The sequence below is a fragment of the Eschrichtius robustus genome, chromosome 2 (genome assembly GCF_028021215.1).
Source record: "Eschrichtius robustus isolate mEscRob2 chromosome 2, mEscRob2.pri, whole genome shotgun sequence".
Taxonomy (NCBI): domain Eukaryota; kingdom Metazoa; phylum Chordata; class Mammalia; order Artiodactyla; family Eschrichtiidae; genus Eschrichtius; species Eschrichtius robustus.
Window position 1 is genome coordinate 93066138 of NC_090825.1, and position 72089 is coordinate 93138226.

Consider the following 72089-nt stretch of genomic DNA (forward strand, 5'->3'; position numbering starts at 1 on the left):
TGACTTGTGTCCATCAATAGATGAAAAAATAAACAAAATGTTAATACATACAATGGAATATTACTTGGCTTTAAGAAGGAATGAAATTATGATATATGCTGTAACATAGATAAACCTTGAAAACGTTATGCTAAATGAAAGAAGCCAGACACAAAAGGACAAATATCATATGATTCCACTTATATGAGGTACCTAAAATAGACAAATTCATGGAGACAGAAAACAGAGGGGGGTGGGGATTGGGAAGTTATTGTTTAAATGGGTACAGAGTTTTCTGTTTGGGATGATGAAAAAGTTCTGGAAATGGATAGTGATGATGGTTGAACAACTCTGTGAATGTACCTAGTGCCACTGAATTGTACACTTAAGAATAGTTAAAATGGTAAATTTTATGCTATATATGTTTTACCACAATAAAAAAAAATCCAAAGATTCTAAGAGTAAATACATTAAATAGAGGGTAAATGATGGGATTGAAGGATGATGATTTAGGTTTGCTAGATTATAAACTTCTTGAGGACAGAAACATTATCTTATTGTACAGTAGATGCTACAATATCTATTAAAGTGTCTTAAACACATCGCAAGACTCAATGAATTCTAGCTGAATAGAATTAGATGATGGCCTACAGGATTTTTCTATTTAATTTGTCCTTGGAGGAGGGGAATAAGTGGATTTCCTGATCAAATACAGGGAAATGCTTTTAAAGGCTTGTTTTCTTGGAACAGTTTGTTTAGATCTGCTGGTGTTTGACTGCAGGCTGGCTGCTTGAAAAGCTTGGGAAAGAGCCAAGCAAAGCAATAAGAGAGAAGTGATAGGTTGAGGGGTAAGTGATCAGAATTCAATCTGATGTGCAGCTCTGGCAAAGGGATGCTCAAAGGTTAATAGCACAAAGATATTGGCTTTGAAAAAGAACATTCTTTGAAAGAATCCAAAAGGACACGGAACAAACTGGATTGGAATTGATTGTACAGAATCTCTGCTGTGTAGAAAGAGGAGACAAGTGGAAATCCCTTAAGATGGATAATGTTCCTCTTTCACGGCAGCAAAGTACAAGTGACAAAAGCAGCCAATGTCTATAGCCACTGAACTTTTCCAAACACTTATTCAAAAAGACTCTTTTCTTGGATTATTCCCTTTGACATAAATGATATCTCTACATGCAAAAAAAAAAAAAAAAAAAAAAGTTTCTTCTGGGAGGTTACATTCTTAGGGAAGACAGTGAAACATCTAGATTTTTCAGTGTAGACCAAAACTTTATTTTATAATTGGAATTTAATCCAGATAAGTTTTATTTTAGATTATTTCTTGTAAGTAATATGTAAATACATTCTCACTTCATTAAAAATTCGAGCAATGGCTGAAGTATCAATACATAGAGTTAAAATGAAAAGCATCTTCCCCTTCCAGTTATCCCACTTCTTTTAACAGAGGGGTCCACTGGTAAGGTTCCAGATGGTTCTCTTCGATTTGCACACATATGTGTAAATATATACATAGCTTTTATTTCCATTAATTTTTTTAATATAAATTGGATCAAACTGTCTTTTTCTGAAATCTGCTTTTTGTTGGAGTTTTTCAAAGCTGTGGAATGACTGAAATGAAGGAGACTAAGAACAGAGACCTTATGTCATCTACACACCAAAAAAACCAATGTTTGTATAATGAGGAACTGCCCACATTACTTAGATAGTTAAAGAAACAAAACTCTACAAGGTGATTTTCAAGCTATTCGTGTGAAAGATGTGGAAGTTTATGTGACCATGAAGTAATAGGAAAAAATTCACACACCACATATAAAAAAGTCTCACCACTGCAAAGTCACATCTTTATACTTACATACAAAGAGTGCAGGCAACTTACGTGTTTTTTCTTTGGCTGGTTGATACCTTAAGAAATTAACAACTTTTGTATACGTGTTAAATTTTGCATTTCCCTTCATCCTCTGTTGACTAAAGTGAAGAATCACAGCTAGTTGAATTAATTATCCAAACTAGAACATGTGTAAAATTAAGCCAGATATTTTGGAGATCTAAAACCTGGAGTAATTTAAATTAGCTACAGAATTCTCACTGAAGTCATAACCCTCAAATTAGAGCTTGGCAATATAAATGGCTTAGTGGGTAAGGAAGAGACAGGGGGTGTTGCCTTCTGATTATTCTCTAATTACTATGTTACAGATTAAAAAGTATTCTGTTAGTTTTGTTTCATTTGCAAAAATCAGGTGCTTTAGGTTGTTGCTTGTTGCGTTGTCTGCACAAAGCCATCTCTCTTTGAGTATTTGATCTATAGACTGTCAGAGGCTGCTGTGCCACCCTCTGCCATGGGATGCCTTCCCCACTTCAATCATGAAGCATCTCTCCATCTTCTATGCCTCCCTGCATGTCATTCTTCCTCAGGGTTCAAAGGGCTTATTGGGGAAGCTCAAATGGATTTGGGGCCTCAACTCCTACTGGGACCTTTGCAGTCCGGCAGATAAGTCACCAGTCAATTCTCTTCCCTTCTTTTTTCCTCTTCCCTGTAATTCCAGTACAAGTGGTTGCCAACTGGAGGTGCCCTATGTTTTTAAACAAATGTGGGTTGCTAATAATGAGGTGTATGGTCATTTTTAATTGTTTTAAAGGCAGACCTTATTATCAGCTAACATTTACTAAATTCCTCCTTTGTGTAAAACACTCAGCATTTATTTCCAATTCTTTTTGACCCAGGAGAAATTCATGCTTTGTACCCTTAGCTTTGGACTTTAGCAGGATCAGATAATCAAAGATGTTTGGATGTGTCAGGCAGGAGACTGGGTGTTTTATGGCCTTTTTTTGTCCTTTAGCCAAGCTATCATTAACGGACGTGATTCTTGATGAGCTGGTTTAAAGCAGTCAAGGTTTAGGAGGCCAGAAAGAGGCAGATCAAGCAAACAAACAAGCCTGTTAATGATCTGTGCATATGGGGTTTTACACCTTCCAAAATGCATCTACTGGCTTTGATTTTTGTGAGCTAGAATTTAAAGGATGGTGGCAAAACCAACTCAGATGCCAAGAGTTGGAGACTGTATTAAACCAAGTAGGTTCTTGAAGTCTGAAAATGCAAATTACTACTACATTTGTTAATGAGGTTGCTATTTTTAAAGACACACACTAATACAGCCAATCTGTTTCACAGCACAAAATGACTCTTATGTTATTGCTCCTTCACTGGATTTTTTTCCCTTTTTCTTATCTTCCACTTAAACTTATTTTTCCCCCTCTCTTTCTTCTGGTAGGATCTACTCAGCTACTGCAACTGGGTTAGGAAGTGCAGATTAGGAAATGCCCTTGGGTTTCCTAAACTGGTCATTTATCAAGAAGTTTCAGAGATCATCCAGTTGGATTCTTGGAGGTCAGCACTGGCCAACCTCTTATTCAGAAAGATTCAGGAAAATAGGAACCCTGGTGTGGAACTTGTAAGACTTAGGTGTTAGAGCCTCATGTTCATTAATGGGTTGGGTGGACTAAGCAGATGATTTGATCTTTCTGGGCTGCAGTCTTCTTAGTCTATAAAATGGGAGCTGGTAGGAGAGTGAATTGGCACAAGCCCTGTGGAGGTCAATTCAAAATATCTGTCAGAATTACACATTCACATACCTTTAGATCAATCCCATTTCCAAAAATTAATCCTTCAGATTGTGAATGACACATGTAAAATGACATTCATTGCTGTACTGTTCGTATTATTAGAGGTTTGGGAGCAACCCAATAGCGGATTGGTTAAATAAATTTTGGTATATCTGTAGGTACTATAGAATGTTACACAGCTGTACTCTCCATTATTGACATGGAAAGTTGTCCAAGATATGTTGTTAAATCAGAAAAACAAGGTTCAGAAGAATGTGTGTAATGTGCAATCGTTTGTTTAAAAGAAGAGAAGACAAACAAGAATAGATACTTGATCTCATTTGCACAGAGAAACTTTGGCAGGAGACACAAGAAAGTAATTGAAAACCAAGCCCATCTACTCCCTTACTTAGCCTGGGCACTGAGATGGAAACCATATTTTACATCTACACTAATGTGACTTTGCTTTTCCATTGTCTCCAATACCACTTCATTCCCTTCTGGGACAATTTTGCCCAATCAAATGCCTTGAATGTTCATTATAGGAACTTCCCCAAACATCAACCATTTGTGCCTTAAGGTTCTTTGAATTCTTAGGTCTTAAAATCCTCACCTTGATGATTCCATTAATCCTGGACTGTTGTGTGGAGATTCTTACCCAATTCCAGTCAAGTCACTGCAGCGAAAGACAAGCCTTAAACCAAGCTTCTAATTCTCAATAACTTTTGACCTTACACTACAAAGTTTTGCAATGTGATGTCCTCTTTTACTGCAGTAAACAATACACTTATCAGCTTTGTCTTATTAATAAGTTGTGCTGGTGATTTTAGGGGAACCAGTGTTTGACAGAATAAAAAGTGATTACCTAATGGGGCAGGTATATGTGTATAAGGACACTGGACAGATGATGAAAGGGAGGCAAGACCCTTTACTGAATATTTTCATACTGTAAAATTATGTGAATATATTATCTATCTAAAATTAAATGGAATAAAAGTAAATCTTATTTTGAATAAATAAAAATATAAAATAAAGTCAGGGGTTAACTATTAAATAACTAAGTTTTCTTTCAATGCTCTGATTCTATTACAATTTCATATTGTCAGCTAAGAAAATGATTCCCAAAATTGGTGTGATATTGAAGATGCCTGCTCAGTTTATATACCCATTATAATGGGATAGCTTTCAAATACCCAGTTCATTGATTCATCCATGTTTCTAATGCTGATTTCAATTAACATTTGTCAGAGCTAAAAATACAGACTTATTCTAGAGCCCGGGTCTATTTTGACAGAATGATTTTTCAACATTGTGACTTTTTAGCATAGGAGACTGTGGTTTTAACTCGAAAACCAATTACTTTAAAAACTGTTCTGCTCCTGCCCTTTAACATGATTTATATCAAAAGAGGCCTATATTTTTGGAAGGCAAAAATGATTATTATGATTAGTGACTGACAGAAAATCCAGTGTCCCAGGGTGAACTGGATCTAACTTCAGAGGACTCTGAAGGTATTCTCAGAGCCTCAGCTGACTGGGGTTTAAAGGTTTGTTGTTACTGAGGAGTTGAAGTAACATAAAAAGGAAAGAAAATTGGCAGAAAAGAAAAAAGAAACAAATTTTAAAAGTAGTGAGAATGAATAGCAAATCTAACTTTGGCAGGTTTTTGTAGGATTATGGTTTGTTTTACCTTTTTTCCCCCCTTTAAATAATATATGGAAGGAATAAGCTAAATTAAAAGAAGAAGATGAAAGAAAAGGTGGAGGAGAAAGAGAGGAAGACAAAGAGAGGAGGAGGAGGAGGGAAGAGGGGGAGGGGGAAGGGAGAAAGGGAGGAGGAAGGGGTAGGAGGGGCATGGGGAGGAGGGGGAGGAAGGGGGAAGAGAAATAATACTCTGTGAGGATGTGCTATGGTTAAGCTTTATGAAAAAGTAAACATGAGTCCTTCTTTTTGTAATCTAAGTGCTAAAAGAAGGAGAGATTAGGCAGAGATAATTTAAAACGACCCTGGAGCACTTACATTTATTCCTAAGTAGCCACATTCTTTAGGTACTTCCTTTTTACTTTATTAAATCTGAGTGTAGAAAGAAACTATTAATTTTCAAAGTATCGTAACATAGATTTTGCATTTGCATAGTAATATATTTTGTTTGAATGACATTTACAATTTACCAGAGACTCTCAAATGTGTTCTTATTCCTGATTTCCTGATATTATTCACTATTCTCTGTGTATGGCACATTGAACAAAGAATATGTTCTTTCTTTTTCTCAACGGTATTCTTTTTCGTTCAATTAATATTGACATTTACTTGCATCTTTCAGACAGAAGTAGTTATCATATTTATCACTCAGCATTAAACCCAATTACATATTCAAGAGAGCTTTTTGAAGCTGGTGTCCATCTGTTAAACATAACCTCAGCTGACTGCATCAGTTTGATTTTTTGCTTATGAGCCTTTTTCTTCACTCATACTCATCTCATTTTTTCTCTGTTGATTGACAGAGGCTGACAATTTTATATTGGCAGATGGGACTGAAATTTCTAAAAGTTGGGTATCAAATTTTTCTTTGTGGTTAGAGAAAAGGTTGGATTGAAATTCTATTTATCCTGCCACTGATTTTGATGAAAACATGGGGTGCTGGGGCCCCAGTTGAGATGAAAGAATGCGCACTGCTAGTTGGATGTGAGCACACCTGGGGAACAGGTAGGGTGGCCTGCCAGGAGGGCATACACATGAAGGACTGAGGCTACTCCTGGGAGAGAACTCGTCCTAAGGTGGATTTGAATACTCCCTATCATCTGTCCATCAGCTCTGTTCCCTCCCCAGCCCCATCAATATATAGCTGTGTCTGTTAATACGAGAGAGGTTGGTAAAAGCAGAGAAAGAAATGTGTGGTACAGTTCACCACTGAAGCTGTGTACCTTGGTGGACCCATAGGAGGTAGTGCAAGTGCCTTGAAGATACCCCAGGTTTTGCATAATTAGGTGGCACTGCCTGGTGGCCACCACAGTCTTGACTAAAAGCTGAAGTAGTATTTATGAGGTAGTTAATAGGACCCAATCTTGAGCCTGGGGAGAAGGCTCTCTGGTGTCTCCTAGAAATAAATGTGCGAAGCCTGTGTTGGCAGAAGAGAGCTTAGAGCAAAGCATTAATTAAGATGATTTATTGTCATAAAAAGAATTCTTTAGATGACATCCTTTGTATGGGATGTGGGTTGCACTGATTTACATTGGTCTGAAAATTGGAAAGATTTCTGAATAGGAATCTTTACTATCTGGATTTGGTGAATGAGATGACCCAATTAATGTTAGCTTCAGTGCTAGCCCACCAAATTTTTAACTGTTTATCAGTCATTTCCAACAGAGTTGTGGCTCATTCTCAGCGTGATTTCAGTGAAAGTAGTAGTGAAATCCCAGGTAGTTACAGAGGAGTAATGTGGTTTCTTCAGGGAACATTTAGAGGTAAATTGAATTCACCAGGCCCAAAGCAGACTCTCTCTCCATAGCACATGGTGTTTCCACTGTATAGAACTACAGTGAGCAATAGTAGAGGTTCTTTAGCGAGAGACACTGATTCTGGCTAACTTTAGCAAGAATATGTACTTCAAATACTACAAAAATAGCTGCTACATTTTTAAAGGTGGAAAGAACATAGGATCTCTTTATTATAGACCTTTCTCACTTCGAAACTGAAAATTTCAGCTCTTAAAAAAAGGCACCTAGCTTTTATATCCATGAGAAAAAGTATTCAGAGCCCCCAATATTTGATGAATAAATGAATGGCTATTGATCCCTGAAGGTCTCTTCCAAATTTGTCTGACACAAAATTGTAATAAGAGGCTTATCGTTGCTGGCCTTCTTGTATAAATTTGCTCTTCCTTAGAATCAAGGTTTTATATTGGCTGATTTAGGTATTTCAGTGCTTGAAGCTAGGAGGTGAGCTAGATGACAGTGAGATTTATTCTGGTGCTGTAACTCTAGTATTTTCCTAATAAAACCCAATTTCTGTGCCACTCTTAATCCCCAGGGTTCAGAGGCTCCTTCCTCCCTGGTAGGGAGAGATTTGGAATTTTGGCCAATTTTGGGTTCTTTTATTCATGTCTTACCAAATGGCTGGGGGAAAAAAAGTCAACTGTAACTTTATGTATTTATTGAAAAGTAATAGAAGTATGGGAGTTGAGAAATTATCACCAAAATACAAAAAAAGGTTGGCTAACCAAAGATTAATTTATTTATGATTTCTTAGTCTTTCTACTCTCGAGATAACCTTTTTATTTCTCTCATTCTTTTGTTCAGTCCTCCAACAATTATTAGTTGAACATCTACTATGTGTCAAGAACTATGCTGTGTGTGTGTCTACTGGGGGTTGTGGAAACCCCCCTGCTGGAAACAATGGGGACATGGTCTCTGCTCTCATGGAGCATTCAGCCTAGCAAGTGAGGCAATTAATGACTTCTCTACCATCTACTAACCTAAGGTTGTGCCTCAGTTTCCTCTAGTGTACAACAGATGAAATAATGCCCAACTCATACTGTTTGGATTACTGTAGCTTTGTAGTACAGTCTGAAGTTAGTGAACATGATACCTCCTGCTTTTCTTTTTTTTTTTTTTAAATAATGCCCAACTCATAGAGCTGGATGTATAAAATGAGATAAAATATGTAAAATACTTAGCAAAATGTCAACCACAGAGAAAGCTCAGTAAATGAGGGCAGATATGTGTACAATCCCTTTCCTGACTCTTTTGAACCAAAGCAATCTATAAGACAATAACATTATGAGTAAACCTGAAGATAAATTACTATGGAAACATTACGAAAGTAGGTCCATTCTCCAGCCATCCTCCTGCAGAAGATTGCCTCTTTGTGTTTGTAAAGAAATCATGGTAGTTGGGAAGAGAGAATGAGGAATGACCTATACCCAAGTCTTCCGTTGTACTTTACTTCTTCAGTGATTGCAGGCTCCCCGTGGCAGGGCTAAGGAATGGAGTTCCCCTCATTTAACAGAAAGCCCGGTAGCCTGAGCTGACTGATCCAGGTTTGCACCTGCCATGTTCCTTTGTAGAGCCACCTCGTGGACAAAATCCATCCATGCATCATGGCATGAGGATGAGAAGTACTTTCCTATTACAGTGCCACCGTGGGTAAAATGTGGCAGAATGCAGACAGAGACTGTGAGGACACTCAGACTCTTGCAAAAGAATCTGAGGTTTAAAATATGTATCTGACAGTTCCCTCGGAGTGAAAAGTCAGTCTCCCCCCTCAAATGCCCCAGTAATTGTGGGGTATAAAGAACACAAATAGTCTTGAATTCAAGGAACTGGAAACCTGCTTGGGAGTTGGGAGAGAGAATGCGTATAACATGAAAAGTGAAATAGCTAAACAAGCCAGCTTTAAATAACAATACTCTTTAGCAAGTATTGTTGATTGGGCCTTGTGTTAGGTATAAGGATGTAGAGAGAAAAATATTTTCTGTTCTCAAGGAGCTTACAGTTGAGGGGGGAAGACAGGAATAAAGCAGCAGTGAAAATAGAAAGGTCGAGTCTTCCATATGGTAACAGTTATGTAGGTATTTAGCTGTTAGCAATATCAGAGAGATTACAGGAGAGTGCAGACTCATAGCTAAAGATGAAAGGGAGAAATCATTACTGTTATGCCAGAGGAGAGAGAGTCTGCAGTAAGTTGTAAACGGCAGGGAACATGTAAGGTAGACGGTGAAGGATAAACACTTTAGCTGGACAAATGAAGGCAGACCCCCCCGCTGTCCCTTCAGTCTGATGAGGGAGACAGAGCAGGCCTGGCAGAAGGAGGTGAGATGGTTTACAGAGGAGACCTGAAATGGAACCGTTGGGTCCTAGTCTGGGGACCGATATGAACGGCTCTGATGGATTGTGTTAGTCTCTTCCCTCCTCTGGGCCTCTTTTCCTTACCTGTTAAATGAGCACGTTGGGTTAGATGATCTGCGCATCCCTTCTCATGTTCACACCTTTGTCCAGTTTCCTCACTTAGAACACATGGAGAATTCAGATGATGAGAATTTGAATGAGGCTCATCACACGTTGGAAAATACTATTTCTTTTCATGCCAGAGGAAGCAATGTAGGAGAATAAGCAATAGCTTCTCAACGTTACCATGTTAAGTGTGTTTCTTTGTAGTTGGAAATTTCTTTTTAATCTCTTGCGAATATTTTACTGGTATGTCCTCCTACTCATTGTATACTGCAGAAGGGATATTTCTGTCCCATGTTGCACCTTCTCTTTGTCGTTTTCATTTCCTGGGGAACCAGTCATCAATGATGACTAGTTCAGCTTAGTTTCAGGTGTGCAGTAAAGTGATTCAGTTATACATATATATGTATATGTATATTCATATATATATTCTTTTTCATATTTCTTTCCATTATGGTTTATTGCAGGATATTGAATATAGTTCCCTGGGCTATACAGTAGGATCTTGTTGTTTATCCATCCTATATATACTAGTTTGTCTCTGCTAATCCCAAACTCCCAATCCGTCCCTCCCCAGAAACACTGTTCTTTGGAATTCTCGACTCAAAGACTTTCTTTCAGTTTTGAAAAGGTAATATGCCATATACCAAAGAGCACTATGGCATGGGGGTGGTAGGGCTACGCATACAAAAATATATTGTGCTTGCAGCGATGGAACTGAAATTTTAATTTTTGTAAAAGAATGAATTCTGTTCTTAGAGTACTTTCCTTCAGTAGCATAAAAGGCTGTGTCTATGCAGAAATGAAGAGCTGTCCACGGTACAGCTGTTCTGATCTATGTAGAAAATCAAAATGCTGAAGACCAAAAGGCTGAAAATCTTTCTTATAGTTTTGTTACTGGAATACCCTGATTGGTTGCTTGCGCTGATTAGCTTCAACAGAAAATGAGTAAAACTCTCCTTCTCTTGTTTTGTGTGACAGTTACAAAGTGAGTTACATGACATTTCTTTCTGCATTTCAGATAGATGTGGGAAAAGGTTTCATTTAAGCACTAACAAAAGGACTATCTTTTATCCACCCAGGATTTCTTTCACTTTCTCTCCTGTAGTTCTGCCAGCTTGAGAATGGTGGTGCTGCTGTCTTATTCTTGTTTCCCTGTTAAAGATGGCTTAGGGCTTTCCCTCCCTGGATCATTAACAACATTAGCAGCGAGGTAAGGAAGAAAGCACCCTTCAACCCCATGACTCAGGACACGAGCCAATGACTTCTAAAGGTCGGGGGAGGGCCTGCCAGTGTCTTCCTGGCTCACGTGCCTGGTGTCCCACCAGGTCACCAGGTGCCTTGGCTGGGTCGGTGTCACTTCTACAGGGAAGCATCGGATACCAGCCTCAGCTGAGAAGGCAGAGCTGACTGCAACAGACTGACAGTCTGGTCTGCGGAGGCAAACTCGAGGCTGATGGAATTCATTTCAGAAAGCTCTCCAACCTTCCCCAAAGCTCAAATCAGGCCAGAGAAAACATGAATTAACTCTTGAAGAAAAGCACAGGGAAAGGAGAGCTTTGCGAGTGGGTGGAGAGGTTTCTGTATTCCCAAAGCCGAGGAGTAGGGAACCTTAATAGGCATTTTGCACAGAAGCATTCCCAAAACAGACTAGAGGTGCATATGCCTGCTTCCAGGTGAAAACTACACGTGTCCTGGGTGGCCCAAACCCGAGGACAATTTCCCATTTCTCCTCCTCCGAGGACTCACCCTTGAATCTGTGGGGTGCACAGGGCTCCTAGTGCGCCTAGCTCCCTCTCCTCCTCTCTCCTGGAGCCTGAGGCAGGGGAAGTCCTTCCCGCCCTGGTGCCCAGAGCTGTCACTTGGGCCCTGGGTCGGTGAAACCTGGCCCCCAGCAGGACAGGTGGCTGTGTCAACAGCCCAGCCATCAGCCCTAGGGGCCCTGTTTCTATTCAGTTCACTTTGCTCAGTGATCTTTGGAGGGTCCCTGCTTAAGCACGGAGACAGACAGCTTTGGCTGGCTTCCACGTCCCATCAGCTTGTCTACAAGATGCCATCCTTAGCTGTGTGCGTCTCTGAATTGAGGCAATCAGTGCTCTTCTAGGGTTAAAATAATAAGAAAACTTCCTGACAGCTTTGAACGCAGACCCTCCTGCTAGTTTTAAATCACAGGCGCTGTTCTCTGGCTAGCTGTCTGGAGCAATAAAAAGGAAAAATACAAAAAGCCAGGCTGGGAAGAAGCGTGCGCTCCCGCGCGTGGGCAGGATCGTCTGCGGAGTGTTTCCAGGGATCTCTGGCAGGAGGCTTCTAGTTCGTGAAGGATTTCCCCGGCACTGCGCCAGGACAGGATAACAGATGGGCTGCTCTCTACTGCAGGAGGGAAAACACCTTTTGCGGTCGCCAGTGCCCTTCACTGCAGGCCAGCAAATAGCAGTGCCACGCAGGCACCACTGCTGCTCCTGGATGCAGTCATGAGGCATCAGATTTTTCTGTTAGAATAGAAATCGTATTTTCCCAGTGTTTGGCTCCTGAAAGCTGTCAGCTGTGAAGAGTGCCCTGTCCTTCCTGATTCAGAGGCGCAGCTTCTGGAACGCTCCAGCGAGTAGCCAAAGGCGTTTTCATTTTTAGAGATTGTCAGACATCTTCACAGGCTTCCTGTTTAAGACCACCCCCCCCCCCCACACACACACCACCCTTTGCGAGGTTGCTGACCTCATTTTTTCTATCTTCAGGCTTGTACCATGTGTGGAGACCAGAAACCCCAGGGATCACAATTTGAAAAGGTTTCCTTTGTTAGCATGGGAGTCTTAGCATGCTTAGCATGGAGGTTAAGAAAAACTCAGCCACTGCCGAAATTCTCCAGAGTAGCCTGCACTTTGGCTTGTCATTTTAATATCATATTGAGTTGCTAGATTTCTGACCTCCAGCACAATTTCCTGGAACGATTAAACTGAACCAGAATTCTTCATTGAATTCTCACAACAGGTAGATGAGGTAGATGTTTTTGGTTTCCAATTTCTTCTGAGAAGGCCAAATCAAATCAAAGAGGAACTGGTTAGTATATTTCAGAAAACGCAGACCCTGGTTTGTCTTCTGCCACGTGATGCCTTGGGGTGAGGGCTGGTTCTGCTTCCCCTCCTCTCCAGCTGCCTCCCGCCTGGCATCGGTGCCTTTCCTTCCAGAAATGGGGGCTCTTGCCCCTCTGAGGCTGCTAAGCAGACAGGAGCTCAGGAACTACAGCTGAACCTGGTTGTTTTAAGTGCAGATTTTGGGCTTATAAGTGTGCTGTGTACACACAACGTTTGTAACTGCTATTTCTTTTTGAGAGTTGTGATCCTTTTATACCTGCTCTTCTTCTTCCTTTTCCTCTGTTTTTACTTCCTGTTCCTTCTCTTTCTTGTCTAGTTTTTTTTTTTTTTTTTTTTAGAACAATGTACTATTTTCGATCTGTGGGTTTTAAAACCAACAGATGACTCACTTTAACTGTTGTTGCTATTTCTGAGAGAGATGTTTATGTGGATTTGGTCCCAAAATGCTAGGCTGCTTTCTCAAACTACCTGATCTTAAGAGTCTTCTAATCTATGTGGAAAGCAGTTTTGGTCCTAAAACAGGTGATAGAAACAGCTTCCTGGTGTAATCATTTGCTACCAATGACTTTATGTGCTTGTGCTTTTGTGATTATTGGGTAAACGGCTGAGTTATCTGTCCTGTCCCATCCTGCATACTTCTTGGTGGCAAGGATGGCGTCACTCATTTTCATATCCTCTGTGGTGCCTAGAAGACAGATTGGCATGTCAGCTAATTTAATTTAATCCTTGTAAAAAGTGAGCGTGTGTGGGTCAGAGAGCTAGAGGAGATGATTCATGTGCAACTGAGAAGGTAAAACCTTTTTACTGTGGATCTCTAGCTACTAAACTGTTGACTGAAAAAATTAATCTTTCCAGATACTTACAAACTAGATACAGAACTGGATCCAAAAAAGAAATCCAAGATTCTGTTATTTCCACAATGCTGCCAGGCATATTTGGAGAACTGAAAATTCTTGGACACCTACTGGCTTGTGAAAGGAAATGTCCAGAAAAAAATGTTTTAAACATTTAAAAACTTTTTCTTAGCTCTCATAAAGCCTGAATACAAAATAATGTGTTTACTACAAAAAAAGTTTACTGAGGACCGTGATAACAAAAAAAGCAATAAACTTCGTTTTTTGAGAGGGACAGAAATAAGAATTCATTTTTGTGAAATTTTGTAATTTGTATGGAGTCTTTCGATGAAGTGTGGGATTCTTTGCTTTTTTCCAACTTCTTCAGTGGGCAAGTTGTTGAGGACTATGAAGAGAGGTACAAACAATTATTCATTCACTGTCAGGGTTTCATTATGAAAATTCTTATTTTACTTAGCAGCAGATTCCTTCCTAGGAAGAGCTGGGTTTGTCGAGTGAATCAGCTAGTACAGAATCGGAGCTGGGGGGTGAGACAGCTTGCTCAAGGCCTGATAGCTGTCTTTCAAATTACTTTCAGAGGATGGCAGGATTAGGTAACCACAAGGATTTTGTTTTGCTGACTAAAATTTGCAAACTTGGTGCAAGAATTGAGTTGCTTGTGACAATCGAGAGGATTTTCGAAGAATAAAGGAGACAAGGGTGATGAAGGGTTTAGTGACTAGAGGAGAACTGCAGGAGGGGGAAAGCATTGTCTCACGAAGAATTTCTTAAAATGAAAACTTGTTATGTGTTGTGAGTTCCCTTTTCTACCATCCTTCTCCCTTCCCCTCCCCCCTTCAGTCTTCAGTAAATTTTGTGCTACTCATTAACGAAATTGGTTGGTAGTGTGACAGAAGTTTGGGTGTGACCTCATGGTGGGACCGTGAGCCAAGGCTGCTCATGGGAGATGAGATATATCTGTATATTCAAGGAAATCAGTTCTTTTAATCCCCTGTCATGTGTCAGAGATCAGGAGAAAACCAACTTTGATCTATAGTCAGCTACCATTGGATTCCAGGAAGCATCCATTACTTGAACCCTCCAAAGTAGTCTTAATTTATTTACACTTTTGCAGAGAAGATGTGGTAGGCTGAATAATGTCCCCCAAAGGTACCGGGTCCTAATGCCTGGAATCCGTAAATGTTACCTTACATGGAAAAAGCGTCCTTGCAGATGTGATTAAGTTAAGGATCTTGAGGTGGGGAGGTTATCCTGGGTTATCCAGGTGGGTTCTAAATGCCATCACATGTATGATTATAAGAGGGAGTCAGGGAGAGAGATATTACACAGACACAGAGAAGAAGGTGTAATGAAAACAAGGCAGAGAGATCTGGCCTGGAAGATTGAAGAGGTGTGGTCATAAGCCGAGGACTGCCAGCGGCCACCATAAGCTGGAAGAGGCAAGGAATAGATTCTTCACTAGAACCTCTAGAAGGAGCATAGTCCTACTGACATCTTGATTTTGGCCTGATTTCAGACCTCTGGCCTCCAGAATTGTGAGAGAATAAATTTCTGTTATTTTAAATTTTATTTATTTATTTATTTATTTATTTATTTATTTATGGCTGTGTCAGGTCTTCGTTTCTGTGCGAGGGCCTTCTCCAGCTGCGGTAAGTGGGGGCCACTCTTCATCACGGTGCGCGGGCCTCTCACTATCGCGGCCTCTCTTGTTGTGGAGCACAGGCTCCAGACGCGCAGGCTCAGCAATTGTGGCCCACAGGCCCAGTTGCTCTGCGGCATGTGGGATCTTCCCAGACCAGGGCTCGAACCCGTGTCCCCTGCATTGGCAGGCAGATCTTCAACCACTGCGCCACCAGGGAAGCCCCAGATTTCTGTTATTTTAAACCACTAAGTTTGGGGTAATTGTCACTGCAGCCAGACCTTGGTATTCTGATGGTTGGTCTGAGTTTATTGACTTTTATTATTTTTTACATCTAAATGATACACAACTCAGAATGGTATCAATAATATTAATTACCAAGATCCAAACATATACTCTCCCACCAATGTGTAGCCTAGGCTGATTGCCAATGGCTTAGTTCAGTTCAAATTTTTAGAAGTATTGAGTTAGTTGAAAGTGGCTCCCTTGTGGAATATAAAACGTGAAAAAGAAGGAGCAGGAGAAAAACAATAAGGACCGACTGAAGGAGAGAACTTGAGGCTATACCACCTAGCTGTGTGATGTTGAAAAAGTGTAGTAGCAAACTTACAACCCTGTTGTATATTAACTAAAACATGTCTCATTTTTGGGCAAAGGATTTTCAGAATTCTTGGTGGGCTCAAAGAAATATTTGGCTTACATCTAGGGACCAAGTCATAAAATGACACTTTTTAACATTAGGGTCATAGCTGGTGAGACTTGAAGAATGTAGATGGACAGGAAAAAGAGGGTAACCTGTCTCATGTTTTATTTACTTCTAGGATGTGTTCATTGTGTGAATGATGGCTGGCATCTCCTGCCATATGTGCATTGTGGTCTGTATCTTCGCCTTTTCGTCAAGTGTGTCTAGTGAATCTGAATTAAGTGCTCTGTGATGGGATGACTTTTTTGCCATTTTATTTGTTCATTCATTCAACATTTACTAACAGCTAGTAGAGTAGAGTAACAGGTATTGCTGAGGAAGTGAAAAGGATAAGGTGTGATTTCTGCTCTTAAGGAAACTACTGTCTACTGGGGAGATAAAATATGCACATATTTTGCTTTATGACATATTAGAAGGTGAACATTGTCAGCCGAGTTCAGAAGAGGGAGAATACTTCTGGTGGGGGATGGAGGAAAGACTTCACGGGGGAAGTGGTATTTTAGCCGGGTCTAACCTGAAGGGTAGGAGTTGAAGATGTGGACAAAGGTAGGAAATAACTTTCCAGACAGAGGTAAATTGTGAGGAAGGCACAGAATGCAGGTAAACTTCAGGCTTTCTTGGGAAATAACAGTTTTTAAGAGAGAATGAGAAATTCCCACCTCCAGTAAGGGTCCAGTAAAGGGATAAGTTTTGCATTTCCACCTGAAACAACTAATAAATGGGACAAAATATATAAAGCAATGGTTCTCAAGACATCAGACATCAGTCAGTGAAGGAGAGTGATCCTTGAGAGATGGTAAACCAATGAGGTGATCCCTGAAATTGTCTCAGGTGACTACCTGGTGAGAGTTTCTAGGCAATACTGCAGATATGGGTACCCAGGCTGAGCCTGGCAGTCTCCCTAAGTGGCTGAGATGGAGCTGTGAGTTCAGTGAGCCTAAGAGGGGTAGAGTTCTTAAAGAAGAGTACTGGAAAGGAGAAAGCTGCACAGAGGAGAACTCTAGAGCTCCGTAGAAATTACCCTTAAATATACAGTAGAGAGCTGATCAGCACACATGCGTAAGGGAACAGTCATGGCTGGGAAGGAACCATCCTAAAGGATCAGAAGGAACAATGTTCACATGAGGGCAGGGAGAATAGTGCCTGTTCCCAACAGCCATTGTGGAAAGCCTCATAAATCACAGGGCTTTGGGTCAAATACTCAGAGGGATCTTGCCCCAGTAATAGGGAAAAATTAACTTTAGAACACACGTTGCTCTGGCTTTGCCAAGGAAAGCTTAAATGTAAGACCCAAAAGGTTCAAAATACTACCAAGAGACTTAACTATACCTCAGAATAGAGCTCAAGAGTATTTATAGAGATACCAAAAGTATTCAACACCCAACAAAGTGAAGTTGTCATCTTGTCCTCTGTTCTACCAGAGCTATCTCCTCCTTCTCCATCCTCTGTCTGACTCAGAATTGTTCTAGCTTCGAGGTGCTGTGTGTACCTGACCCAAGGGAGCCCTGGGTTAATGTAAATGGCGTATTTTTAGAAATGGTGACACAGACTATTTCTACTGTGGGCACATTTCCTGGTTAATGAAATAGATTAACGTTCCCTTCATTCGTTCTTGGCTTCTGCTACCCGGCAGAATTTTATAAGAAGCTGGCTCACAGAGGTGGTGTCCTCTGACAGTGCTCCAGAAAAGGAACATTTAATTTAGTGATTTTTTGGTCCTGGGGATGAAGGATGCTCTGGCATAGCATTCTCATTTCCTCTTGTTATTCCAGCTTTACAAGCATGCAAACCATCTGTCTTCACAAGCAAAACTGAATGGAGAATCCTGAACAATTAGGAAGTAATGAAGATCTTGTAAAACAGCTATCAGTAAAACACAGGCGAGGCAGCACTTGTAAAATTGGAATGAATATGAATCAGCAAGGCTGCAGATGTGTGCTCTTCAGGCCTGAGGATGCTACTTAGCTAATTTACACACTTGTTGGCAATTCATTTCAAAAATATTATGGAAGAGAGAGCAGTTTGAGATATTTTTAAGTAGAATGGTTCTTGGCAGGTAGGTTCTCATAAATCTAACTCCATTGACTATGGAGACACATGAACAGATGCTGAGACAAACGTGAGGGAAGGAAGTACAGGAGAGTGGTTAGAACACAGATAATGGTGAGTCCAGCCTGGCTTTGAGTCCTTGTACTATCATTTACTGTGTGATCTTGGCCAGTTAATTTAATCTTGCTGAGCCTCAGTTTCCTCATCTGTAAAATGAAGACAGTAGTATCCACCTCAGAGTATTATTGTTGTAGAGATTCAAGAGCTGCTACTAATAAAGTACTTAGTGGGAACCCTTTAATAAATGTGATGCAATAATAATTAATTACAGAGAAATCAAACAAGTCCACATTAACTGATAGTTTTGCATGAAATTACAGTAATAAAAGACAAAGGGCTTCCAATAGTGTCTCATGTAACTTTACTGACATTGAACAATTCAAATTCTCTGGATATCAGGCTTTGTTACATGCACCATTATACACAAGCCAGAAGGGGTAAACCTGATGGAAATGCTTTTCTTAAATCTTTGTTGCTTTGTTTTAAAACCTTTATCTTAAAATGAACCCTGTTATTGAGTAGAGCAGGTGTATGGTCCATGTCGTTGCCCTAGTAGAGGTCCAGGACCTCTGAGATGCTCATTAGGGCTTGTTATTTAAGAGAAACACTGGTACATGAGGTAGATGTGCCATCACAGGTGCCAGACTTATATTTCAACAGTAATTCCAACCCAGATTAGAACTATGGGGAAGTGATAATATGAGATTTCTACTGAACAAACGAATCTAGACTACTGCCTCTACAAAGACTCAGAATCTACACTTTCATGAGAGAGAACTGAAAAAAACAAATAGACCAGAGGACTTGACCTGAGGGGTGGCAGATAAGACATCAGTTGTAAATGTCCTGTGGCACGGAAATAGTTAAGTTCAATTTGGTTGGATCTCAATATGATTTTTGGAAGCTGGTGTAAAAACTCCTAAAAATTAGGCTAATTAATTACTTGATGTTCCTAGTTATTCTTTCTTTCCTGTTCAATATGAAAGGACATATCTGGCAGTTGAGGGAAGGTGATCCTTTTACCTTTCCCTATTTGTAATTAAAGAAGGTTCCAATATATCACCTTAGAATGGAATCAAAAGTGACTACTTACGGGGCTTCCCTGGTGGCGCAGTGGTTGAGAATCTGCCTGCCAGTGCAGGGGACACGGGTTCGAGCCCTGGTCTGGGAGGATCCCACATGCCGCGGAACAGCTGGGCCCGTGAGCCACAATTACTGAGCCTGCGCGTCTGGAGCCTGTGCTCCGCAACAAAGAGAGGCCGCGATAGTGAGAGGCCCGCTTGCCGCGATGAAGAGTGGCCCCCGCTTGCCGCAGCTGGAGAGGGCCCTCGCATAGAAGCGAAGACCCAACACAGCCATAAAATAAAAAAATTAATTAATTAATTAATTTAAAAAAAAAATTAAAAAAAAAAAAAGTGACTACTTGGCACCCTGCTTCCAAAACTTCACCTTGGCTGGAAAAGGCTTCTGAGAAGAGCAATGAGACTCTTCGGGAAATTAGGAAATTAGGAAGGTTGGCTTGTGAGGACAAAGGAAAAGGATGATCTATTTATAAGCTGCTAACAAAAGATTTATAACTTCTTGAAATAATGGAGAGACATGATTTATCTTGCCAAGCACGAAAAAGTGAGAGTTTTCAGGAGGGAGCATGGATTAGCAGACCTGAGGCTAATGACAAGAGCCTTGGGAATACATGACCAGAGTAAGATGTGCACTTTCAGGAAACAGCAAAGGCAGTAACAGGACAGGTTTTGCCAGTTGGGGTTTGTCAGCTGTTTAGTGATGCAGAGAAGTCCATTTTGTCAGAGAGAAGCAGGCATAATAAGTTTGCAGGATCGAGGACAAATGACTGGGGGTCAGAGAGGTTTTAGAAAAGCAGCATGGGGACAGGTGACACTGAAATAAAGCCCTGCTCTGAAAGCAGAGGCTGTTCATTCTCTGGGCTGTTTACTAATTCCTATTGGTCATGGTGGCTCTGGGCCCGCAACTGTTAACTGTGGCCAGACATGGGGCCGGCCCCTCAGAAGAACTTCATCCCTTATCAGGACAGAGGGGCAGAGCCACATATCTGCCATCACTGAGAATCCTGGAATTTGTAAATGGCTCCTCCTTTGAGACCCGGATAAGGCGTAAGAGTTCAAAGTTCACGCTCATGTACTTGTACCTAACTTGAAGCCAGCTGGCCATTATTTAGGTCCGGATTTTGGTGTTTGCAGGGGAAGTGGAAAGTTTATATATTTGTTTTGAATTATGACTTCTATTCTAAATAGCTTGTCTGCTTATTATAGTTTTAGGACCACAACATTTCTGGTCCACACATGTCGCTCATATTTTCCTATTGCTGTTACTGATTTTTAAAAAACTCAACTTTTTTTCCCTCTAATTTCTAGGGATTTTTAGATATGAAACAAAGTAGGTGCCATCTTGATCCAATCTGGTTTAGCTACTTAAAACTTTTTTTTTTAATTTAAAAATAATTTCAAACTTCAAAAGTTATAGAAATAGTACAAAGAATTGCACTACACCCTTTACCCAGATTTTAGCCCATTTGGACCTATTTGCTTTATCATTTGTCCTCTCTCTCTCATATATTCTTTTTTGGGAACCATTTGGAAACGGAAAACAATAAAACTGTTTATCCCTAAATACTTCAGTGTAGATTTCCAAAGAAGAAGACCCTTTTCTTCATAACCTTAATACAATGATCGACCTCAATAAAGTTAGCAGTGGTATGATACTTTTAGCTAATCTACTTTCTTACAGACAAGTTTTGCCAATTTACTCTATAAGGCCATTTATAATATTTCTGTACATGTATGTGTATTTTTCTCCTGTGCTACAGGATCCAATTTAGGATCAAGTATTGCATTTAGCGGTTAAGTCTTTTGAGTCTCCCTAATCTGGAGAAATTCCCCAGCCTTTCTTTTTCTTTTATGGCATTGACACTTTTGAAGACTGTGGTAGTTTCTTTTAAAAGTAGAATGTCCCTCATTTTGGGTTTATGTATGTTTTGTGATGATTTGTTTTAGGTTATACACCCCTAATCAGAATACTGCATAAGTGAGATTGTATCCTTCTTAGTGTATGTTGTCCAGAGGCACATGATTTCCACTTACCTCCCATTTATGATGTTAATTTTGCCAGATTTCTCCACTGTATAGATACTGTTATTTTTTCTTGCTCCTAATAAGCAGCCCGTGTTGAGACATTTTAAGACCTCTCAAATGTCCTGGCTCCTTATCAAAGTTTACTTCCCAGTTGAAAATTAAAACTACCATGAAATGTACCACCATCCACCCACTAGAATGGCTAAAATTATAAAGACTGATCATAACAAGGTTGTGGAGCAACTGTAATTCCCATACTTACTGTGGGAATTTAAAATGGTGCAACCACCTTGGACAATATCTGACAGTTTCTTATGAAGTTAAACATTCACTTCCCATATGACCTAGGAATTTTGCATTTAGTATTAACTCAAGAGAAATGAAAACACAGGTGCACACAAAGACTTGTGCACGAATGTACCTGGCATCTTTATTCACAATAGTCCCAAACTGGCAACAACTCAAATGTCCATCAACAGCTGACCACATATACAAATTGTAGTACACCCATACCATGGAATACTACTCAGTAATCAAAAAGAACTACATTCTGATACATGCAACAGAATAGATGAATCTCAAAAACATGCTGCTCTGAGAAAGAAGCCAGACACAAGAATAGGTACTGTATGATTCCATTTATGTGAGATTCTAGAAAAGGTAAAACTAACATCTAGGAGAAGAAAGCATATCAGTGGTTGCCAGAAGTTAAGAATGGTGGGGAGGTGTTGACTGAAAGGGGGCACATAGGAGTTTTTAAGGAGATAGAAATATTTTTAGTCTTGATTTATTGGTGGCTACACAGGTGTAAAAATTTGTTGAAAATCATCTAACTATACAAATAAAGGGTACCTTTTATTATGTGTAAATTTTGCCTCTCTAAAGTTGGTAATTTCTCTCCCATATTTAGTATCTGTTTATGCTTCTATCCTGAACCAATCCCTATTGTAATGGTTGCAAAATGATGATTTGTCAGCTCCAGCGTTCACCGCACTTTACCAGTTGGTACTTGGCATTCTTCTGCAATCAAGTGTCTACCCTTCTTCTTGTATCTTTCTTTTCTTGTTTGTGTCATTACAGATTCATGGAGTCCCAGTTTTTTCCCTAAAGCCTTATAATTTACTAAGCCTTTAATTATTTGGCATTTAAGTTGTTTCATAGTTGTCCTGAGGTAGCCCCTTCAAGCTGGTGCCTGTAACCTTGTGACACGCCTCATCATTTATTTTTGAGCACTTCCTTACTCTGAAGTGAACTGAAGTTCCAGGCACATCTTGTATCTTCTCTGCCCCTGCCCTAGAATAGCCATTTCTCAAGATGTCCTGGTTTCTATTAGCAGGGAATGGTAATAGAAACCAAGATCTGACTACTAGATGTGCTCATGGATCCTGGGGTATTGTGCTTTTAGGTCCTTTCAGAGCTGTTTAGTTTGGTTTTTACCAGAGTCACTAAAATGAAAGGAATAGGGATTAATTACTGGAACTCTCTGAGAGGGGAGAAAACAAGCCTTTAAAAAACTAGCTTTTTTCTTATAAAAATAATACATCCATTCTTAAGACATGGAAAATCAGTTTGACAAAAATTAAAAGAACGAGAAGTCATCCAAAGTACAAACTTAAAGTAATAGCCATGTTAATATGTGAGGCTCTAGACTTTGATTTAACCCCTTTTACTAGCTGTTACCACCTTGTAGTCCTCGTTTATGTTGTGGAATTTCATGTTTATTCTCTTGACCAGAAAAAATACCATATTCCCATTGGAGCTCTGTTGGTTACTATGCTTGTCAGGAAGGCAGCCGCATATGTGGATATGTGTGTGTGCATGCTTGTGTGTGTGACTTAGGAAGGAGAAACAAAGTGAGTGGAAAACCGAGGTGGGATCTAGGAGAGTAGATCTCTTTTTCTTAAATGACCATTTATAATTTCGCAAGCTTCTACATAGGGTTAGCAAGGCAGCGTGGCCAAGAATATATGAATACTAAAAAGTGGTCCTCAGATTTTCTTATTGTTACTGAAAATACCCACTAATGAGTCTAATTTATAGTGTCATTGTTGCTTAATCAGAATCCAGTGAACTGTGGCCTGGCTAGGAGGTCCTCAGGCAAGGCCCTATTAGAACTCAATAATAAGGTATAATCTTTCCTCACATTTTTAGGAGGTATTGTCACCCTGTAGATGTAAGCGAAGAGCTGGCTTTTGTAATGTGAAATAGATGAAACCCTGACACTTGAGTCATTTAATACTGAACTAAAAGAACCCAAGAGAATACACCACAGGAAACATTGACAGGAGATGGGGAGGACTTCTCCAGCTCTAATTTCTATTATTGAATGAGAGGAAGACAGGGATGCCCATTAAGTGTTTGGAATGGCTGTCTCATCTCATGTTCCCTGTTGTAAAATTATATTTACAGAATGGAAACTCCATTAGACTATTTTCTTTGACTCCTCCGACAGACACACTGAACACATTATAGTGGAAATATTATGGTAATACTATTTTTTTTCCTCTTTTTCTTCTCATTTCTCCCTATTTTTAATTTTCATTTTGCATACAATGAATTATATTGGTTTTGTAAAAAGGATATAAAATTTATAATAAATTCAAGTAATAGGGGCTTCCCTGGTGGCGCAGTGGTTGAGAGTCTGCCTGCCAATGCAGGGGACACGGGTTCGAGCCCTGGTCTGGGAAGATCCCACATGCCACGGAGCAGCTGGGCCCGTGAGCCAGAATTACTGAGCCTGCGCGTCTGGAGCCTGTGCTCCGCGACAAGAGAGGCCGCGATAGTGAGAGGCCGGCGCACCGCAATGAAGAGTGGCCCCCGCTTGCCACAACTAGAGGAAGCCCTCGCACAGAAACGAAGACCCAACACAGCCATAAATAAATAAATAAATAAATAAATTCAAGTAATAAACAAAAGGAAAAGAAACTGGAATACCTCAAAAGTCCATTCAGAAATAACATTCTTAATATTTGATGAACCCTGTTCTACAGCTATTTTAATCTATATATTTGGGCAGGATAGGTAGAAATAATTTAGAAAACTGAGATCATATAATACATGCTAATTTAAATAAAATATGTTAAATAAAGCTCTCCTTGACTCTCACTTGATTTTTGCAAAAAAAGACACTGAAATTTTTTTTTAAATTGAAGTATAGTTGATTTACAATGTTTTGTTAGTTTCAGGTGTATAAAAAAGTGATTCTGTTATATGTATATTATATATAATATATATGTAATATGTATTATAATAGATTATATATGTAATATATATTATAATATATAATATATGTGTAATGTATATTATATGTGTGTAATATATATTATATATATGTGTAATATATATTATAATATATAATATATATATATATTCTTTCTCAGAATCTTTTCCCTTATTGGTTATTAAAAGATACTGAGTATAGTTCCCTGTACTATACAGTAGGTCCTTTTGGCTGTTTTATATATAGATGTATATGTATATGTATGTATATGTTAATACCAAACTCCTAATTTATCACTCCCCACCTCACTTTCCCCTTTGGTAACCATAAGTTTGTTTTCTATGTCTGTGAGTCTATTTCTTTTAAAAAGACACTGAAATTAAACTGAAGGAACTGCTGAAACACACTAAATATTTTTTTTACTGTATAACATATTTATTCTTAAAGATCCCCCTACAGTTAAAAAACCGGATTTAAAAAACAAGGTGTACGTGTGTGAATGTCTTTGTGCATGCATGTGTTGTGTGTGATATGTTTGTTTGCAAGAGTGCCTATTTTACATGTGCATGTATGAGTGTCTGCCTGTGCTTGTGTGCACATGCGTGTGCCAGTGTGGAAGTGTATTTCTGTGTGTGTGTGTGTGCATGCAGGTGTGCAGGCATGTGTGTTTGTTTGTAAACATGAGTCTTTGGGATTGGAATCCCTAAATTCTTACCTCAATTGAGAATGTCTGTCTTGCAAGAGGAAGTCTTGAATTAAACTTTCTTTACCTTGGAAATTTGGAGACATCACTACACTTTCTTTCTGTTTATTGTTTGGAGAAATCTAGGTATACTCAGATTTTTTTCACCCTATATGACTTGCTTTATTGGTGTAAATGTCTATAGGTTTTCAAAATATACTTGAAGCTTAGTAACTTCTTCAATATATGTTTTAGTGTTAATCAGTCTTTTTTTCTATCATATAGCATTGCCTATTGAGTTGCAGACTCAAATTTTGCTTGGTTAGAGGAGCAATACTAACATATATTTGATAAGTCAATATTGATTTTGGTAGAGAGTCTTCATCATATTTCAGGAGTTTTCTTCTACTTCTATTTGACTCACAGTTTTTATCCGAAATGAGTAGTGAATTTTACACATTTTCTCTCCTTTACTTTGATGATATGTTCAATTATGTTGATAGATTTCCTAAAGGAGCTGTCTTAACTCCCCTTGAAACATACTTCTTGGACTGAACCAGGAAGAAATAGAAAACAAAAACAGACCAATCACAAGCACTGAAATTGAAACTGTGATTAAAAATCTTCGAACAAACAAAAGCCCAGGAAGAGAGGGTTTCACAGGAGAATTCTATCAAACATTTAGAGAAGACCTAACACCATCCTTCTCAACCTCTTCCAAAATATAGCAGAGGGAGGAACACTCCCAAACTCATTCTACGAAGCCACCATCACCCTGATACCAAAACCAGACAAAGATGTCACAAAAAAAGAAAATTAAAGGCCAATATCACTGATGAACATAGATGCAAAAATCCTCAACAAAATGCTAGCAAACAGAATCCAACAGCACATAAAAAGGATCATACACCATGATCAAGTGGGGTTTAACCCAGGAATGCAAGGATTCTTCAATATACACAAATCAATCAATGTGATACACAATATTAAAAAATTGAAGGATAAAAACCATATGATCATCTCAATAGATGCAGAACAAGCTTCTGACAAAATTCAACACCCATTTATGATAAAAACTCTCCAGAAAGTGGGCAAAGAGAGAAACTACTTCAACATGATAAAAGCCACATATGACAAATCCACAGCCAACATCATTCTCAATGGTGAAAAACTGAAAGCATTTCCTCTAAGATCAGGAACAAGAGAAGGGCACCCACTCTCACCACTATTATTCAACATAGTTTTGGAAGTTTTAGCCACAGCAATCAGAGAAGCAAAAGAAATAAAAGAATCCAAATTGGAAAAGAAGAAGTAAAACTGTCACTGTTTACAGATGACATGATACTACTATACATAGAAAATCCTAAAGATGCCACCAAAAAGCTACTAAAGCTAATTGATGAATTTAGTAAAGTAGCAGGATACAAAATTAATGCACAGAAATATCTTGCATTCCTATACACTAACAACAAAAAATAAGAAAGGGAAATCAAGGAAACACTCCCATTTACCATTGCAACAAAAAGAATAAAATACCTAGGAATAAACCTACCTAAGGAGACAAAAGACCTGTATGCAGAAAACCATAAGACACTGATGAAAGAAATTAAAGATGATACAAACAGCTGGAGAGATATACCATGTTCTTGGATTGGAAGAATCAACATTGTGAAAATGACTACACTACCCAAAGCAATCTACAGATTCAGTGCAATCCCTATCAAACTACCAATGGCATTTTTCACAGAACTAGAACAAAACATTTCACAATTTGTAGGGAAACACAAAAGACCCCGAATAGCCACAGCAACCTTGAGAAAGAAAAATGGAGCTGGAGGAAGCAGGCTCCCTGATTTCAGACTACACTCCAAAGCTACAGTAATCAAGACAGTATGGTCCTGGCACAAAAAAAATATAGATCAGTGGAACAGATTAGAAAGTCCACATTTAAACCCACGCACATATGGTCACCTTATCTTTGTTAAAGGAAGCAAGAATATACAATGGAGAAAAGACAGTCTCTTCAATAAGTGGTGCTGGAAAAACTGGACAGCTACATGTAAAAGAATGAAATTAGAACACTCCCTAACACCATACACAATAATAAACTCAAAATGGATTAGAGACCTAAATGTAAGACCAGGCACTATAAAACTCTTAGAGGAAAACAGAGGAAGAACACTCTATGACATAAATCACAGCAAGATCCTTTTTGACCCACCTCCTAGAGAAATGGAAATAAAAACAAAAATAAACAAATGGGACCTAATGAAACCTAAAAGCTTTTGCACAGCAAAGGAAAACGTAAACAAGATGAAAAGACAACCCTCAGAATGGGACAAAATATTTGCAAACGAAGCAATGGACAAAGGATTAATCTCCAAAATATACAAGCAGCTCATGCAGCTCAATATCAAAAAAACAAACAAACCAATCCAAAAATGGGCAGAAGAGCTAAATAGACATTTCTCCAAGGAATATATACAGATTGCCAACAAACACATGAAAGTATGCTCAACATCACTAATATTAGAGAAGTGCAAATCAAAACTATAATGAGGTATCACCTTACACTGGTCAGAATGACCATCATCAAAAAATCTATAAACAATAAATGCTGGAGAGCGTATGGAGACAAGCGAACCCTTCTGCACTGTTTGTGGGAATGTAAATTGATACAGCCACTATGGAGAACAGTATGGAGGTTCCTTAAAAAACTAAAAATAGAACTACATATGACCCAGCAGTCCCACATCTGGGCATATACCCTGAGAAAACCATAATTCAAAAAGATACATGTACCACAATGTTCCTTGCAACACTGTTTATAATTGCCAGCAACCTAAATGTCCATCGACAGGTGAATGGATAAAGAAGATGTGACACATATATACAATGGAATATTACTCAGCCATAAAAAGGAACAAAACTGAGTTATTTGTAGTGAGGTGGGTGGACCTAGAGTCTGTCATACAGAGTGAAGTAAGTCAGAAAGAGAAAAAAAATACCGTATGCTAACGCACATATATGGGATCTAAAAAAACGATACTGATGAACCTAGTGGCAGGGCAGGAATAAAGACGCAGATGTAGAGAATGGACTTGAGGACACGGGGGTGTGGCAGGGGAAGCTCAGATGAAGTGAGACTAGCATTGACATATATACACTACCAAATGTAAAATAGATAACTAGTGGGAAGCAGCCGCATAGCACAGGGAGATCAGCTCGGTGCTTTGTGACGACCTAGAGGGGTGGGATAGGGAGGGTGGGAGGGAGGCCCAAGAGGGAGGGGATATGGGGATATATGTATACTTATAGCTGATTCACTTTGTTGTACAACAGAAACTAACACAACATTGTAAAGCAATTATACTGCAATAAAGATATATATAAAAAGAAACTTCTTGGTCATGGTGTATTATTTTTTTCAATATACTACTGTGTTTAATTTGCCAATATTTTTTTGAATTTTTGTATCTATATTCATGAATGGAATTTGCATACTTTAATATTGCTGTTAAGGTAACATTAACTTTATAAATAACTGTTCTTTTTTTGCTGTGGTCTGAAACAGTTTAACTACTATAGGGCTAGGCACTATCTGTTTTATATTAACTTGCCTATAAAACCCATCCATTAAAATGTCTGGGGCAAGTGGTTTTTTGAAATGGCAGATTTTTTAAACTGCTTTTGCAATATGTTTTACTATGTTTATTGGTACCTCCAAATTTTCTACCTTGTCTTGGACCAATTTTAACATCTTTTATTTTGCTAGAAAACCATCCATTTCCTCTTGTTTTTCAGAATGTTGATATGGAATTGCATATGATATCTCTACAGTCTTTTGATCTCTTCTATACTTTATATCATTGTTTTTACATCTAATATTGTTAATTTTTGTTTTCTCCCTTCTCCAGGGGTTGATCAATTTAAATTTTTTAGAAGCAGCTTTTGTTTTATTCATTTTTCCTTTTTATTATTTGTATTTTCTCTTTCATTAAAGTTAGCGCTTAAAAACTTTATTAATTTCCTCCTATCTATGTATACTTTTTTTGCTTATTTTATTGATCTATTTCCAATATATTATTTTACATACTTAAATTATACTTACTATTTCTTTTATTTTTTCCTATATATTCTAATTGCTGGCTTGATTAATGAACACAAGGTCTGCTTCTGTTGGATATGGTTTATATGTGGCTTATCTTTTACTATTCTAACTGTTTTCTTCCATTTCTTGCTCAAATTCTGCCTGTTTAATTTTCATCCATTCATGATAACTCGTAATTTCTTCTTTGAACTATTGAATCTATTGTTTGAGCTCTTTTAAAATTGTTAATTAGCTTCCTGCAATTTCTTTCAGACTATAAATGACTGTTACTCTGAACTCTTTCTGTGATTCTTTTTGGTGATTCCCCTTTGAAATGTGTTCTCTGTTTGCCTGTTGCTTCTATTTTATTCTACCTCCATCTTTTTTTTTTGGCAGATTTTTGATGTATATGTCCCAGTTGGTTCCTTTCTGAATTTTCACTCATCTGGGATTTTGCCTGGCCACCTGTGTAGAGTGTGGGGAGGGAGTGGGTTGGTGGAAAAGAGGAGGAAGAATGATCATGATCGTCCTAAACTTCTACTTTGTTTTTCTGTCTTAAATCTCTTCTGTTAAATCTGTTAGTTCCTTTTCCTGATGAGTCCTTTAGGTAATAGACTTCCTGAATTGTGATTTAGCAGCTCCTGACTCCTGCCCCTCCTTCCCTCAGCTTTACCAGTGGGAGCTTCCTTGGCTTAGATGCTACATCATGGGCAGCAGGAACGGCCTGGCAACATGGTTCCTCCTACACCTCCTCTGCTTTTCTGCATTGTTGAGATGAGTCTCTATAGCAACACTCTAAGTTGCTCCAGGATACTGTGCATGTCCCTACATCTCAGCAGTCAATCACAGGATCAGTAGCAACACATCTGATGGCTGTAAACTTTTGAGGAAATCTGTATCCTGCTCAAGGCATGGGGCGGGAGCTCTGCTCACCCCTTTGTCTTAATCCAAACTTCACAGAATTTGGCTGGAAGGCGTCATAGTTTATTGTTAGTGGTTCTGTGTTCTTTCCCACTGAACCTTTGAGAGAACAATGGAGAAAGCAGCTGAATGGGCTTTCACTGCTGCATTTCCTTTTTAGAGGAAGTGCTGAAGAGAAAGGAACGAGTGAGAAGAAAGGAAAGAAGCTCGGAAAATCTACTAATGAGCCCAACTGTCCTTGGCTTACTGAGAAATCTGCATTCACTTTAGAATTGAGAGGCGAGGCAGACCTTCATACTCGGAGAAAATGACTTATTGGGATTGATTTTGTTATTCTGAGAAAGTTTGGCCCAATTCGTATTTCATCAGCTAAGATGCTTCATATGATCAAAGTTGTGTTTATTCATCTATGGCATTGGCTTGACTGCTTCTGTTAGTGGAAATATAGTGGGTGACTTGTGTGCTCTCTTTCAACACTAATAACCAGAAACCCATATCTGTTTCTAGAGAAGACAAGTTGAATTCTTCAACTGAGCAGCCTCGAGTAGATGCCAAGTGGCAAGTGGAGTGAACACATCACTGAACCCTGAGGTCAAGTGGCAGAGGTTGTTTCTTGGTTCCAAATCCACCTGTCTATACTCGCTTTGTAATGCTGGGGCTCGGACTCTGCAAAACAGCTTTCTCTTTTGCGTGCTGGCTTTTAGTGAGGTCCACCCGTAGGAGGCACTAGAGAGTGACTAGAAAGCTGGAGGGAGAAGAGGCACACTCTGCCCAGTTTGCTCCCTGCTCCTGCCAGCAATGCCCCTTCATCCTGGCAGTGCATTTGGTTCAAGTCTCCAGTTTTTATTTCCACATCCTAAGAACCAGCCTTATCATGCCTTCTTGAATGTAGTCACACCAGCCAAGCAGCACCCCCTCCTCAGAGGTCTGAGTAAACTTGGCATTGTGCATTCACAGGACATATGTATTTTAAGCAAAGTTTATCGTTGTTTAAGCAATGTAAGTCAAAGGTCAATGATTTATCTTACGTAGTCATGCACAGGGAACTCTAAGATAGAGAGTATTAAATTAGTAAATATTAAGGGAGAAAAGGGAGGAGGGTTGTAGGATTCTGTATCAAAATTCCTCCCTTTGGATGCTCTTCAGCTGGTTGTGGTACAAACACAATGAACAAAAGCTTTATATATATACATGTATATATTTTGCTGATAGCTACTAACAATTGAATTGCTGGATTTCTAGGCTTATATTTGATTATACTCTGAAACAAATGCAACCTTACAGCTGAAGGTGAGTACAGCATGTACAATGAGAGGAAAAGGATCTAGATTTGGAAACAAAATTCTCACGTACTAAAAATATGAAAAGCATCAGTGATTTCACAGGTTGACCCCCATGTATGAAAGACTTGACTAAGACTCTAGGGTCCTAGATCAGGGACTGCACACCCTCTCTGGGAAGCACCTGGGTAGCAAAGCTCACCACTTCATGGTGGGACTGGCCATCCTGTGACCCACATCCATGATGCCAGTGAGAGAGAAATTGAGGCATGAGAGCCCAAGGGTCTTATATGCCTGGGAGTTTAATGTTATTATTGTTACCTTTAAAAACATATTTTAAGCATTATCCTTGTAAGTTAATTTTTTTTTCAGCTTTCAACGTATGTGAATACTGCAGTTTCACAAACGTAGAATTTGCTACGTGCTTTTCTCTAATTGGGATATACAGCCTTTTTTTTTTTTTTTTAAACAGTGAAGTTTGTCAGATGTTAGTTTAAGGTTTTCACATAATTGGTGCATCTCTTCCTTCAGTATCTATATTGCTGTTGTGTTGTCACCTGGAAATTCTTCAGTCGTGTACATATACAGATGCAGATACAAATACACATATATATTTATTTAATGGCCATCCAATGACTTTTCCAATTGCCTTCCTTTGATAATACATTGTTATTATTTAACTTTCCTACAGGGTGTATTGTTTACATAATCCTTTAGAATAATTTCAATTTTACTTCTTTGTAATTTCCACTTTGGTGGAAGTGATTTAGAAAATGTTCACTTTTGCAAAAAGCATCCAAATTCATTCTGTGCTGATACAGAAAGGGGACTGGTCTGTGTTATTTTCCTGGATCAACTTGTGGAGTACAGACAAAGTACATTCATCTGGCAAACCAGGTTATTTGTGTGGCTTATTCAATGATGTCAACGTATTGGCTAATTTCTGTGTCCCGCTCCATTTCAGAGCTTGGGGAGCTGATATCTCTGTTTCTGTTTATTGACTCAGGTCATGTGATTACATTTGAAATTTCTGGAAGATATAGTTTGAATAATCTCTGCTTGTGGAGGATGTCTTGCTTATATGAACTTCTTCCTTCATTAATGCAACAAATGTGGTCAGTCGCTATCATGTGCCAGGTACTGTGAGGCTCTGGCGGCAGTGAAACACTAAAAAGATTAATGATAATTGTAAAAAGTGCTCAGAAGGAAAAGAAATAGGCTCATGTGAAAATAACTCGTGTGTGGGTGAGAAGTGGGCTAAGGAGGTCTCTTTAAAAGAGGTGGCACTTGAGCTGAGTCCTGAGAATAAGAAAGAGTCAGTCATGCTGCAAAGCCTTAAGGAAGAGTGCTCCAGTGTAGGCTGAAGAAAGAGTGAGTGCTAAGGCACTGAAGCAGGAAAGAGCTTGGGATGCTTGAATGACAGAAAGGAGGTCAGGGATAGGGCGCATAGGGAGCCAGGAGGAGCATGGAAAATAACAACCATCATGGAGGGACTTCTTCTATTATTATTATTTTTTTTTTTACATGATATGAATATTTTATTGAGTGAGCGAGAAACTGTTTGCAAACAGGAATCCTTTAAACTTGAAATATTGAAACTGGTAAGAAGCTCAGAGACATGATGTCACAAGATGGCTTATAAAGTGAAAATGAGGAAGCTGTCTAATCTTTACAATGATTGCTTATTGGTGGGGGGAGGAGTGTCCAGACAGCAGGGGATAAGTTAAAAGTGATTTTCTTATACCATTTTAGAAAGATGACTTAGATTTAATTGATGAGTGTCAGAGGCGTTTACAAGAAATAACTGCTTACATGGCTTAACTTATTTTGTATACTCAGGGGAATCTTCAAGCTTCATCTCCATTTTATTTTATTTTAATAATTATAACCCATTTACTCTCTCAAATATTGAGAGGCAAGGTTTACTCACATTATTGGTCTTTAAAAATAATTATTTTGACATGGAGGGACTTTTAGAAATTTAGATTTTATTCATGGTGCAATAAGTTGCCAATAAAGGAGTTTAAGCTGGTGAAAAGACTAAATCTGATGTATGGTAGTGGTTACGTTCCTAATCAAAGCAGAATGGTATAAGGTGGATATTTGTCCATTCTTTCCATAACCTAGTAACACAACTCTTTAAGTTTCTATTCCCTAAAAAGTGCTTAAGATTATTATCATTTCATTTAAAACCTAAAATTAGATTAAATGAGATCTTGGGAAACTGAGGACTGCAGGTAATACATGAATTGCTTTTTTTCCCCCACCTCCTATATTCTGTCTTTTATAAAGAGAAAACATTTATTATAGAGCAGTCATTGCTAATGTTTAATAATTATGAAACTGATCAGGACCTCAAGGACTCATATTAGAAGCCTTGGATGGATCTAGAATAACCTAGCTTACCTGTGGGTTGAGTGGGATGGTGGGGAATGACAAATTTATCCTCTCATTGGCAGCTGCCCTGGTCTCAGAGTGTCCCCTTGACGTGACTGGTAGGACTTTGGATAAGGACGTTATATCAACACCCCCTTTCCTTCTTCCTCCTTCTTCTACTAGGTGATACCCAGGCCTTAGACTGAAACCCTTGAACAGATGTTGCAGTGTAGAACATGCAAGGCAAGGCAGACATGATTTAGTCACCAAACAGTTTCCCAGGAATCTTATATATAAAAAAAGGAAGTTTATTTTCTGTTTATTGTTGTCAGGCACAAAAATATGGACATCAGGGTTAGGTCCTATCGGGGAATTAGGTTGTACTGGGGAGTTGGGAAAAGAAAGAATGTGACCAGTAGTCTACCACCCAACTTTGGCAATATGAAAGCATAATTGCATTATGAAAACTTTAGTTATGGGAATAGTTTTCCATTTTGAAAACCCCAAAGGTAAACATTTCCAACATATTTAGGGGATGCAAAAGAAACAGGAACAGCCCACTGATTCTTTTACAACAGGGTTTCTCAGCCTTGGCATTATTACATTTTGGGCCATATAATTCTTCATAGGGGTGAGGCTGTCTTGTGCATTGGAGAATACTTGGAAGCATCTTTGGCTGTACCCATTAGATGACTGTAGCATCCACTTCAGCTGTGACAACCAAAAATGTCTCTAGACACAGCCAAATGTCCTATGTCAGGCCAAATCACAGTTCATCGAGAACCACTGCTTTAGATTCTCGGTCAGATTATCCTTAGGCTCACCCTTGTTTCTCTTGTGCCTTGACTCCTTAAGTCATCACTTGGGAAAGATTGCTTAGGAAGATGTTGAGTGTTATCTGTGGTAAACACGAGGTGAGAGCAAAGATACAATGAAGAAAATAGGTAGGGAAGAATCCTTTTTATCTTATCATATAATTCCTCAGGGTGAATAGAACCAAAATTTTATTCTTATAGACTTAAGTTCTAAGAAGGGAGAGAAAGAGCATACAACTTGAAAGATGTGGTATTTTAAGTTTCTAAAATACATTGATAAAACTTCCTAATTTAATAGCAACAACAAACAATTAGTCTATGAATGTTTAGAAATTTATGCCATTCAACTGATGACCTTAAATTTGTGATTTGAGGATATTCTGGAATGATGAAATGGGAAAAACCTGATTCTGGTAAAATGTGATTTGGGCACTTAGTAGCTGAGTGACCTTGGGTTTTCATTCTTCGAAAAGATGAAAACCTTGGGTTTTCATTCTTCATTTAGGGGAAAAAAATGTTATTCGTTAGGTATACATATACATAATACCTTCAATTTGGATAACCATCAGCCCTTAGTGGAAATCATATATATATGTCGTAACTCATGAGTATATAATAAGATAGAGAGAAATATACCTCCTCTGTATTTCAGGAGGAGAAATCCAAGGATTTAGTGTTGCACTGATTCATAGACACAAGTCTTACTGGATCAACTCAATCAGATCAAACTTCAGTTTTGCAATTACATAATTTTTGAACTTAATTATCTTAATAGGTGTATAGATTTAACTGATAAGCAATCCAGGTGAGAGATATAAATTTTTGCTGGTTTCAAAGTAGATAACAAAGTTTAAATAAAGCCAGTAGGTTGTTCTGATTCTGAAAGAGCCCTACTGCTATTCCCAAGGTACTCTTACTTCATTCGAAGATTTAATCTTTCCTTTCTTAACAGGATAATTAGCTTTGTAAATATGCAATGTGAGGCATTCTGTAGTCTACTCACATCCAAGTTGCGTTTCTAGTTGTCTTAAGGAAATTTGTTTTCCAGTATGGTGACACTGCTTTGTAAAGCCAGTGAAATCAAATGGGAACTTGATCTCTTATTGGCTTGTCAACACTAGTGTTGTTAAGAAATAGCCCCAACTGACACTGTTAAGAAATGGCCATTGGGTAAATGAAACTTGCCTTACTGTAAGCATTCTGTACTCTATGCTATTCCCTCTCAAGTGGCTTGGTTTCCCAGTCATGGCTTGTTTTATGAGTGCATCATAGCTATTCCAGTGCCCCATTACCTTGACAGATGTTTTAGTCTCTCTCAGCTACCACTTGGCTCTCCTTCTACCACACTCTTACCACCTCCCTTGTCTCCCCTCCCTCTCCTTCCTCAGTCAGCTCTGATGCTACCTTTCATCCATGGCCTATTCTGGTGACTGTGTAAAGGGAACAGGAATTCTCACGACAGTGGCCTAGCTAGTCATTCATTCATAAAATATTTATGGGTTCTTACCTGTTTTAAGCCCTGTGGGTTATTTAGTAGTGAATAAAACTGAGATGGTCCCTGCCCTCCTGGAGCCTGTAGGTAGTGGGAAAAGCAGAAATCAAACGAGTACACAAATAACATATATAATTACAAAATGTGTGGGAAGAGGAGAGGATCACTCCAGAGGAAGTAGTACAAATAATAGCCCTGAGGTGAGGCAGAGTATGGCTTGACTCAGGATAAGGACAGAGGCCAACTTGTAGTGAACAGGGGAAAGAGAGCCCTGCTCCACTGTAGACTTTCCCCCCTTACCCATTTTTCCTTGTTGTCAGTCAAGCACCCTATCAACAAAGCACAAGGAGGTTTTGAAGGATGGACCAGTGCCCTGTGAGACGTGGCACCTTTGAGGAGCTCTCCTTGTGGTTCTACAGGGCTCTGCTTTTTTTGTGAGGCTTAACAATCTTGGCCAAATCTCCTCAATGATATATCCTGTCTACTTTGTACTACACATGCCAATTCCATTTCGCTATTGCTTTGTCCTCTAACTTGATTGCCCATTCTGCAGGTATTGCTTGCTCAGCTCAACACACTTTCTAGGTTCCTAGCTGTGACCCTGCTTTTCTGGACTCTTCCCATATATTTGTGTCTCTCCTCTCTGATATGGTACTCTTATGGACTGCCCACAGGAGAGCATCAGTCTCCCACTAGACTGTTCCAAGGTGCCATCTTGACATTATCAGAACTCTGATGATAACATGACTCTAACGTTCTTGGGATGTTACAAAGACATGTACTCTTTCCTTCTTTTCCTTCCTTCCTTCCTTTCCTTTCTCTCTCTCTCTCTCTCTCCCTCCCTCCCTCCCTCTCTCTCTCTTTCTCTCTCTCTTTTTTTCTTTCAACAATAGCTGAGAATTTTCTAGAATTAATGACAGAAACCAAACCACAAATACAGGAAGCACAGAGAACAAGGAGAATAAATACTAAAAATATCTAGGCCTAGACATATATTCAAACTGCAGAAAACCAAAGACAAACAGAGAATCTTGAATGAAGTCAGGGTGGGGGTACCTATAGAGGAACAAGGTTAAGAATTTCATGAGACCTCTCATCAGAATCTATGCAAAGAAGAGAGTGGAGTGAAATATTTAAAGTGTTGAAAGAAAAACCCACCAAACTAGAATTTAGTATACAGCAAAATTATCCTTCAGGAGTGAAAGAGAAATAGAGGCTTTCTTAGACAAACAAAAACTGAGGGAATTTGTCACTAATAGACTTGCCTTGCAAGAAATGTTAAAATAAGTTCTTCAGAGAGAAGGAAAATGATATAGTTCAGCAATTAAGATCTACAAAAAGGAAGGAAGAGCATCAGAGAAAAAAATTAGTGAAGGTAAAATAAAAGTTTATTTTTCTTAATTTTATTTGACCTAATAGTAATAGCTCAAAATAATTATAGCAGTAACATATTGGGTGAATAGAGCCTGTGGATGAGTCAAAGGATGTGTGATGTGTAAAGGGTGGGAAGGAGGAATCGTGAATACTCTGTCATAAGGTACCACCCATAAGTGGTTTTTGAAAGTGGACTTAGATTAGTTGCAAATGAATATTGCAAACGTATATTGCAAACTGTAGGGTAACCAATGAAAAAATTTAGGAACCAAAAAAGGTGATATAATTCATATGATTTATTTTATCTGTTGCTCATTCAGGAAAAATACCTTGAAATTCAAGTATGAACTGTTATAAGAGTGAGGCCTTGTTGGGGAGTTGAAAGTGACGCACCTACCTGTGGACAGCTTGGGTTCCTGTCTGAAAATTTCTTTCCGTGTGCTGTGTGTTGTCACTTCACCTCTCTGAGCCCTGTTTCCTCCTTTGCCAGTGTTGTCATAGAATTACCTGCTTCACAATGCTGCTGTCAGCTTAAATGAAACAACAGATATTTAAGTTTTTGGAATCCTAAGATTTATTTCAATTCCCTTTTTAATTTTATAACCTTTTTATTTAAAAAAAAAGAAAGGTATTTTTCAGGCAATGGGAAACCCTCCACAAATAAGCACCAAACTTTATAATTTTTATGAGTGATAAACAAATGTTAGTTATTACCCTTAGAATGCTAAACATGGAAGCAATTCTACTGGAAGAAAGGAAGTATTTTGTCTGAGCGTTTTTGCCACCCATTAGTCCCTCAGGTTAAACTATAAATACTCAGGGTCCTGAGGTCTAATATTCTAGTTATTGACTTTACTGCAAAAAATTTTACTCCTCATTGCCTTATGCAGTATGTGATGAGAGTTCAAATGGGCTCTAAAGTATCTTAAGTGTCCAGTGCGATTTCAAAGATAAATTCCTCACTTGTCAAAGTGAATCAGGAATAACTGCTCTCGTTGTTTGTAATGGAAACGAAATCTTTTAGGGAGCACTTATTAGTCATCAACACTCAGCCACCCCCATCCCATTAGAAATATATTTTGTTTCTTGACTATGGTGGTAACTCAGTTCTCTATTTACAGCCTGAACCAATAAGAGACAATGTGCTGTATCATAATGTTTTCAAGAAAATGATATATCAGTAGCTTTGTGGAATTTTTTTTCCCATCCTGTCAGTTCAGTCTTCTGATGAAGGTTTGGATTTATTTTTCCTGAACTGTTATCTACATATTTAATTACAAGTGAATCCTGTATCATTTTCTTCTGCCTTGCTTGTGGGAGAGTGATGTTTGCCATCTGCAGCAAGAAAACCACAGGAGAATTTTTCTCTGCTCTAAACAGCAGCAAGATTAGTAAAGTAACCCACAGGCTTCTCCTATCTCAGGAAAAAGGAAGAGGGAAATTTAACCAGACCAAGCTTTTATATCAACATTGGTACAGTATTCATTAAAAAGAGGATTTTTTAGTAGTATATTTGAAGTTATTTTCCTCTTCATATAATATTAAAGAAGGTATCATGCACTCAGGAACTTGCCCTCTTTCTCCTCAGGGTTTATAAGCTATGCTAGCTGCTGTTACGGTGATTAACAACATTCCCCAATATGTAAAATATTAGGCGATGTGGGAAATCAGCAATCAGAGACTATTTTTGGCATAGCCTTTTAGGCCGTATTGTAGAAAGAGCAAAAGACCGAGAAGATAGGAAATGTAGTCTCTTCTTACATCTGTCACTAAAATGCTGTGTTACCTCGGGCAAGACATTTAACCTCTTTGAGACACAGGTTTCATAGATGTATGAAACTCAAGATTCCCAACAATTCCAAAATTGCTATGACATTTGAAAGAGTTAAATTTGTTCTTCCGATCACTTACAGAGGCCCTCTGTTCAGTAGAAGACTTCAAAATAATGTCTACCTTCAAATAGAAATGACTTTCTAAATATATACAGTGCCCAAATTTGGGGGAACCCCTTTCCCTGTGTCAGACTGCTCCAGTTCTTTAAATCTCATTGAGAATAAACTCTCTTTCTTTATTAGTAGTGCAATATCTAAACAGTACTTAAATATTACCTCCTTGCTTTCAGCCTCTATCTGAAGTGGAAAGTTTGAATGCTCTCAGCCTCTAGTTGAGCCTCTGCAGAGCATTTCTGATGATGGATCCTTGTGTCTTTTCATGATCTTTCTGAGCATCAGAAGGCAGCGTTGGTAGTTTAAAGTTGAAATCTATTCCTCTTCCCTTTGGGCTTAAACCTGTTAGGTAAACACCGTCCAAGACAATCTTATTTGACAAGCAAAGGAATTCACCTTTTCCTAAATAGTGTAGGGGGTAAATGTTCATGAGGGCAATAGTTTCAAACATTTTATTCTTATATATCTACTAAAAGAATTTTGAAAAATTATGCAACTCTTCCCCCCCAACGTTAAGTGGGTATCTCTGTTTTTCAATATAAGTTACAAATATTTGAAAAGAATTATAATTTCTGGTGCACTGTTATATTATCTCAAATGTTTGCAGGGGAATCTAAATACCTTGAAGAGTTGATACCCTCCATCCTCTGCTTACAAAATAAATAAGAAGTTTTCTTTAACAGAAATTTTACATCACTCCATTTATTCTTGGATTTATATTTGAATTTCAGTTCCTTCAGAGAATTTTATCTCAACGTATTTTATGCTTAGAGTTCTTTTATTGATCACTCTACCATATGTCTCTGCAACAAAAATATTTATATGAATTGAAATTAATTTTTTTCTAAATTTGACCTTACCATAATATTCTTTCTAAATTATTTTTGGAAAAATAACACTTTCTTCTGGATTGAGTTACCATGACAATGATTATCCCTGCACAATTAAAGTAAAATAGATAATTTAAAATTTTGATGAGTGACTTTTAAACATGAGGTAAATTTTTAAGGAAATTTTTCTCCTAATAAAACGAATGGAGTTTATGTCCAGTTAATTTATAAATCCATAAATAAATATTGCTCATTGCTAGAATAAAATAGGACTGAGCATCCCTTTTATTTAAATTTTTGTTTTCTAGATATAAGCACCAAAAGCCATGTTCCCACATAAATATGTAGGAGTGGAAGGAATTTTGTTATATCAATGGCACTGAATTTTTGGACTTCTTCCAAGTTATGCATGTAAATCATATCCATATCATATGTTTGGTAACACAGTTTTATGTTATCACAAATTATTTTTGATAATATATCAGCTGATAACTTGATTAGGTCCTCCTTCAATTTTGTTGAAATTAAGGAATGGAAAACCACCTGGTTTCCAAGTCAATTTATTATGCAGTCATTAGAGCAATCTTCTTTCCCAGTTTCTGGAATGTATATCAAAAAAGCTTTATCAAGACTTATCAACCGATTATTAATTACACCCCTTATTCTTTACTTTTATGGACATTGTTGAATATGATATATTCAGAAAGGGCTGGTAAATGGAATTATTAATTTTAAAGCACTTTTGCCAACCCAATACTTTTTAATAAAATGCTTTAGTTTCTTCTCCTCACATATGTGTGTGTATGTGTGTGTGTGTATATATATATATGTCACAACCTTGAAGCTTTAGATTTAGCTTCTTCAATTTATGGGAAATGTCTGCCTTATAACCAATTTGCAAAGCCAGTATTGACTGTCAAACATTTCAAATCAGGCTTTTTCTCTGTAAAAACATTTATTTTGAATCTTTTGTTCAAATACACTTTCATTCAGAAACATACCCCAGGGACAACTATCTTCTGTCTACATTCTGATTCTAAAATATATAGGCACTTAAGGCATGGAGTCTTGCCAAGGGTTCGTGCTAAGCCTCTGGGCTCTGCAGTCTTCTGTAAGTGTGCTCGTGGCTTTGATCTCTAGGGACTCTCAGATAGGAGTGATGATTGTGGGTTATGGAAGAGATGATGTCCTTTGGCACTCTGGAGCTTTTTAAACCCTGAAGCAGTGCACCATAGTAGGATTAGGGTAACTGAAAGCTGCCCTTCTCTATTGTAAAAGGAAAAAGGATGACTGGGAAGGGGAGAAGGGGGACGAGGGGAGGATCAGCATGATGTCTCCACTACAGGGACATTCTCAGATGATCTATTTTTTTATTGAGGTGTAATTGACATATAACATATTAGTTTCAGTTGTACAACATAATTCGTTATTTGTATATATATTTCAGTCAGCTGATCCATTTTTGAAGAAAGAGGTAAGAGTTGAGTCTGGAATTGATTCCCTCGAAACCAACCATGCTTGTATTCCTTTGAGAAAAGTTGGTAGACCCCCAGGAAGTATGTATTTTCAAGTTTGAAAGCTACTACCCTAGGGCAAGCCACCAATATCCTTAATATCTTTATTTGGTATTTGTTTTCCTCAATGTAAATATGTAATTGTCTTTCATAAAAATGTTTTGTGTGACCTTGGTCATACTTTGCTTAGGAACAATGACCAGTGCTTACAGAATTAATCTTGTTTTATGAGAAGGAAAAATGGTCTTATTCCTGGTACCAGAGGGATTTCAGGTTCCCAGGGGGGAATTAACCCTGAAAATGCCCCTATAACAATATCTAAGCCTGTCTCCTGGATGAATGACCACAAACGTGAATCTCTAACCCCTCTCTTTTCAACAGCCCTGACCCTCAGTTTTATTAGCTTTGATGATCTGCACCACTAGGGAGTCATAAGGAAGTACAGTGTCTGAGTGAGACCTTGGCCCAAGCCCCTCATTTCACACAAAGTTTCTCACTGGCAAATTACCATTTGCTTCTTGATGTTTCCGGAGACGTAGTAGCTCAGCAACCCTGAGCCACCCTCTAGCCATTCTCAGATGCTCCTAACAACATCCTAGCCAAGCTTATTTCAATAAACTCCTGACTCAGGGATTGTCAAAACTGTTTGTTTTATTCTAGAGCAACAAAACCTTTTGCTTTCTTTTTAACCGACTATCTGAAAAGATAAAAGCATAACTGCTTTACTGTAATTGTGGAAGTGGGAGTCCTGCTCACTTGTCTATCCTTGAATTCTGGGCAACCAGATTTGAGAATCACCATCTCAACTAGCTCTCAACTTGCCTCCAACACTTTCATCACAGATCACCAATTGGATACTTATTGAAACCACCTGTGAGTTTAAAAAATACTAATACTCAACTCTACCCCCAAGAGCTTCTGTTTACTTGCTCTGAAGTCTTTGCCTAGGTGATTGTAATGTGCAACCAAATTTGAGAACAACTGCACCAGATTTTTTTAAATGTAAATTTGATTGTGTCACACTCACTCTTAACATTTTTAAGCTTCTCAGTGGTTCTCAAAGTGTGTTACCCAGACTAGTAGTTTCAGCAGCACCTAGGAACTTGTTAGAAATACAAATGATCTAGCCTAAACCCAGACCTATTAAATCAGAAACGCTGGGAGTAGGACTCAGCAATCTGTATTTTAACAAGCCTTCCAGGGTATTCTGATTCATGCTTAAGTTTGAGAAACACTGACCTACAAAATAAAGCCCAAACTTGGGAGCCTAGTGTACAAGAATTTTCCCTGTCTGAACGTTGCCAGTCCCTGATCGAATGAACCTTTTACCCTAGTCATACTGATAAAGTACCCACTCTCTAATCTCTGTGTTATGTTAATAAGATTTTATGTTTATTATAAAAATATTTAAAATCAGAAAATTTCATGTAATCACATTTTAATATATCCACTCTTCTGGTGGTTTTGGAACTTTATTGAGTAAAAGAGTCCCATGGAAAATTTGTTTTAAATGCAAATTCCTGAAGCCAGCTCCAATGATTCTAATTCAGTAAGTCTGGGTGTGACTCAGAAGGGCATTTTTAAAAGCATCGCAGCTGGTTTCTGATTATAGGCAAAACCACCACTCTGAGGGTCACTGCGACCACCAGCAAGTTTAGCTCCGTTCTCCTGATGACCACATGGGAAAGTCTGTGAGTTAGTTTAAGAGAGGACGTGTGTATCTGCTTCTCCCTCTACCTGTTTCCGTGAAAAACTAAGCCTAAGAAGACATATCCTTCAAGACTGTAGTAACTTGTGAAAATACCTGTTTACTCAAGCAGGTTGCCTGGACCCAATTTTATTTGAATTTAAAAAAAAAAGCAACAAGAGAGAATGTGTGTAAAAGAGACATTAAATTCCAAGTAAGTAAAGCCTAGTTAAAAAACTTAGCAAGGTCTTTCTGTTTGAACTATGTGAGAATCAGGGTTAAGTGATTGGAGCTGGTTCTTGAAGTCGAAACTGGTTTTGGAAACAGATCAATGAGTGTGAGGTAAGGGTCAAAGCTCTATTTTTATTTAAAAAATGTTTGGCATGTCTAATTGTGTTTTTCCATTGAAGTACCTTTCACCTTGGTCAAATTCAAATGATCGTATGTATATAGGTCTGTATCTGAACTCTGTTCTATTGATCTGTATGTTGTATCTTTCCCTGATCCTAAACTGTCTTTTCATAACTCAGATAGTGTAAGTCCTCCAACTTTGTTCTTTTTTTCTTTTTCAGAATTGTTCTGGCTACTCTAAGTCATTTACATTTTTATGTACAGTTTAGAATCAGTTTGTCAATATCTACAAAAGCAGCCTCCTGGCACTTTGAGATGTTGAATCTGTAGGTTAATTTGTGGAGAATTGGTATCTTAACAACATCGTATCTTCCAATTCATGAACATATCATAGCTCTCTATTTATTTAGATCTTTAAAAATTTCTTATAGAAGTTTTTGGTTTCCAGGTACAGCTGTTGCACATAGCTTGTTAAATTTATCCCCAAGTATTTCTCGTTTTTTGATTTTGATTCTAGTGTTAATAATATTTTAAAATTTCCATTTGTCATCAGTTTGCTAAATATACAAAAAATGATTTTCATGTATTCACCTATCCAGTAATCTTGCTAACTTGCATAATCTAAAAACTTTTTTGCAGACTTGTTAGGATTTTTTATGTAGACAATACATTGTCTGTGAAAAAGAGTTTTACTTCTTTCTTTCTGATCCATATGTCTTTTTTTTTTTTCTTGCCTTGTTACACTGACTAGAAATTCTAATACAATGTTAAATAGGAGTGGTGAGAGCAGGCATCATTCTTTTTCTGCCCTTATGGGAAGAGTATTCAGTCTTTCACCATTAAGTATATTAGCTGTAAGTTTTGTGTGTGTGTGTTTCTGATAGTTCTTATCAGATTGAGGTGGTTCCCTTATATTCTTACTGTGCTGAGAGATTTTTACCACTAATGGGTGTTGAAGTTTGTCAAACACTTCTTCTGCATCTTTTGAGATGACCATATATTTTTTCAGTGTATGTATGTCATTGGTGTTGATCTAGCAACTTTGTTTGGGTAAGAGAAATTACCTTCTGATATGGGGAAATTTTTAAACCTGAACTATCATTTATGATTTTTAAAAAACCCTTTGTGTCTTGGAATATTTCCCTCTCATGTGCTTCATGGCATTAAACTATTGCAATGAGTAGAGAAATAGTTGATTTTTCCTTTCATCTATGCTAATGCTTTCCATTAGGAATCAATGAGTTTGGATTATATAAATTGAGTACTGGCATTTATCTAGGCAAAATAATGAAATGTAGTCTTTCTTTGATGAAATGTAGTAGGAAAGGAAAAGGGAATTAATGTTGATTAAGGATTCACTATTCTTAGGCTGTCTGTGTGCAGTTTATCATTTAAAATTTTTCTAACATATGCCTCATAGCTAAGAGTCATCTTCATATTTCAAATGAGATAGACTCAGAAATTTAGTTATTTACTTCTGCAATGAATCTGATTCATGCATTTTTAGTTTTACAAAACAATATTACAACATTACAGAATGTTTGGAAAAATGGAGGAGTGAGTCTCTCATCATCCCAGCACTCTATGCAATAAGTATTTTGGAGAATTAGATGTTGACTTCTTTTTGTCTAGAAGTCTATAGCATCAATAAGAAGAGCAATTTTATTAAGTGTTTATATATACTCTTTTAATAATTACCATTTACCCAAGGGTGTATAGAGGAGAATGTAGGTACAACTGGTACCAATAAATAACTCATACTATATCTAGCACTTCATACGTACCAATAAATGATAGCTATTGTTATCATTATCATTGCCATTTGTGTCCTGACAACGCTATGGTCTCCGCAAGGGTGTAGATGATGTTCTCAACACCTTCTGTAATACCCCGCAGTAGTCATCATAGTGCTGAACATGAGGTAAGCGTTTTAAGAAATACTTGGGGGTTGATGGCCTAACCTAGGACCTTAGTTTGGCAGAGCAGGAACTCAATCTGTCCAGACTAAGCATGGAGGAGGAGGAGGAGGAAGAAGAGGAGGAGGGTAAGAAAGAATGAAATATTCTGGTGATGGCAACAAACAGAAATTTGGAGCACATGGGATTGCCTCTTATTCCAAATATCAAATTTAGGACAAAGGAAATGCCCATTTGGTTGTAGGAACAGAGCATTACCATGTGTGGCTTCATGCTGTCAACTCATTCTGAGAACTTAGCTTCCTCTAAACCACAGGCATCATCCCCACTCTGCTCCAAAGTCAGATCCCAATCCTGACCCATCAGTGAGAGTCCTGTTTATTCCAAGGAGGAAGAAAAATAACATTGCACAGTAGGAAAGCAAGTGGAACCCCAAATCTGAAGGGCTGCGTTTGAATTCTGGTTTTGTGTTTCAGAGTACTTTTAGGGTGCTTTTGGCAACAAGTTAAAATAAAAACCAGAACTCACCAAAACCCTCTTAGTTGGTCTACCAGGAAGTTAATTCCTTATCTCACATGATGGAACTTCCAGGATTGAGAAGGGCTTCAGAGGTGGTTGTTAGCTCCTCAAAGATGGGTAGAAGAATAGAGGGATGGCAGGCTCTAGTTTCTTGACTACATCTTTGAGGAGTTAACGACCACCTAGGAATCACAAACCCTTTTTCAGGAGTCCCCTGACAGGCATCACAACACAACTGGATAAAATTGGGTGAACAGTCTGTTCCTAATCCAACTGCCAGCAAGGGAAATGGGTTACCCCCAAACCACTGGTCTACCCTGGACCTGGGGTGAGACTAGATTTCCATAAGGTCCATCTATGCACAAAACCCTGGTTTTAAAGATTAAAAGTGGGGAATGGATGCAGGATAGGAAACCCTGTGCTTACTATATGTTGCCTCTTCTGACCGGGGTATACTCAGGCTAGAGTCAGAGTCCTAAGTGCTTTTGAGTTTTGGTTTATCACCTGTCATTGGGGATAATAATACTCCTCTCACAGGTCCCTATGTAGGTTAACTGAGATTATGTATGTAAAAGAGCTATGAATAGCATTTTTATTATTGTCTGATCTCTTTAGCTCACAATGATTTCCTACAGAATTTAATAGTTCAGTAGTGGTTTTATGTGCCTTAGTCATATCTCTAAGCACACTGTAAACATCTTACAGGTGAGAACCATGCTTCTCCTTCAGTGTTTTTATATTCTCTAGAATATTGGGCACATAGTATATTCTACATGTTTAATTGACTGTAGTATTCTCTATTTGAAAAAATATTACAGATAAAAGAGAAGTGATACTTGTTTAAAAAATCATTTATTCTAGAGTATATTTTTTCTTTTTTCTTTATGTTTCATAGTGTATTGATTCATTTATTAGCACTTGTGCAAATAAATTCAAAATGCATTTCATTTTTCCATGATTTTAATGGCTCTGTATAATTTCTACTAGGATCAGTAATAAAGTACTGAATGGAAATGATGATCTATAGACTGAAAATGATTAGGTTCAGGGCCTGAGTATACCACATGGTATGTTACCTAACCTCTTCTCTAACATTTTAATTCTGGTAAAATTAAAGTTAATGGTAAATATAATTAATGATAAACCTGATGCATAGCACTGACGGGAAAATGAGCTCAAGTGGAAACCCACCAGGCTGGGGAATGTATGTGGATACAGAGGTGGTTGTGAAAGTCACTTTAGACTATATGAGTTTTAGCCCTTTTCTCTTAAGCTTTTTGTATCAGCGGAAACATTTTCCCTCCCTACCCTCAGAGTTACTATCCTACTCCAGAGTCACCACCCCTTTTCAGTTTATCTAGTATCTTCTCAGCTTTGGATCCTTTAAAAATATCTTAATTATTTTTAATCTAATATTATACTTATTTTTCATGGTACCTAGTGGTACCTAGTAAGTTGCTAGGCACATGTAATAATAACTGCCATCATAATTAATGGAGAACCTGTGCCAGGCTTGAGGTTTAATGTTCACATACACTTTAAAATGACTTTCAATTAACTTCTACTAGTCCCATTTTATAGATGAGGAAACTGAAGCTGAGAGCTTTTAAGTAACTTGCTTAAACTAAGTGGTAGATGAAGGATTTGAATCCATGTACTTTTGGTTTTGAAGCTTCTGCTGCTCTCATTTGACTATATCTTAGATGAGATCTTCCAGGTCTCCATGTCCTTTTATGTTAAACTAAAGTTGGACAATATGATACCAAGATCTTTCATGCCTTGAGACTTTGTAAATGTTACGAATCCTAAGATTAATTAAAATCTTGTAGGGATATATAGTTCTTGGTATCTGTACTCTTGATTCAAATACACTGATCAGGTAGGTATCTTTAAAAGAAAAAAGCCTTTACTTACATGTGATTCTGTACATAGGTGTGTATATGAATATACATAAATGTGATATCGTCTTTAGTGTTGAATATTTAGAAGCTTAACAAAGATGTTAGAAGTTGCGAGGTATAGAAAATCCCTCAAATGTGCTGTTAATTGTAGCTTTCTTTGAAAATAAAGAAAATATTTTGCTTATTGTTTGATAATTGACATTACAAATATTAGGTACATTTTCCAAGTGATGGATAAATAGGTACTCTCATTAATGATTATTTCTATTAATTGGGTTGATGGGCTTTCCTAAAGGCCAAAATTTAAATTCTCTAATTAAAAAAAAAATTATTTCAACAAATCACTATTAAATGAATCTCAATTTTTCTGCAGTTTGCATAAAACGTGATCATGAGCTGTTGAGTTTACTTTGGTGGAGGAAGGCAATGTATCCTGCTAACCCAGGAAACCTTATCTTTCATTTTGAGAAGTAAGTTGGTGAGCAAAGCCAAATTTAAGCTGGAATAACTTCTGTAGTCAATGAAAAAGAAAATACAAATCCTATCTCGGAGGAAAGTATATTTAGTGATGACTCAGACGAATGCTGGGGCCTGATAAGAGGGCTCCTTCAGGTTGTTAATTGAAATGTAACTACCACAAGGGATTGACAAAAATCACCTCTGATTTCCAGATAAATGCACAAATCCAATGTCAATGAAAGCCGATGAGACAGATTTGAGAAAAGTGATTTTAAAAGTACCTCCCGCCCTGCTTATTTCAAAATAGGACAACTCCAATGCAACTTCATTTATCTGACAACTGAATTTTTAATGGCTATCTGGGTGTCATTGGCACTAAAGTAGGATTATTTCCATTTTCTCAGACTTTTTAAAGCCCCTTTGTTCCCTGTAGCTATCTATCTAAATGAGAAGTAGTAAGATAATATCAATAGCTGGCATAAGGGTTTTTCATTTTCGTTATTACAGCAGAACACTCACCTCTAAGGTTTTTGGTTTCCTAGTGTGTTAAGAAATGTATCTTTCTGAGCAAGATATTTGCAATCATCTCACCCTTACCTCTACACCTCAGGGCAAATGTTGCACAGCATGACACACACATTAGGAAGGAAACAGAATGGGTTTCTCTACTAATTTATTCCCCATGAAAGAAGCTTCTGGTTCTTGATGCAAATCAGAACTAAATGTCTGCATGGTATTCTGTTACTTCCTCTCTTCAGTGTGGTCCCTGAGACTACTTTGTTTGCAACTGCAGGAAGGAAAATACTCAGTGGGATTTAGTGGGAGGAGCTAATTAACTATGAAGACCCAGGAAGAGGATCTTATTTTGGGAAGAAAAGACCAATGGCCTCAGCCTTTCTCTTATACTATAAATTGAGTTCTTCACCCATGTCTCAGCAGATTCTCAGATTAATATTTGTTTGTGGGAGATTTCTTAGGGAATACTCTTGGGATCAACATCTGGGGAAGGGAAGGGAAGGGGAAAGAACCAGGATTGGTCAGAGGAAGTTGGACAATCTCAAGGATATTCTCAGCTAACTTGATGGGAAGTTCTAAAACTGGATGCTATTCCACATTGCAACAAGGGGGCTTGACTTTTATGCTCCTGTGTTGACTGTCACTGGATGCAGGCTGCCCCCAGGATGGAGGTGCAGCCTGGGGTAAGGAGCTGTCATTAGCTGAAACAATTTCTGGAGAGAGGTGACAGTTGAGAGCTGTAAGCCACAGTGCTTCCTAGAACATCAGATCCTTCAGTCCTGTAGGAAAATGTGTGGAGCACACCACAGTGCTCAGTTCTCCAGGTTATGGTGGGACACCAAGGCCATGAGTTTTGGACTGAGCCTCAAAGTGGGAGAAGTGGGTGAGAAGAATGTATTTTTTCCAGAAGATTCTACAAGAAAAATCTGGAGATAAATATATATATATTTTATAAATATATATTATATATTATAAATATATATCTCCTAAGTGTGCTCTATTTTGAGATAAAATGGTAGAACTGCGTTTCCTTGTTTCCTGCCTATTTGATTGCATATTACTGTCCTTTCATGACTTCTTTACTTTTTCAAGTCCCAGCTTGATTTTTTTTAACCTAGCTTTACCTGTATGAAAATATTGAGGAAATAGAGAGGTTTCTCCTGGGCTTCCCTCCAACCCCAGAGATGTTCTGAGGCCCCTTTTAAGACACTTAGAAGAACTTGGAGTAAGTTCTCAAAAACTTATCATTAAATTGCCAGAATCAGAAATGGTAGCCAACAATAATAGGAGTTTATGCATGTTCTAGGCTTGGGAGTTAACACATTTTCTAGGTAAATCTTATATGTGGTAAAGTTTGTAAGCCCAAAAGAATATTGTGTCCATTAGATTTTTTTGAAATATGCATGTAATGGTTAATTTTATGTCTCAACTTTGGTAGGCCATGTTACCCAGATATTTGGTTGAACATTATTCTAGATGTTTCTGTGAAGATAATTTTTAGATATAGTTAACATTTAAATCAGTGGGCTTTGACTATCAGAGTGGATTACCCCCCATAATGTGAGTGGAACTCATTCAGTCAGTTGAAGGCCTTAATAGAGAAAAAACTGGCCTCCCCAATAAAGAGGGAATTCTGCCAGCAGACTGCCTTTAGACTGAAACTGTAACTCTTCCCTGGTGGCCATATATATATATTCTCTTTTCCCCACAACTTTGCCAGCATTTGTTATTTGTGATCTTTTTGATGACAGCCATTCTGACAGGTGTGAGGTGATATCTCATTGTGATTTTGATTTGCATTTCTCTGATGATTAGTGATGCTGAGCATCTTTTCACGTGCCTGTTACCCACCTGTATGTCTTCTGTGGAAAAATGTCTATTCAGATCTTCTGTCCATTTTTTGATTGGGTTATTTGTTTTTTTGATATTGAGTTGGATGAGATATTTATATATTTTGGATATTAGCCCCTTGTTGATCATATCATTTAGAAATATTTTCTCCCATTCTGTAGGTTGTCTTTTCGTTTTGTTGATGGTTTCCTTTGCTATGTAAAAGCTTTTAAGTTTAATTAGGTCTCATTTGTTTGTTTTTGCATTTGTTTCCTTTGCCTTAGGAGACAGATCCAAAAAATATGTTACAATTTATGTCAAAGAGTGTTCTGCCTATATTTCCTTCTAGGAGTTTTATGGTCTCAGGTGTTACATTTGGGTCTTTAATCTAACTTGAATTTATTTTTGTATATGATGCTAGAGAATGTTCTCATCTCATTCTTTTATATGTAACTGCCCAGGTTTCCCTGCATCACTTATTGAAGAGACTATCTTTTCTCCATTGTATAGCCTTCCCTACTTTGTCGTAGATTAATTGATCATAAGTGCATAGGTTTATTTCTGGGCTCTCTATTCCATTCCATTGGTCTATATGTGTGTTTTTGTGCCAGTAGCATGCTCTTTTGTTTACTGAAGCTTTGTAGTATAGTCTGAAATCTGGGACTATGGTATCTCCAGCTTTGGGTTTTTTTCTCAATATTTCTTTGGCAATTCAGGGTCTTCAGTGATTCCATATAAATTTTAGGATTATTTGTTCTAGCTCTGTGAAAAATGTCATGAATGTCATGGATATTTTGATAGGGATTTTATTAAATCTATAGATTTCTTTGAGTAGTATGGCCATTTTAACAATATTAATTCTTCCAATGCAAGAGCACAGGATATCTTTTCATTTTTTTGTTTCATCTTTAATTTTCTTCATCAGTGCTTTTCAGAGTATAGGTCTTTCACTTCCTTGGTGAATTTCATTCTTAGATATTTTATTCTTTTTGATGTAATTTTAAAGGGGATTGTTTTCTTGCTTTCTATTTCTGATAGTTCATTATTAGTGTATAGAAAAGCAACAGATTTCTGTATACTAATCTTATATCCTGCAACTTTACTGAATTCATTTATTGTTCAAATAGCTTTTGGTGGAGACTTTAGGGTTTTCTATATTTAGTATCATGTCATCTGCAAATAGTGACAGTTTTATTTCTTCCCTTCCAATTTGGATGCCATTTCTTTTTCTTGTTGGATTGCTGTGGTTAGGACTTCCAATACTATGTTAAGTAGAAATGGTGAGAATGGGAAAGCTTGTCTTGTTCCTGATTTTAGAAGAACTGCTTTCAGCTTTTCACCATTGAGTATGATGTTAGCTGTGGGTTATAGATATCTATTAAGTTCAGTTGACCTAGTGTGTCATTTAAGACCACTGTTCCCTTGTTGATTTTCTATCTGGATGATCTGTTCATTGATGTAAATGGGGTAAGTCCCCTACTATTATTGTATTATGTCAAGTTCTCATTTTTTGTCTACAAATATCTATGTGTTATATTTAGGTGCTCCTATATTATACATATATACATATGTTTTAATATACATATCACACACGTATATGTTATAATATATATTATACAAATATATGTTAACGAATGTTATATCCTCTTCTTGTACTGGTCCCTTTGTCATTATATAATGCCCTTCGTTGTCCTTTGTTGTAGACTTTGTTTTAAAATCTACTTTGATGTATTGCTACCCCCACTTTCTTGTCATTTCCATTTGCTTGAAATATATTTTTTCATCCTCTCACTTTCAGTCTGTGTTTTTCTTTAGCTCCAAACTGAGTCTCTTGTAAACAGCATATAGATAGTTCTTGCTTTTTTATCCAATCATCCATCCTGTGCCTTTTGATTGGGGCATTTAGTCCATTGACATTTAAAGTGATTATTGATAGGTATGTAGTTATTGCTATTTTGTTTCTCGTTGATTTTGTGGTTCTTCTCTGTTTCTTCTGCTTGTTTCTTCTTTTGTGGTTTAATGATTTTCTTTAGTGGTGTGCTTATGTTCCTTTCTCTCTAGTTTCTGTATATTTATTTTAGGTGTTTGACTTGTGCTTATCGTGTGGTTCATGTTAACCTATAACTATATCTACTTTTTTAAAACTGGTAGTCATTTAAGTTCAAACACACCCTAAAAGATCTACATTTTGAACACACATGTTCTGTGTTCTTGATGTCATATTTTATATCTTCTACATGTCTATTCCTTAACTATTTATTGTAGTTACAGTTTATTTTACAATTTTCATCTTTTACTCTTTATACTCACTTATTTAAATGATTGATCCACAGACTTTACTCTATATTTGCCTTTACTAGTGGGAGTTTTCATTTCCTATAAATTCTTGCTTCTTCTTGTAGCCTTTTCCACTGGGAGGAAACCCTTTAACACTTCTTGTACAGGTGGTTTAGTATTGATGAAGTCTTTTGGTTTTTCCTTGTCGGAGAAGTTCTTTATCTCTCCTTCAATTCTGGATGATAACCTTGCTGAATAGAGTACCCTAGGTTGTAGGATTTTCCCTTTCATCACTTTAAGTATATCATGCCAGTCCCTTTTGGCCTGAAATGTTTCTGCAGAAAAATCAACTAACAGCCTTATTGGGATTCCTTTCTATATGACTGTTTTTCTCTTGCTTTCCTTAGAATTCTCTATCATAAATTTGCCATTTTATGATAATTATGATATATCTTGGAGTGTGTCTCTTTGCTTCATCTTGTTTGCAACTCTCTTTTCCTCCTGTACCTGGATATCTGTTTCCTTCTCCAGGTTTGGGAAATTTTCAGGCATAATTTCATCAAATACATTTTTGACCATTTTCTATCTTCTCCTTCTGGGAATCCTATAATACGAATGTTAGTATTCTTGATGTTTTCTTAGAGGGCCCTTAGTCTATTCTCATTTTAAAATTTTTGTTTTTCTTTTTGGTGTTCTGACTGTGTGATTTCCATTATTCTATCTTCCAGATCACTTATGTGTTCTTGTATATCACCATATCTGCTCTTAATTTCTTCTAGTGTGTTTTTCATTTCAGTTATTGTATTCTTCATCTACGACTGGTTCTTTTTTATATTTTCTAGTTCCTTGATAAAATTTCACTGTGTTCATTTTTTCTTTCCCCTAGTTCAGTTAGCATTCTTTTCACTAATGCTTTGAACTCTTCATCTGGTAAATTATTTATGTTTCATTAGTTGTTTTTTTTCAGGTATTTTTCTTGTTCTTTCATTTGAAACAAGTTCCTCTGTCTACTTAGTTTGCTTACCTTTCTCTCTTCCTGTGAAGTTCAGTAAAACAGTTACCTATCCCATTCTTGAAGGGGTATCCTTGTATGGGAGCATCCATATACAGTCTATGTGTGCCCAGTGGCTTTGGTGGGAGAGTTGGATCTGAAGTGAACATAGGTCATATCTTACCCCATGGTGTGCTGGCAGCTGTTACCTTGGTGAGAGGTGAGGCTGGGGGTGGAGGGGCTAGATCATGACCCAGGTGTCAGCTGGGGCTTCTCTTATGCTCAGTGGCCAACATTGCCTTACTGGGGGGTGGAGTTGTGTTACAGGGTTCTGGAGCAGAAGCCCTGAGGGTTGGGTCCCATTTGTTTCTGTTCCCTTTAAGTGTGCACTCTCCCCCATCCAAGAAACGGCACCTTCACCCCCAGATGGAAGCAGCGCTTGAGCAAGATGGGCTGGAGCAGGTGCTTGATGTGGGCCAGGATGCACTCTGGGGCAGTCCTGGCACACCAGCCAGAGATCCAGACCTCTCCCAATCTGCTGCTTCTGCAAGAGCCAGCAGTGGTTGCCCTCTCCCCATTCAGATGCAGTGCCAGGTCTGAGTGGCACTGTGCCCCACAACTGTGCACCCTCCTCAGCAATGGCAGGCTGTCACCCTCGTGAGGAGCTGCACCACAAAGCAAGAGGGTCTGGAGCAGTTGTTTGGTGTAAGCCAGTGTGTGTGCTTGGTAGGTGGCAGGAAATTGGTCAGAGTCCCAGGCAGTTTCAATTTGCTTTTTCCACCTTATCTCAGGAGCAAGCAAGTATGTGCACACTCTTCAGGATTGGAGTTTTGGTTTTCTACAGCCCTCCTGTTAGTCCTATTGGTTTTCAAACCAGCTAAGGGGCTCGTCTTTCCAGTGTCATACTCCAGGGCTGGGGTGCCCAATGTGTGGTTTGAACTGCTTACTCTCCAGGGAGGATCTCTGTGCCCATGTAATCAGTCTCCTCTTCTGGGCCCCCTTCTAGGTGTACAGGCCCCAAACCCATCACTTCACTTCCCTTCCTACCTGACTCTGTGTGTATCTTTCTTTACAGCCTTGGTTGTATAAGAGTCTTCCTGCCAGTCTCCGGTTTGTTTTCAGTGAGAATTGCTCCACATGTAGATGTACTTTTGGTGTGTTTGGGGGAGGGGGGGCTCAGTGTCCTTCTACTCTGCCATCTTGATCCCCTATTAGCTGTAAACCTTTAACAAAAAAGAAAGAATAGAAATAATTAAGCATTAAACTCAAGAAATTTGAGAAAATATACCATGGGAAATCAGAAGAAAAGATGTAAAAAAAAATTAGAGCAGGAATCAATAAATTAGAAAAGAGAAAAATAATGGAACGCATAAATAATTCTGAGAACTGTTATTTTTGAAAACAGAAAAAAGAAAAATATAATAGGCAAGCAAATATTGAAAAATAGGAAAGAGTAGTTCAGATTTCAGCAATGTCGCTGGGTTGTTTTAGGTAACAAGAATTTCCTTCTCACGTAGGATAAATAGAAAACCTAGGCAGAATACATGTTTTTAAAAAATTGTTTGAATGCATCTGTGACAGCAAGGCAATGAGGCTTTGCTGAGCCAAGATGCAGAAGAGGAAGAAGGCCAAGAGAGATTAGCCCAGGATTAGGGTTCATCATGAGTAAGCCTTCAAGTGAATGTTGATTTCAAAAGTGGCCACTGAAGGGCTGAGAAGCTCAATGGAGCTTTTGAAAATCAAATGGCCTAAGGAAGAAAAATTGGAATCTAGGGACTGCCAAGGAGAGGGAGACTTGGTAAACACTCCAGGATCCTGGATGGGCTCCTGAGGGGTGAAACTACACCATTTCTCACAGTGACTGAAGCCCAGTTTTGAATCATCTTAACTCTTGATTAAATTAGAACTTTCTCTTCCTGGCTTGGCTGCCTGCCAAAAGCAAAATAAATCGTTTTGTAGGAAGATAATTTAACCCTCAAATTACATCTTATTCTTAATAAATAATATTCTTTATGCCACAGAAATTATTAGTCATGCAAGAAGATAAGACCACATGTAAAAAAATGAGAGAAAGAGAGAACATAGAACATCAAATGTTCATTAGAGCTGATCAACAAAACCAATTTTATATTTTGAAGTGATTATTAAAATTGATAAACCTTTGGTAAGAGTTATCAAGGAAAAACTAAGAAAGTTATACATAGACAATATAATGTATGAAAAAGGGAAAATCACCACAGATCCTATAAACATTGAAAAGATCATGAGAGGATACTATAAAAATTGTGCTATTTATATAAAAATTTACATTACTTCCTAGAAAAATACAAAAAGAAAGTTGAGGGAAGAAATAGAAATTTTATACAGTCCAGTATCTATTTAAGAAATTTAATTAGTAATTTAAAAACTCTTCACAAACACACACAGTAAGAAAAAAATAAAAGGTCAGTCCCAGATTCTCTGTTGGCTTCTTTAGTGAATACTTTAGAATATTTAAGAAACAAATAACATCATCTTATTTAAACTCTTTTTGAGACTCATAAAGAGAAAACACATCCCTACTTGAGTTTAAAGCCTGCATATATTTGATACCAAAATATGACAAGGATATGACAAGAAAGAACAATTATAGGCCTTTCTCATTCATGAACATAGATTTAAAAATTCTAAATAAAATATAATCGGGGCTTCCCTGGTGGCGCAGTGGTTGAGAATCTGCCTGCCAATGCAGGGGACACGGGTTCGAGCCCTGGTCTGGGAAGATCCCACATTCCGTGGAGCAACTAGGCCCGTGAGCCACAACTACTGAGCCTGCGCGTCTGGAGCCTGTGCTCCGCAACAAGAGAGGCCGCGATAGTGAGAGGCCCGCGCACCGCGATGAAGAGTGGCCCCCGCTTGCCGCAACTAGAGAAAGCCCTCGCACAGAAACGAAGACCCAACACAGCCAAAAATAAATAAATAAATAAATAATAATTTTTTTAAAAAACTGCTGAATTTAGATTGATTATATATATTTCTTAATTTATTTATTTTTTTATTTATTTTTATTTTTGGCTGTGTTGGGTCTTTGTTTCTGTGCGAGGGCTTTCTCTAGTTGTGGCAAGCGGGGGCCACTCGTCATCGCGGTGCGCGGGCCTCTCACTATCGTGGCCTCTCTTGTTGCGGAGCACAGGCTCCAGACGCGCAGGCTCAGTAGTTGTGGCTCACGGGCCTAGTTGCTCCACGGAATGTGGGATCTTCCCAGACCAGGGCTCGAACCCGTGTCCCCTGCATTGGCAGGCAGATTCTCAACCACTGCGCCACCAGGGAAGCCCCCCAGCAGTTTTAAAATAGATAATATATTAAAACTGATAAGAATCTATTCAGGAATGCAAGGTTGGTTCAGCACTTGAATATTAATCAATGTAATTCACATGAACAGAATAAAGGAAGAGAGATCATGTGAAACGTTCAACCTTCCAAGACTGGAGCATGAATAATTAGAAAGTCTGAACAGATCTATAATAAATAAGGAGATTGACTCAGTGATTCAGAACCTTCCAGTAAAACAAAGCTCTGGAATATATATGAGTTGGCTGGCAAATTCTACCAAACACTTAAAGAATTAGTAGTATCAATCCCTCTCAAACTCTTCCAAAAAGTTGAAAAGGAGAGCACAATTCCAAACTCATTTTACAAGTTCAACATTAACTGATACCAAAGCCAGACAAAGACATTACAGAAAGAGAATTACAGACCAACGTTCCTGATAAACATAAATGTAAAAATTCTCAAAAAAATGCTAGCAAACAAAATTCAACAGTACTTTAAAAGAATCATACCCATGAACAAGTGGGATTTATCCCTGGGATCCAAGGATGTTTCAACATAAGCAAATCAATAAACATGACTCACCACATTAATAGAATGAAGGATAAAAATCACATCATCATTTTATTAAATACTGAAAAATAATTTGACAAAATTCAACACCCTTTCATAATAAGAACCCCCCAAACTGGGAAAAGAATAAAATTACCTCAACATTATAAAGGCCACATATAACAAGACACAGCATATACAATGGGGAAATAATAGTCTCTTCAATAAATGGTATTGCAAAAACTGGATCCCCCTAACTCAAAATGGATTGAAGGCTTAAATTTAAGACCCAAGACTGTAAAACTCCTGGAAGAAAACATAGGGTGTAATCTCCTTGATGTCAGTCTTGGCATTGATTTTTTGCCTTTGATACTAAAAGCAAAGGCAACAAAGCAAAAATAAAAAAGTGGGACTACATCAAACTAAAAGCTTTTGCACAGCAAAGGGAACCATTAACAAACTGAAGGCTACCTACTGCAGGTGAAAAAATATTTCCTAATCATATATCTGATAATTATATTTCATGTATCCAAAATATATAAAGCACTCATACGACTGAGCATGAAACCCCAAACACTCCAATTTAAAAATGGGCAGAGAAACTAAATAGATATTTTCCAAAGAAGACATAAAAAAGGTCAACAGGTAATGAAAAGATGCTCAACATCACTATCAGTGACATGCAAATCAAAGTCACAGTGAGATATCACCTCACACCTGTTAGAATGACTATTGTCAAAAAGACAACAGATAACAAGTACTGGCGAGGATATGGAGAAAAGGGAACCCCTGTGCATGTTGATGAGAATGTAAATTGATCCAGCCACCATGGAAAACAGTATGGAAGTTCCTCAAAATTTTAAAAATAGAACTACCATATGACCCAGAAATCCCATTTCTATGTATATATTCAAAGGAAATAAAAACAGGATATCAAAGAAATATTGGCATTTCCATGTTCACTGCAGCATTATTCACAATCTCCAAGATACAGAAACAACCTAAGTATCCACTGATGGATGAATAGCTAAAGAAAATGTGGTATATATACACAATGGAATATTATTCAGCCATGAGAAAAAGGGAAATCCTGACGTTTGCTACTACATGGATGAAACTTGAGGGCATCATACTGAGTGAAATAAGCCAGAAAAAGACAAATACTATATGATTCCAATTTTATGAGGTATCTAAAAAATTCAAATTCATAGAAACAGGGTAGAAAAGTGGTTGCCAGGGGCTGGAGAGTGAGGGAAATAGGGAGAGGTTGGTAAAAGTGTACAAAGTTTATATAGATAGATAGACAGATGATAGATAGAGATAGAGATATATATAGATAGATACAGTGAATAAGTTATATATATTATATATATACTTATATATATGTAATATGAATAAGTTCTGAGAATCTAATGTATACCTTGGTAACTATAGTTGATAATACTGTATTGTGTAACTGAAATTTGCTAAGAAAGTAGTACTTAAATGTTCTCACCAAAAATAAATAAATATATGATGTGATGGATGTTTTAATTAACTAAATGGGGGAATCCTTTCACAATGTATATGTATATCAAGTCATTACAATGTACACTTTAAATAACTTACAGTTTTATTTGTCAATTACACCTCACTAAAGCTGAGAAAAAAAGAGCCCACAGCTATCGCCATAGTCAAGGTGAAAAACTGAAAGCTTTTCCTCTAAGATCAAGGAAAAAAATAAAGATGCCCACTCTTACCACTTCTATTCAGCATAGTACTTGGAGTCCTAGCCAGAGCAATTAGGCATGAACAATTAATAAAAGCCAGCCAAGTTGGAAAATAAGTAAAATTGCCCCTGTTTGCAGATGACATGATCTTATATATAGAAAACCTTGAAGACTCCACTAAAAACGGTTAGAACTAATAAAGGAAGTCAGTAAAGTTGAAGCATACAAAATCAACATACAAAAGTCAGTTGTGTTTCTATACGCTAACAACAAAGTATCTGAAAATGAAACTAGGAAAATGATTCCATTTACAATAGCACCAAAAAAGGATAAAATACTTAAGAATAAATTTAACTAATGTTGTTAACTAAATTTAACAACAAAGTATCTGAAAATGAAACTAGGAAAATGATTCCATTTACAATAGCACCAAAAAAGAATAAAATACTTAAGAATAAATTTAACTAATGAGGTGAAAGATGTGTACTGAAAACTACAAAACAATCATGAAATAACTTAAAGAAGATACAAAAAATGGAAAGACATTCTAGATCATGACTTGAAATACTTAATATTGTTAAAATGTTCATACTACCCAAAGTCATCTACAAGTTTCAAAGCAATCCTTATCAAATCTCAATGGCATATTTTACAGAAATAGAAAAACACAATTGTACAAGTCATATTGAACCACAGAGGGTCCTTAATAGCCAAAGCAATCTTGTTAAAGAAGAACAAAGCTGTAAACGTCACAATTCCTGATTTTAAACTATATTACAAAGCTGGTAATTAAAACAGTATGGTACTGGAATAAAAACAGACACATAGACCAGTGGAACAGAACAGAGAGCCTAGAAATAAACCAATGTGTATATGGTCACCTGATCTTTGACAAATATGCCAAGAAAACACAATAGGAAAAAGATAGTCTCTTCAACAAATGGTGTTGAGAAAACTGGCTATCCCCATGCAAAAGAATGAAATTGGACCCTTATTTTACACCATACACAAAAAAATCATTTCAAAATGAGTTAAAGACTTAGATGTAAGAACTGAAACTGTAACACCTCTAGAAGAAAACACAGGAGGAAAGCTTCATGGTATTGGTCTTGGCAAAGATTTTATGGATATAACACCTAAAGCAAAGGCAACAAAAGCAAAAATAGACCTGTCAGATTACATCAGACAAAAAGCTTCTACACAGCAGACATGACAATCAACAGAGTGAAAAGGCAACCAACGAATGGTAGAAAACATTTGCAAGCCATATATCTGATAAGGGGTTAATTTCAAAATATAAGGAGCTCCTACAACTCAAAGCAAAAAACACCTGATTAAAAAATGGGCTAAAGACTTGATTAGACATCTCTCCAAAGAAGACATACAAATGCCCAGAATGTATTTGAAAAGATGCTGAATGTCACTGACCATCAGGGCAATACAAATCATAATCACAATGAGATATCACCTCATATCTGTCAGTATGGCTACCATCAAAAATACAAAAGACAACATGTATTGGCTAGGATGTGGAGAAATTGGAACACTTGTACACTGTTAGTGGGAATGCCGAACGGTGTAGCCACTATGGAGAACAGTATGGTGGGACTTCCCTGGCAGTGCAGCAGTTAAGACTCCACGTTTCCACTGCAGGGGGCACAGGTTTGATCCCTGGTCTGGGAACTAAGATCCTGCATGCTGCGTGGTGTGGCCAAAAAATAAAATTTAAGGCAATAATCATTCATCCATTTAAAAAAAAAAAAAGGAAAACAGTTTGGAGGTTCCTCAAAAAACTAAAAATAGAACTGCCATTTGACCCAACAATACCTGATTTTTTCCTGGGTATTTATTCAAAAGTATTGAAATCGGAATCTCAAAGAAATATTAATACTCCTATATTCATTGTATCACTCTTCATAATAGCCAAGATATAAAAACAACCTAAATGTTAATCACTGGATGAATGGCTAAAGAAAATGTGATATATATATATATATATATATAAATATATATATATATATATAACCTATTATGTATATTTAAATACATATAACATTTTGTATATATTTATTTATAAATTCAGTCTTAAAAAGAAGGAAATTCTGCAGTATGTAACAACATGGATAAAAACATTCTATTAAGTGAAATAAGGCAGTCACAAAAGGACAAATATTACATGATTGCACTTATATGAGGTATTTAAAATAGTCAAACTAATAGAATCAGAGAGTATAATGGTGATTGCCATTGGGAGAGGAGGAAATGGGGAATTGCTAATCAACTGGCATAAAGCTTTAGTTATGCAAGATGAATAATTTCTAGGGATCTGGTGTATACGATTGTGCCTATGGTTAACAATACAATACTATGCACTTAAAAATTTGTTAAAAGGGTAGATTTCATGTTAAGTGTTCTTACCAGAATAAGATAATATTAAAAAAATAACAAGGTAAAAGAGTGGTAATTGGAACCAGAAGAAGAGAGTCATACAGAAAAGGCCACCTTGAGATATCTGTAACTTTCAGTTCTACCTCACAAAAAGAAAGAAGGAAAATACCTATTCCAACCTCACTTTCCTCCCTGAATATCATCTCTTGCTAGGACAATCTATTTGCCAAACCCAATGAGAAGCAGAGAACAAGGGAGCCCACTGATGTAGCTCAACAAGTCAGTATCTGGGAGCAGAGAGTGAGGTGGAGAAGGCTGGAGAGAGGACAGTAAGAGGCAAGTAGAAGATATATAGCACTGGTAAGACCTCTCAGTATTGTAGTCTTGCTTGGATATTCTTTACATCTTTCTTTGCCACCCCAGGGAACTCACTTGAATGAAGGTGCTCACATGGATAGATTGAAATAAAAGACCAAAAGACCTCACTTGGTAAGGTTTCCTCTTTAGGGCTTCTTTCTGAGGGCTGACACAATTGAACTGAATCTGACTCAACTCAGCTAGTGACCGCAGCTGGGGCCAAAGAGGATGATATGGGCCCAAGACAGTCTTGTTGAAGAAAGGACAGTTAACATCATGGTTATGTAAAAGTCCTTTGTTCAAATGAAGTCTCCTCTTGAGCTCCAGGTCTTCACATGTGAAGGTTGAGCTGCCCTGGATGAAGGGAAAGGGGAGCATAGAGGCCTCCAAGAACTTTCGAGCTTGAGTTTTGAAGGACACAGTTTTAAAACAGCTGATGCTTTTAAAGGCTCTCATCATGCACACAAGGAAACCAAGACCTATTGAGCAACAGTCTATTGTCCAAGGTCAACCCAGGAGCTAGTGGCTACTCCACAACCAAAGCCAGTTCTCCTCAGTCCCAATCTCATGTTCTTTCCATCTTCCCTTGCTGCCATATCATAGCCTGGACTGTTTTGGGGGTTTTTTTCCCTTTAATTGCAGATGTTCTGTACACATGGGCTGCCTCCTCCATAATATATTTACATCTTCTGGGGCTGAGGCAGGAGAGCTGCCCATGCTGTTTGCTCTTAGATGTCAAGACTGTATAGATCCCGTGTGTCCTTGAAGTTGTGGGTGGTTAACTCTGGCATGGCAGCCTTTGATGTAGTGTCCTGTAGGTTGATACGGCTTGTAATCGCCACTTTTTTCCTCATAATAACTCTCTTAATTATATTTTCTGGGTCCTCACTGACTGTGACATTAGCTGTCATTTTGTCATATTAATTTTGCAGATATTGCTTTCAGGGAGCTGCTTCTGTGATTTCCTTGTGCTGAATGGAGGGCCAAATGGAGCCCTGCACAGCCAGGCCTTAGCCCTCCTGAAGGTTTGGGGGGTGACCTCCTACATGAGGGGCGGTTGCTCCTCTAGATCTTCACACTTAGAAATACTTATTTTTTGAATGAAAAAACTACATGTACCCAACTGTAAATAAACCAAGATGATGCTTTTAGAGTAATACTTCATAGAAATGAAATTCTGAGAGACAATTATAATTTGTACCATGTTCCAGCCAAAAAAGGATTTTTTTCTAATATTTGTTATTATATTATTTTATTATTAAGATGAAAGATAAGATATTTTATTATTAAGCTAATATTTTCATAAATGAATGAATAAAAAGATCATCTCTTTCATTTATAGCCTTGTATATTTGTGTATGTAGTTGAAAAGAGAAGCTAATAGGTTTTTTTTCCCCCTCACTCATGAAATCTCTTTTAGCATTGTGTTAATCTAGCCAGGTTTCTGTGCAAAGCAGGCATAAGAAATAATTCTTGTGATGCCCGTCTACTCTATCTTCTAAAAAGGGACTCTCTCAGGGAATTTTACCTGCATGTGTCTTTGCCATTCATCCTCTGTACTCCAGGAAGATGAGTAAAGTCCTCAGGGTCATATTGGAGGTAACCATAAATCTCCAGAGTCTTCCGTGAATCCTACCAAAGAATTTTACACTGTTGTCTTAAAATGTTTTAATCTCTTTGAAAGGAAATCATTCTCAATCTATACACTCTGGTATTTTACTCATTTATTTACTTGTTCAACAAATATTTTCCAGAGCCTATTAGATGTCAAAAACTGTGCAAGGTGCCAGGGATATAACAGTACAAGATGATATGAGACTGGTTCCTGGGGGATCTAACAGACTATTCGTCAGTTGGGCTACACTAGGTTTTGGTGAAAAATCCCAAGGTTTCAGTGGCTTAACTCCACAGAGTTTTATTTCTCACTCATGTTACAGTCTTACAAGTCTACCATCATGAAGTTCTCTGCTTTCAGCTACATAAACAAGAGAGAGCACATGGAGAAGTTCTACTCAGTTGTAAATCCTTCGGATGAGAGTGATGTATCACTTCCAGCCAGTGGACTGAAGGTAGTCACAAAACCCTATCCTGCAACAGGAAATCCTGGGAAAATTTGGGGAGCACTGGGACTGTGTGGTGGGCACTCTTGTCTTTGCCACACTCAGTGCAGGGATCGAGAGATACGTTTCTGAGGAAGAGACATTTATTCAAGCTAACACATTAAGCAAGAGTGAGGGTAATCAGAAAAATAGGTGGGAAAGCATTTCAGGCAGAGGGAGGCTCTGAGATGGGAAAGAGCTTGATACACCTGCATAATTGAAAGATGACCAGTGTGGCTGTAATGTAGAAAGAAGGAGGGTAGTAAGAGCTCATGTCAGAAAACAGGCAGAAGGCAGATCAGGCAGGACCAGATCTTGCAGGCAATGGTAAAGATTTCCGATGTTTCATACTAAGTGTAATAGAAATCCACTGGAGAATGTTAAGCAAGGGAGTGACATTGTGACCTCTGTATTTTAAAATATCACCCTCACTGCAAGATGAAGAATTTATTGGAGAGGATATGAATAGGGCTGGGAGACCAGTTAGGCGGTTTTTCAGAAGTCCAGGAAAGAGGAGGGATGGAGGAAAAAGCAATGAAAGTCAAAATAAATGCATTTGAGAAGTCTAGGAAGCAGCGGTAGGTGATTGATTGGATGCGGAGGATGAAGGAGAGACGGTCTCAGTGATGGCAGTAGGTTTCTTGCAAGAGCAACTGTTGAGCTAGGAAATGTAGGGAATACAACAAGCAGATTTTTCAGGTGTAGGAGTGAGAAGTGGGGGGGTGAGTAATCATATATTCAGTCCTAGACATAAAGGGTTGGGGATTGCCTGTTAGATGTCTAAATAGAGATTTTTTTTTTTTTTTTTTTATATAGAGATATTGATGACTAAAGTCAGATATATTTTTATGGAGCTTCAAATAAGGGTCTGGACTGGAATTACACGTTGGAAGTCCTTGATTTATATGTGGTCATTAAAACCATATGGGAGCTGGGAGTGCTTCAAAAGAAGAGAAGATGGCTCAAGATGACTCTGAGAAACCTTAGGAATTAGAGGTTAGGAAGAAGAAGGGGAGGTGTAGGCCAAAGAGAGTGAGAAGGGATAGTAGAGAGGGAAGAGGAAAACCCAGAGCGTGAGGTTGCACAAGGGAAAGGGAGAGCCTACTTCAAAGAAGGCTTCCTTTGGGGATGGCTGATGAGGGGCCAAGTAAGATGAGGTCAGAAAATGTCATTAGATCAGGCAGACGGAGGTCCTTAATGACCTAAGAATGATTAGAAAAAGAGTGGCTTTGGCAGACAACAACTCTGTTTTCAATGTCAAAGTTAACTTATAGCCATATTTGGTGAATTCCCTGAGTATCTCTTTTAATAACTGGACTTTTAAATTAAATGTTTCAGAAAGTTTTCTATAGAACAGAACATTGTTGAACAGAATTGAAAATGTCACTGTTCCAGTACACAGCAGATTCATACAATTGATATAGGTTTCCAAAGTTCAGCGAACAGTGACATTTTAAAGAAAATTTCAAAATTAGTATGCCATTGGTACAACTGTGATATGAAAGTGAAGCCATGTATCTTCTTAGTTTACTTTTTATTGGTCCTAAACTTACTGTTTCCAGTTTGCTTTTTAATTTAAAATGAAAGTGCAGAAAATCAGAGAGGCTAGAACAGTAGAAATTGTCAAAGGGATGAATTGGAGAAATGGTCCTATGAGGCAAAATTAATGATGTTGTCTAGTCTGAGTAAGAAGATGAGAAGGGGTCACCCTGTAATTCTTTAGTCATGACTGTAGAGAATTACAGAGCGTGCTGACTAGTGGCTCTGCATTTCCATGGAGGGCCAGAGGAAGACGAATTGAGCTAGAATTGCTGTAAGAGATAATTGGTTTAAAAATAAGAGGTTTTTGACTGTAGGTGATTTAAAAACTGGAGAAGATTATGAAGAGAAGTACAAGATCTCCCATCTTACAACACATTTAGCAGAAGAGTTGGCAAGTCATTTGTGTTTCTGTCATTCTTTAATGGGGTTCTCTGGTAATGGGAGGTCATCATGCATCTTTGAGGGACGTCACTGGTAAAAGAAACAAGCAGGGGAAGGCCCTGACTAGGATTGCTGACTTTCTTCTCATAGCATCCTTCAGCCATGCCTTTATGAAGTTTAAAGACCCCGAGAAACTCTCTTGGGGGAGGGAGGCCTGGGATTTGGGTACTTCTGAGCTTTTTCTTATGCCCTATTTAGTGAAGTTAGTTCAGTATGCAGTGGATTGCATTCTGACCTTCTCTTATACACCTGGAGCATTTTCTTCTGTAAGAACTTTTCTCCTGTGCCAATTTCCCCAAGATCTCTAGTGTTCTGAGTTGCTTCTTTCCTTTAATATCAAAATAACAATAATCTGAGTCAGCAGCTCTTGTGAGCCTAGGAAGTTGATTCCCCCTTCCAAAGATTTCTGAGGATCCCAGGGAATGCTGGCCCTTCTTTATTGGCCATACCTCCCTTTGAACCACTGCTCTGGGCTTCTGCATTTTTTTTTGCTGCCTCCAGAAAGCTTTTCCAGATTGTTGAGCTGCTTTCCTGCTCTTCTTAACCCTGTGGGTGGATACAGTCCTTCCTTTAAATGTTCCTCACCCAATGGACACAAAATCTCAGACTTTACTGAGTTTCAGGGCAACTCAAGTCCTGTTGATGTTGTCTCCTTAATGTCTCTCAAATGTGTCTCTTCTATCCATTCTGCAGTTACCTGCTTGAAGGCAGTCTCTGCTATTTTTGTATTCCCAGCTCCTAAACAAGATTGGCAAATAAGAGGTACTCATTCAAAGATTGTTGCGTGATTGGTTGCATGGAGGGATGAATGAGAAGAAAATAGTCAGGCTAGAAATTTGCGGGTGGAATCCTAGGCAAGAAGGACTGGAGGGACTGCCTTTTCTTCTATGCAGAAGGCTGGAAGAGAGTAAGGGAAGTACATGTAGGGCTCAAAAGAACAAAGTGAAATTGAAAAAGCTAGAATGTAAAGACTGCAATGGATTTTTAAAATCAATTAGACAGGAGAGGGCAAGTTCCATTTTATTTATTTATTTATAAGCTAAACAGGAGCTATTAACAGGATGAGAGAACCATTGTTTATTAGTGCTCACTTTATGTAACATAATACTAAGCATGTCATGAATATCTTACTTAGTCTTTATGTCAACTCTGTACAGGTAGATATTAGTATTATCCTCATTTTACAGATGGAGAACTTGAGACATGGGGAAATGAATTAACTTGCCTAGGGTCACATGACTAGTGAAGGATGGAATCAGGATTTGAACCCAGATCTGTCTGAATTTAGATATTGTGCTCTTAGCTACTGTAGCATGTTGCATATAAATACTGCTAATACATTGTATCTCCCTAATCTTACTGTAACTTAGTTATGTTTGGAAGAAGGAGACAGCATAAAGACAGGGGTGTAAGTTTAAAAAAGAGTAAAAAATGTAGGGAGAGAAGGGGCTCTAGGCAGTCTCAGCTCATTTCACAACCTTGCCTAGGGTTGTCTTAATTACTCTTGGGTGTAGGCTAAGTGTTTTATGATAACTATATACCAGGTAAACACTTAATCCCCCCCTCTCCCACATTCATTTTATAGATGAAGAAGCTAAGGTTCAGAGAGCTAGCACCTTGTACAGACTCACGCAGCTCATACCTTGAAACTAGGATTCAACCCCTGACCTGTCAGTCTTTTTTTTTTAACTTTTAATTTTATATTGGAGTATAGTTGATTAACAATGTTGTGTTAGCTTCAGGTGTACAGCAAAGTGATTCAGTTATGCATATACATATATCCACTCTTTTTTAGATTCTATTCCCATATAGGTCATTACAGAGTATTGAGCAGAGTCCCCGGTGCTATAGAGTAGGTCCTTGTTGGTTATCCATTTTAAATATAGTAGTGTGTACATGTCAATCCCAAACTCCCTAACTATCCCTCCTCCCTGCTTTCCCCTGGTAACCATAAGTTCATTCTCTAAGTCTGTGACTCTGTTTCTGCTTTGTAAATAAGTTTATTTGTATCATTTTTTTTAGATTCCACATATAAGCGATATCATACAATATTTGTCTTTCTCTGTCTGACTTAATTCACTCAGTATGACAATCTCTAGGTCCATCCATGTTGCCTCAAATGGCATTATTTTATTCTTTTTAATGGCTGAGTAATATTCCATTGTATGTATGTACCACATCTTCTTTATCCATTCCTCTGTTGATGGACATTTAGGTTGCTTCCATGTCTTGGCTATTGTAAACAGTGCTGCAATGAACATTGGGGTGCATGTATCCTTTTGGACCATGTTTTTCTCTGGATATATGCCTAGGAGTAGGATTGCAGGATCATATGGTAGCTCTATTTTCATTTTTTTAAAGGTCAGTCTTAAGGCTATGTTCTTGCCATAACTCCATAGGAAACTTTTGTGTAATAGCAAACATTTATCACAGGTAGATTCATAATATGTTATAGTGAAAGGATAGCATAGAGATCGTGTAACTCAATTCCTTCATTCTGAGGAAATGAAGTATTGAAGAAGCAAATTGACTTCATAGTGATTATAGATCTAGTTAATCACAAAGCTCTACTAGGAGCCACGGTTCTTGGGTTTCTTTGAGATTTCTTTTTGCCACCAGAATAAACTGCCTTTTAAAACTTCCGAGACATTCTTTGACCAACGCTATCTCCATACCTGTAAACCAACTCTAGTTGAAGGGTGAGCCTTAGGGCAGCTCTCTCTTTCAGGGAAAGAGCATCACAAAGGACCCCACCTTGGGCTCTGATCCATTTTCTTTGGTGGTGCCAGGTGTGTGGGCTTAGATATTATTGACTTGCCTGCAGGCTTTCTGTGAGACTTTGGAAAAACTGTCTGTTCACTGCTTTAAAATGAAGTCGAATTATTCTCCATTCTGCAGTGACAGACATCACAGTGATGGCGTATTTGCATGCAAATACCACAAATATTTAACATGAATTATATACTAAATATTTGAATTTGTGCAGGCAAAATTGTGTCCCTGGGATATCTCATATCTGCTGAATTGTAGAATTCTGGGGTTTTATGAAGCAAAGGGAACACTGACAGAATTTAACTTGGGAACAACAGTTAGACTGTCTAAATTATATATGTATTATTGTCCCTCATTTGCATGACCAATTGTAGGGAAGTTCCTTATTGTGAGATGCAATAATTTTATACAATTGCAGCAGCTTCAGCAGTCCTCAAGGAAGTTTCCCTAGTAGAACACTATCTCAGGGAAAACAAATTATGTTGATTTACTAGCAATTCTGCAAGTGGGCTGTCTGGGGGAATCAGGAGGAGTCTTTTTATGGAGCACAAAGAAATGGCTCACTATTTGACATTTTAAATTGCTTGCTTGGAATATGCAAAACTGCAGACATCTAATTGCATGTTGTCGCCTCTGAAGAGCCACCATTTTACGCTTGGATTTGGAGACTTGCTGTGTGATGATTAAGGTGGAGAAATAATACCCTTTTTTCCAAGTTGTAGAGGGCAGGGTAGAGACTATGAACATCCAGGAAAAAGGAAAGAAGAGCGAGTCTGTTGTAAATTCCTATTTAAGATAGTGCTAGTAGCTCTATGGTTTTACTGAAATTAGTTTATATGGATGTTTCCATCAAATGAGCAGCGTGAGAAGGAAAGGCACTTGGCAACTTAGAAATCTCTTAGTCTCATAAAATCCAGCACAAGATGGGTTTAGAGATAATCTAGGCTATGCTGTTGTTCCCTGTGTAGGCAGGAACCCTGAGAAGTGAAATGCAGTGTCCAACAGGCACCAGCTATGTGCTGGAGGAGCCAAGGCTGAACCTCACTGGCCAGGGTTTCAGGTCCCATCAGGATGGGCAATTCCTGGCAGTTTGATGATGTTGAATAGGGTTTTGTAGCTCTGGATGGCATTTTATTTATTTTCTATAAGATCCAAGAAACTGACACTGGCATTTTTTGGGTGGCCAATTGTGCCCACCTGCTGAAGCAGACTGCGGAGCTGCTTCCTTGACAAAGAACTTTATGCTGTAGATGCCCATGAGGAGGTGTGGCCTGGTAAACACGTCTTGTGGTTTCCAAAACTGAAAGTACCCTTCTTCTCTTTGTGCTGAAGATGTAAATGGGGATATAAGGATTTGGGGCTGCTGCTCATTCTCTGACTAAACATTTAAGAAAATTTGACTTTCTTTGGGAAATTTCTGGCCTGGAGTAGGGGAGCACTAGCAATAAACTTGGCTATTTCTTTAACCAAAATCAGGTTTTTCAAAATTAAAGAATATTTTTTTCTGTCTGCTGCACGTGTTTAACTTTTTATTGTATTACTCATGTGGGACTTTGACATGACATTTTATCCTATTTTTGTTTTACACCAGATTAGAAAATTATAGAGGATAGAGTATTCATCTGAAATCACTTTCATCTCCTTCCCTGCTCAGCATGGCAGTGCCTTACATGTAGAGGGTCCTCATGAAACATTGCTAAATGAATGGACACATCCCTGACCATCTCTGGACCTTTCACTCCCTAGATGTTTCCCAGTATGTATGGCTACGTGATTAAGTGTCTGCTCCCAATTTCTTTCCCTCCTGGATGTGGTGGGTAATTGGCGTGGAGATCTCTGCTTTGTCCCTGCCATCCCTTTACTTACTCACTAGTTTCTTCTTCCAAGACTTGTATAGTGAAGAGAAATCTCAAGGCTGTCCTCTAGAGCTGTGTGCACCACAGTTTTCTCATTTCTAAGTTCAGAAACTCAGTAAAAAATTTTTTTTCACTGTTCAGACAGTGCTATTTCTAGTGAGTTTGCTTAATGGGAAATATAACTGCCATCAACTTTAGAGAATTAAGCCCTTTTTTCATGACCCTGCAATTTTTGTTGTTTTTTCAAGAATGTTGCCAAAACAATGAACTGTTTTTAGTTTTTCTGGAGCTACTACCATTCTTCTACCCTTAAATTTTTAAATATTGTAGAGCCATCATTGTTTGTTTTTGGCAATCTCTCTGTGAGGTAAATTTAAGGCTAATATTCTGGAGGCCAATTTTGTTAATTTTATTCTTAACAAAACTTAATCTTAGATTCATAGATAAATTTTGTGATAAAATGCAAAATCCTCCCAAATTCAATATGTATTCTGTGTATACATCTATTTGAGATCAGAGTCATTTGATCATATCCTTACTTTATAACTAAAAAAGAGAATTTTAGTAAGTCTTTCCAATGCAGATGGACGAGGAGGAATTTGAGGAGGTAGAGCTGAAGACCAGGTTGGATAAACATGCTACCAAAAGCAGGAAGTGAAGAAAAAAGCTTAAGATTGAGGAGAAGAGAGAAATGAATAGAGAACAGGAGGAAAGATGATGGTGTAGAAACTGATTCAGACTGTGTGCATAGGACACATTAGGAATTACAGCAAGTGTAAGACATGTGATGTGGGAGAGGGGAGGAACAAGTTTGCCTTTGTTAGATAACTACTGAGGTGTGCAGTTGGACTGGAACTTGGGGGTTATGTCCAGAGCTTAACCAAAAAGGACTTGGCATCCTATCAGGTACTTGGGCATTAAAAAAGGTGCAGAACTGTTGAAACTCCTTATTCTCCAGGCAACAAAATGGCTGAAATCACTCCATTCTAATAACTTTATAAACTGGAAAACATAGGACTCCCAAGGAATAAACATTCATCC